We start from the raw sequence: 72,089 nt of genomic DNA, 5'->3' as shown, positions 1-72,089 counted from the left end.
GCCTAGCGGAATCGCTCCGTGTTAGCTCCTCCTTCAATGTCTCCAGCTTCTTCTGCAAAAGCCTGATGAGGGGAATGACCTGACTCAGGCTGGCAGTGTCTGAACTGACTTCACGTGTGGCAAGTTCAAAGGGCATCAGAACCTTGCACAACGTTGAAATCATTCTCCACTGCACTTGAGACAGGTGCATTCCACCTCCTATATCGTGCTCAATTGTATAGGCTTGAATGGCCTTTTGCTGCTCCTCCAACCTCTGAAGCATATAGAGGGTTGAATTCCACCTCGTTACCACTTCTTGCTTCAGATGATGGCAGGGCAGGTTCAGTAGTTTTTGGTGGTGCTCCAGTCTTCTGTACGTGGTGCCTGTACGCCGAAAGTGTCCCGCAATTCTTCTGGCCACCGACAGCATCTCTTGCACGCCCCTGTCGTTTTTTAAAAAATTCTGCACCACCAAATTCAAGGTATGTGCAAAACATGGGACGTGCTGGAATTTGCCCATATTTAATGCACACACAATATTGCTGGCGTTGTCCGATGCCACAAATCCACAGGAGAGTCCAATTGGGGTAAGCCATTCCGCGATGATCTTCCTCAGTTGCCGTAAGAGGTTTTCAGCTGTGTGCGTATTCTGGAAAGCGGTGATACAAAGCGTAGCCTGCCTAGGAAAGAGTTGGCGTTTGCGAGATGCTGCTACTGGTGCCGCCGCTGCTGTTCTTGCGGCGGGAGTCCATACATCTACCCAGTGGGCTGTCACAGTCATATAGTCCTGACCCTGCCCTGCTCCACTTGTCCACATGTCCGTGGTTAAGTGGACATTGGGTACAGCTGCATTTTTTAGGACACTGGTGAGTCTTTTTCTGAGGTCTGTGTACATTTTCGGTATCGCCTGCCTAGAGAAGTGGAACCTAGATGGTATTTGGTAACGGGGGCACACTACCTCAAGAAATTGTCTAGTTCCCTGTGAACTAACGGCGGATACCGGACGCACGTCTAACACCAACATAGTTGTCAAGGCCTCAGTTATCCGCTTTGCAGCAGGATGACTGCTGTGATATTTCATCTTCCTCGCAAAGGACTGTTGGACAGTCAATTGCTTACTGGAAGTAGTACAAGTGGTCTTCCGACTTCCCCTTTGGGATGACCATCGACTCCCAGCAGCAACAACAGCAGCGCCAGCAGCAGTAGGCGTTACACGCAAGGATGCATCGGAGGAATCCTAGGCAGGAGAGGACTCGTCAGAATTGCCAGTGACATGGCCTGCAGGACTATTGGCATTCCTGGGGAAGGAGGAAATTGACACTGAGGGAGTTGGTGGTGGGGTGGTTTGCGTGAGCTTGGTTACAAGAGGAAGGGATTTACTGGTCAGTGGACTGCTTCCGCTGTCACCCAAAGTTTTTGAACTTGTCACTGACTTATTATGAATGCGCTGCAGGTGACGTATAAGGGAGGATGTTCCGAGGTGGTTAACGTCCTTACCCCTACTTATTACAGCTTGACAAAGGCAACACACGGCTTGACACCTGTTGTCCGCATTTCTGATGAAATACCTCCACACTGAAGAGCTGATTTTTTTGGTATTTTCACCAGGCATGTCAACGGCCATATTCCTCCCACGGACAACAGGTGTCTCCCCGGGTGCCTGACTTAAACAAACCACCTCACCATCAGAATCCTCCTGGTCAATTTCCTCCCCAGCGCCAGCAACACCCATATCCTCCTCACCCTGGTGTACTTCAACACTGACATCTTCAATCTGACTATCAGGAACTGGACTGCGGGTGCTCCTTCCAGCACTTGCAGGGGGCGTGCAAATGGTGGAAGGCGCATGCTCTTCACGTCCAGTGTTGGGAAGGTTAGGCATCGCAACCGACACAATTGGACTCTCCTTGTGGATTTGGGATTTCGAAGAACGCACAGTTCTTTGCGGTGCTTTTGCCAGCTTGAGTCTTTTCAGTTTTCTAGCGAGAGGCTGAGTGCTTCCATCCTCCTGTGAAGCTGAACCACTAGCCATGAACATAGGCCAGGGCCTCAGCCGTTCCTTGCCACTCCGTGTGGTAAATGGCATATTGGCAAGTTTACGCTTCTCCTCCGACAATTTTATTTTAGGTTTTGGAGTCCTTTTTTTACTGATATTTGGTGTTTTGGATTTGACATGCTCTGTACTATGCCATTGGGCATCGGCCTTGGCAGACGACGTTGCAGGCATTTCATCGTCTCGGCCATGACTAGTGGCAGCAGCTTCAGCACGAGGTGGAAGTGGATCTTGATCTTTCCCTAATTTTGGAACCTCAACATTTTTGTTCTCCATATTTTAATAGGAATATAAATGTTGTGATGACTGCGCAGAGTACACTGTAGAAATTAGCAGCACATACACTTAGCGAAAAAATCACAGAATTTTCAACAGATTACAATGTGGGGTAAAGAAAGTGTATGATTGCGCTTACACTGTACAAGGATGTGACAATCTGGGTATGAAGCTCTCATGGATTTCAAATGAAGAAAAACAATGAACCAGAGGGGAGACCCTTCAATAATAAAAGAAAAGAACACAATAGTGCAAGTATGCCAATATAAAGTGCAGTTCCCTTTAATGGTCTGTATATCAAACTCACAAACGTAGGTTTTTTCAAAGCATGTCAGAATGTGATGATTCACAGTTGTGGGCAATAGATGAAAGTCGTACTTCTGAGGAAGAACCCGTTGGTTCGAAATGCATTAAGCAGCCGTGGCTATATCTGGATGTACTGGACCTGGAGCTTCTCTGAGAACCCCCTTGAGCATCCGGAACTCTGTGGGACCTCCATGAGACTTATCTCTTGATAAGTATAGACTCCATCTACCAGCACTTTAGTACAAGCCCTTTTTATTTCCATGTTTGTGAGTGCATTTTGGTGCTAATTAAAATTGCTTATTTGCACATAAGGTTTTTGCACTATTGCACTTTTTATTATCTTCTAGTATTTCCTATCCTATCACAAGGAAGAAGTACGACTTTCATCTATTGCCCACAACTGTGAATCATCACATTCTGACATGCTTTGAAAAAACCTACGTTTGTGAGTTTGATATACAGACCATTAAAGGGAACTGCACTTTATATTGGCATACTTGCACTATTGTGTTCTTTTCTTTTATTATTGAAGGGTCTCCCCTCTGGTTCATTGTTTTTCTTCATTTGAAATCCATGAGAGCTTCATACCCAGATTGTCACATCCTTGTACAGTGTAAGCGCAATCATACACTTTCTTTACCCTCCATATTTTAATAGGCACAACTAAAAGGCACCTCAGGTAAACAATGGAGATGGATGGATACTAGTATACAATTATGGATGGACTGCCGAGTGCCGACACAGAGGTAGCTACAGCCGTGGACTACCGTACTGTGTCTGCTGCTAATATAGACTGGATGATTGATAATGAGATGAAATCAATATATATATGTATGTATATATAATATCACTAGTACTGCAGCCGGACAGGTAGATAATATATTTATTAGGTATTGGTAATGATGACTGATGACGGACCTGCTGGACACTGTCAGCTCAGCAGCACCGCAGACTGCTACAGTAAGCTACTATACTATAGTAGTATGTACAAAGAAGAAAGAAAAAAAAAAAACCACGGGTAGGTGGTATACAATATTATATATATATATACATATATATATATATTATATACAATTATATATATATTAAACTGGTGGTGATTGATTATTAAACTGGTGGTCAGGTCACGTTGCAACTTGCAACTAGTACTCCGAGTCCTAAGCAGACAATCACAAAATATATTATTATACTGGTGGTCAGTGTGGTCACAACAATGGCAGTGTGGCACTGACTCTGGCAGCAAAAGTGTGCACTGTACGTTATATGTACTCCTGAGTCCGGCTCTCAGACTCTAACTGCTCCCCACTGTCAGTGTCTCCCCCACAAGTCAGATAATACACTTACAGTCACACTATCTAATCTATAAATATCACTTCAGCAAGTAGTATAGTAGTATACAGTATAGTAGTACTCCTCCTAATGATGCTCCCCAAAATACTGTGTCTCTCTCTTCTCTAAACGGAGAGGACGCCAGCCACGTCCTCTCCCTATGACTCTATAAATATCACTTCAGCAAGTAGTAGAGTAGTATACAGTATAATAGTACTCCTCCTAATAATGCTCCCCAAAATACTGTGTCTCTCTCTTCTCTAAACGGAGAGGACGCCAGCCACGTCCTCTCCCTATGACTCTATAAATATCACTTCAGCAAGTAGTAGAGTAGTATACAGTATAGTAGTACTCCTCCTAATAATGCTCCCCAAAATACTGTGTCTCTCTCTTCTCTAAACGGAGAGGGCGCCAGCCACGTCCTCTCCCTATGACTCTATAAATATCACTTCAGCAAGTAGTAGAGTAGTATACAGTATAGTAGTACTCCTCCTAATAATGCTCCCCAAAATACTGTGTCTGAGTAGTATACAGTATAGTAGTACTCCTCCTAATAATGCTCCCCAAAATACTGTGTCTCTCTCTTCTCTAAACGGAGAGGACGCCAGCCACGTCCTCTCCCTATGACTCTATAAATATCACTTCAGCAATAGTATAGTAGTATACAGTATAGTAGTACTCCTCCTAATAATGCTCCCCAAAATACTATGTCTCTCTCTTCTCTAAACGGAGAGGACGCCAGCCACGTCCTCTCCCTATGACTCTATAAATATCACTTCAGCAAGTAGTAGAGTAGTATACAGTATAGTAGTACTCCTCCTAATAATGCTCCCCAAAATACTGTGTCTCTCTCTTCTCTAAACGGAGAGGACGCCAGCCACGTCCTCTCCCTATGACTCTATAAATATCACTTCAGCAAGTAGTAGAGTAGTATACAGTATAGTAGTACTCCTCCTAATAATGCTCCCCAAAATACTGTGTCTGAGTAGTATACAGTATAGTAGTACTCCTCCTAATAATGCTCCCCAAAATACTGTGTCTGAGTAGTATACAGTATAGTAGTACTCCTCCTAATAATGCTCCCCAAAATACTGTGTCTCTCTCTTCTCTAAACAGAGAGGACGCCAGCCACGTCCTCTCCCTATGACTCTATAAATATCACTTCAGCAATAGTATAGTAGTATACAGTATAGTAGTACTCCTCCTAATAATGCTCCCCAAAATACTGTGTCTCTCTCTTCTCTAAACGGAGAGGACGCCAGCCACGTCCTCTCCCTATGACTCTATAAATATCACTTCAGCAAGTAGTAGAGTAGTATACAGTATAGTAGTACTCCTCCTAATAATGCTCCCCAAAATACTGTGTCTGAGTAGTATACAGTATAGTAGTACTCCTCCTAATAATGCTCCCCAAAATACTGTGTCTCTCTCTTCTCTAAACGGAGAGGACGCCAGCCACGTCCTCTCCCTATGACTCTCAATGCACGTGTGAAAATGGCGGCGACGCGCGGCTCCTTATATAGAATCCGAGTCTCGCGAGAATCCGACAGCGGGATGATGACGTTCGGGCGTGCTCGGGTTAACCGAGCAAGGCGGGAGGATCCGAGCCTGCTCGGACCCGTGGAAAAAAGCTGAAGTTCGGGCGGGTTCGGATTCAGAGGAACCGAACCCGCTCATCCCTAGCGACATGACTCGGTTGCTGACCACTACTAACCTTTCGACCGCCTCAGTAACCTTGATCAATGCTTCCCTTAGACCCAGAACAAAATCCAGGTACCAGTCCATCATAAATGAGTTTATGTCTTGGCAAGCTTCTAAAAATCTTACTTCGGCTTCTTTTTCCGAACCTAACTTAGCGATAGCCTTCCTAGCCGTTAAGTTTGAGTCAGGCCTGGCATCCGCCACCATAAGGTCTTATGGCTCAGCCCTAGCTCTTCTCATTCCAGGGCTTACGGAAAACAAGATGTACCTTAGATTACTCAAAGGTATCTTCTTGTCTAGGCCTCCATGTCCGCGATATTCTTCCACGTGGGACATTAATCCTTTCTTAAATTATTTAGCCACAATACCTTCAGATTCCGACATCTCCAATCTTTCAAGAAAACTGGCTTCTCTACTAGCACTAGCTTTCGCAGCCAGAGGAGCCGAACTTTCCTTAATAGACACATCCGAACCCTGGATGACAACCACTCCAATGGGATTCCATATCATCCTTAAAGGTCACACAAAAACCAGTTCCATTCAAAACCCTTTGGTAGAGTTTGACCTAGTCAGTGACCAGTCAGACACGGATCTTTGCATAGTTCAGTGCTTATCCGCTTATCTCACAACAACAGCTCCATGGAGAGATAACATTTCTAACCTTTTATCACATGCTGAAAGCCTTTTCGTCCTGCTAGACCCTCTACAATCAGAGGATGGATAGTTTCTGCCATGCAAAGCTCAGGAATAGATACCTACATTTTCAAGTGACACTCCATTCGCGGAGCCGACGTCACATCGGCAGCGGCGAGAGGCTTAACCTTACAATCCATAATGCAGGCCGCACGTTGGTCATCCACTCGTACCTTCGTGAAACATTATTGGAGGCCTTCTGATACTCAAAGGATAGAATTCATTAGAGCAACCACCAGGTATGTGGTAGTCTACCCTCCAGCTGTTGCTAGGTGGCAAGCCTCCCGACGAACAAACACTAGTTTGCAGGATTCTATGACCTGCAAACTCTCTTTGTTCTAGGGAATAGGATTGCCACCTAGCAACAGCTCCCACCCTACCCACCCTATACCTTGCTAGGTCTGTTTGTTGTAATCTCTAACAACAGTCATAAATTATGCCTATTTATCTCTTTGAATTTCAGGCGCTCCGAAAGGTCCGAAGAAGCAGCCGCAGACGCAGCAACCTAAAGATCAAAAATAGCCTTACAAGTATCTTTGTTAAGCGCTGCAAGTTGCAGGAGTTTTGCTTATATGCTAATTTCACAGCAGCATAACAGTTCCTTCTTGGCCATCGCCAGTTGTTTTTTCTTATCACCTGTATTACTGTTGAAGGGTTTCTAGTAAACACATTTCGTTTCTGCATATATACTGTATGGTCTCCCGTGTCCTTTGTTAGTAGGTTACAGGAGCTAGGGTGATCTTACCCCCTTTAAAAAAAAAATAAAAAAAAAATTACTCTCTTGTTCTAGTTGGGATTGCCATCTGTAAGCTTCCGTAAAATCTGAACTGGGGGCGGGGCCTAGTGCCTTATATGGTGCACGTGCCCAGCGTGCGCGCGCGCTCCCGTGACGCGCACGATGCGCGCAAACGGGCCCGGGAGCGGCCGCTACCCGCGGCTCTTTCCCCGCATCCCCCAGGCTGTGTAAAGGTAAGAGAAAGTTTTCTTTCACTATACCTTTCCAGCGATCGTCGGGAGGCTTGCACCTAACCCACCAGCTGTTGCTAGGTGGCAATCCTATTCCCTAGAACAAAGAGAGTTTGCAGGTCATAGATTCCTGCAAACTAGTGTTCCTATCCCCTGGTCGTGAAGCTCTGTTAGTAGCTCATGAATGAAACATGGGCCCTCATTCCGAGTTGTTCGCTCGTTCTTTTCCTTCGCATCGGTGCGATTTTCCGCTAACTGCGCATGCGCAATGTTCGCACTGCGGCTGCGCCAAGTAAATTTGCTAAGAAGTTTGGTATTTTACTCACGGCATTACGAGGTTTTTTCTTTGTTCTGCTGATCGTAGTGTGATTGACAGGAAGTGGGTGTTTCTGGGCGGAAACTGGCCGATTTATGGGAGTGTGTGAAAAAATGCTGCCGTTTCTGGGAAAAACGCGGGAGTGGCTGGAGAAACGGAGGAGTGTCTGGGCGACTGCTGGGTGTGTTTGTGATGTCAAACCAGGAACAACAAGCACTGAACTGATTGCACTGGAAGAGTAAGTCTCGAGCTACTCAGAAACTGCAAAGAAAAATCTTTTCGCAATATTGCGAATACTTAGTTCGCAATTCTGCTAAACTAAGATTCACTCCCAGAGGGCGGCGGCTTAGCGTGTGCACTGCTGCGAAAAGCGGCTTGCGAGCGAACAACTCGGAATGAGGGCCATGATACTCCTGTGCCTCTGCCTGCACTGCATACTGTCCTGCTGACATTGTTGCAGCCTGGTTTTGCTGCTGTTCAAGAGGAAGAGAGAGTGATGTCAGTTTGTTCTGGCCAGAGTACCCCCTGACAAATGGGGGCCTGGGTACAGTGTGCCTTGCACCCCCACTTTAATCTGGCTATGCGTGGGACACTTCCGCCTGTGGGAGGGATAACAGGACACTGTCCGAATAGCTGGTCTGTCCCACTGAAATAGGGACAGTTGGGAAGTATGTCAGTGGTCATTGTATGCTAGCAATGCAGTCCTGACTCACTCAATTGTTTTAGTTATGCAAGTAAAATGGACATTACCAATGAAAAATATGCTCATCACGGTCGAGTTGCATGAGACCTGGCATTCCAAGGGAGGTTATTCAGTGTGAAAGAAGCCATAGCATAAAAGGACATTTCTGTACACATACTGTATCTGTAAGTGGCAGTACACACAGGGAGAGATGTGTGCTGAGCGATCTGCCACAGACCGCTCTGCACACATCCAGGGCCAGATTAACAATGGGGCGGATGGAGCTGCAGCTCCAGCCCCCCCATTGAAAATAGGCCCACAGGCTCCAATGCGACGCAGCTCTGAATCACCCCCCGTGTTTCCTCCACAAGTTTTATGGTGATTGTTGTTGGTTAATGTAGGGTGTGCCTGGTATTGTTCTTCTCATGTCATAGAATGGATCTCGTATCAATAATCTGAAAGTGTATTATAGAGGGGCAGAGTTCTCTCCTATTAAAGGTCATTTATGTGTAATAAAATTATAGTTGAATACATTTATTCACAGCACTGAGGTTGTGGGTTTGATTCCCACCATGGGTCTGTGTGGAGTTTGTATATTCTCCCCTTGTGTGGGTATCCTCCCACAGGTTGTTTCCTGACATAAATTAACCTTAGTGTGTAAGTGTGCGTGTGTACAGTAAGCGAGGTAGCAAACATTGATTGTAAGCTCCACTGGGGCCAGAACTGATGTGAAAGGCCAAATGTTCTCTGTAATGCGCAGCGGAATATATGTGCGCTATATAAATAACTGGTAATAATGATAATAATTTTTCTTTGCCAGAAAATGCAGTTCAGTGGTGATTTTATACAGTGAGACACTAAAATAACTTTTCTCTAACGTCCTAGAGGATGCTGGGGACTCCATAAGGACCATGGGGAATAGACGGGCTCCGCAGGAGACATGGGCACTTTAAGAAAGAATTTAGTTCCTGGTGTGCACTGGCTCCTCCCTCTATGCCCCTCCTCCAGACCTCAGTTTGATACTGTGCCCAGAGGAGCTGGGTGCTTTTCAGTGAGCTCTCCTGAGTTTACTGATAGAAAGTATTTTGTTAGGTTTTTTATTTTCAGGGAGCTCTGCTGGCAACAGACTCCCTGCATCGAGGGACTGAGGAGAGAGAAGCAGCCCTACTCTCTGAAGCTAGGTCCTGCTTCTTAGGCTACTGGACACCATTAGCTCCAGAGGGATTGGTACGCAGGATCTCCCCCTCGCCGTCCGTCCCAGAGCCGCGCCGCCGTCCCCCTCGCAGAGCCGGAAGATAGAAGCCGGGTGAGTATGAGAAGAAAAGAAGACTTCACAGGCGGCAGAAGACTTCATGATCTTCACTAGAGGTAACGCACAGCACTGCAGCTGTGCGCCATTGCTCCACACACCTCACATACTCCGGTTACTGTAAGGGTGCAGGGCACAGGGGGGGGGGGGGGGCGCCCTGGGCAGCATTTGGGACCTCATGTTGGCAAAAGTACACAAATATACAGCTGGGCACTGTATATATGTATGAGCCCCCACCAAAATTACTGTATAAGCGGGACAGAAGCCAACCATCGAGGGGGCGGGGCTTCTCCCTCAGCACTCACCAGCGCCATTTTTTCTCCACAGCTCCGCTGAGAGGAAGCTCCCCGGACTCTCCCCTGCTGATACACGGTAGAAGAGGGTTGAAAAGAGAGGGGGGGGCACATAATTAGGCGCAAAAACTATACATACAGCAGATACTGGGTTAACATTAAGTTACTGTGTTATTCCTGGGATATTATAGCGCTGGGGTGTGTGCTGGCATACTCTCTCTCTGTCTCTCCAAAGGGCCTTGTGGGGGAACTGTCTTCAGAAAGGACATTCCCTGTGTGTGTGTGTGGTGTGTCGGTACGCTTGTGTCGACATGTCTGATGAGGAAGGCTATGTGGGAGAGGAGCAGGAGCAAATGAATGTGGTATCTCCGCCGACTGCGCCGACACCTGATTGGATGGTTATGTGGAAGGTTTTAAATGATAATGTTAATACCTTGCATAAAAGATTTGACAAGGCTGATGCATTGGGACAGTCACGGTCTCAACCCGTGCCTGACCCTCTGTCGCAGGGACCGTCAGGGTCTCATAAGCGCCCACTATCCCAAATTGTTGACACAGATACCGACATGGATTCTGACTCCAGTGTCGATTACGATGATGCAAAGTTACAGCCAAAATTGGCTAAATCTCTTCGATATATGATTATAGCAATAAAGGATGTTTTGCACATCACAGAGGAAACCCCTGTCCCTGACACGAGGGTGTATATGTATAATGGAAAGACGCCTGAGGTAACTTTTCCCCCCTCACACGAACTGAATGAGTTATGTGAAAAAGCTTGGGAATCTCCAGATAAGAAAATGCAGATTTCCAAACGGATTCTTATGGCGTATCCTTTCCCGCCAACGGATAGGCTACGATGGGAATCCTCCCCTAGGGTGGACAAAGCTTTAACATGCTTATCCAAAAAGGTAGCCCTGCCGTCCCAAGATACGGCTACCCTCAAAGATGCTGCTGACCGCAAACAGGAGGTTACCCTGAAGTCCATTTATACACATTCAGGTACCTTACTAAGACCGGCAATTGCGTCGGCCTGGGTGTGTAGTGCTGTAGCGGCATGGACGGATACCTTATCTGAGGAATTGGATACCCTAGATAAGGATACTGTATTATTGACCCTGGGGCATATAATAGACGCTGTCCTATATATGAGAGATGCTCAAAGAGACATTAGTCTACTGGGTTCTAGAATAAACACTATGTCGATTTCTGCCAGAAGGGTCCTGTGGACTCGGCAATGGACAGGTGATGCCGACTCAAAAAGGCATATGGAGGTTTTACCTTACAGGGGTGAGGAATTGTTCGGGGAAGGTCTCTCGGACCTGGTCTCCACAGCTACAGCTGGAAAGTCAAATTTTTTGCCTTATGTTCCCTCACAGCCTAAGAGAGCACCGCATTATCAAATGCAGTCCTTTTGTTCACAAAGAAACAAGAAAGTCCGAGGTGCGTCCTTTCTTGCCAGAGGTAGGGGCAGAGGAAATAAGCTGCACAACACAGCTAGTTCCCAGGAACAGAAGTCCTCACCGGCCTTTGCAAAATCCACCGCATGACACTGGGGCTCCACTGGGGGAGTCGGGCCCGGTGGGGGCACGTCTTTAGAATTTCTTCCACATGTGGGTTCACTCCCAGGTGGATCCTTGGGCAATAGAAATTGTGTCTCAGGGTTACAAGCTGGAATTCGAAGAGGTGCCTCCTCGCCGGTATTTCAAATCGGCCCTACCCTCTTCCCCCCAAGAGAGGGAAATAGTGTTAAACGCAATACAAAAATTGTATCTTCAGCAGGTGGTGGTCAAGGTTCCCCTCCTTCAACAGGGAAGGGGTTATTATTCGACCATGTTTGTAGTCCCGAAAACGGACGCTTCGGTCAGACCCATATTGCATTTAAAATCTCTGAACCTATACTTGAAAAGGTTCAAGTTCAAGATGGAATCGCTAAGAGCGGTCATCGCAAGCCTGGAAGGGGGGGATTTTATGGTGTCACTGGATATAAAGGATGCGTACCTTCATGTCCCCATTTATCCACCTCATCAGGCGTACCTAAGATTTGCGGTACAGGATTGTCATTACCAATTTCAGACGTTGCCGTTTGGTCTCTCAACGGCCCCGAGGATTTTCACCAAGGTAATGGCGGAAATGATGGTGCTCCTGCGGAAGCAAGGAGTCACAATTATACCCTACTTGGACGATCTCCTCATAAAAGCGAGATCAAAAGAGCAGTTGCTGAACAGCGTATCTCTTTCACTAAAAGTGTTACAGCAACACAGCTGGATTCTCAATATTACAAAGTCGCAGTTGGTTCCTACGACTCGTCTACCCTTCTTGGGCATGATTCTGGACACGGACCAGAAGAGGGTTTATCTCCCGATAGAGTAGGCCCAGCAACTCATGACTCTGGTCAAGAACTTTTTGAAACCAAAACAGGTGTCAGTGCATCATTGCACTCGAGTCCTGGGAAAGATTCCATGCGGCAGGTTCCATGCGAGGACTTTCCAATCGGACCTACTGGACAAGTGGTCCAGGTCACATCTTCAGATGCATCGGTTGATCACCCTGTCCCCCAGGGCCAGGGTGTCACTACTGTGGTGGCTGCAGAGTGCTTACCTTCTCGAGGGCTGCAGATTCGGCATTCAGGACTGGATCCTGGCGACCACGGACGCAAGCCTCCGAGGTTGGGGAGCAGTCACACAGGGAAGAAATTTCCAGGGTCTTTGGTCAAGTCAAGAGACTTGTCTTCACATCAACATCCTGGAGCTAAGGGCCATATACAAAACGCCCTATGTAAAGCGGAGACCTTACTTCGCGACTAACCAGTTCTGATCCAGTCAGACAACATCACCGCAGTGGCTCATGTTAACTGCCAAGGCGGCACAAGGAGCAGAGTGGCAATGGCGGAAGCCACCAGAATTCTTCGCTGGGTGGAGAATCATGTAAGCGCACTGTCAGCAGTGTTCATTCCGGGAGTGGACAACTGGGAAGCAGGCTTCCTCTGCAGACACGACCTACACCCGGGAGAGTGGGTACTTCATCCAGAAGTCTTTGCACAGATTGTGAGTTGGTGGAAACTGCCACAGATAGACATGATGGCGTCCCGCCTCAACAAAAAGCTACAGAGGTATTGCGCCAGGTCAAGAGACCCTCAGGCAGTAGCGGTAGACGCCCTAGTGACACCGTGGGTGTTCCGGTCAGTCTATGTATTTCCTCCTCTTCCTCTCATACCAAAGGTTTTGAGGATAATAAGAAGAAAAGGAGTGAGAACAATCCTCATTGTTCCAGATTGGCCAAGACGGACCTGGTTTCCAGATCTGCAGGAACTGCTCACAGAAGATCCGTGGCCTCTTCCTCTAAGACAGGACCTGTTGCAACAGGGACCCTGTCTATTCCAAGACTTACCGCGGCTGCGTTTGACGGCATGGCGGTTGAACGCCGGATCCTAGCAGAAAAAGGCATTCCGGTGGAGGTTATCCCTATGCTGATAAAGACTAGGAAGAAAGTAACAGCAAAACCATATCACCGTATATGGCGAAAATATGTTTCTTGGTGTGAGACCAAGAATGCTCCTACGGAAGAATTCCATCTGTGCCGTTTCCTTCACTTCCTGCAAACTGGAGTGAATTTGGGCCTTAAATTAGGTTCCATTAAGGTCCAGATTTCGTCCCTATCCATTTTCTTTCAAAAAGAATTGGCTTCTCTCCCAGAAGTTCAGACTTTTGTAAAGGGAGTGCTGCATATTAAGCCTCCTTTTGTGCCTCCGGTGGCACCTTGGGATCTTAACGTGGTGTTAAGTTTCCTAAAGTCACACTGGTTTGAACCACTTAAAACTGTGGAGTTGAAATTTCTCACGTGGAAGGTGGTCATGTTATTAGCCTTGGCTTCGGCTAGGCGAGTGTCTGAATTAGCGGCTTTGTCACATAAAAGCCCCTATTTGATTTTCCATTTGGATAGAGCAGAATTGCGGACTCGTTCGCAATTTCGGCCAAAAGTGGTTTCATCTTTTCATATGAACCAACCTATTGTGGTGCCTGTGGCTACACGTGACTTGGGGGATTCCGAGTTACTTGATGTGGTCAGGGCTTTGAAAATTTACATAGCCAGAACAGCTAGAGTCAGGAAAACTGAAGCGCTGTTTGTCCTGTATGCATCCAACAAGATTGGTGCCCCTGCTTCAAAGCAAACTATTGCTCGCTGGATTTGTAACATGATCCAGCAAGCGCATTCTATGGCTGGTTTGCCGTTTCCAAAATCGGTCAAGGCCCATTCCACTAGGAAGGTGGGCTCTTCTTGGGCGGCTGCCCGGGGGGTCTCGGCACTGCAGCTGTGTCCAGCTGCTACTTGGTCGGGTTCAAACACTTTTGCAAAATTCTACAAGTTTGATACCCTGGCTGAGGAGGACCTCATGTTTGCTCAATCGATGCTGCAGAGTCATCCGCACTCTCCCGCCCATTTGGGAGCTTTGGTATAATCCCCATGGTCCTTACGGAGTCCCCAGCATCTTCTAGGACGTTAGAGAAAATAAGATTTTACTTACCGGTAAAATCTATTTCTCGTAGTCCGTAGAGGATGCTGGGCGCCCGTCCCAAGTGCGGATTTCTTCTGCAACACTTGTATATAGTTATTGCTTCAATAAGGGTTATGTTATAGTTGCATTGGTCTTGAACTGATGATATGTTGTTTTCATACTGTTGACTGGGTAGTTATCACCAGTTATACGGTGTGATTGGTGAGGCTGGTATGAATCTTGCCCTTGGATTAACAAAATCCTTTCCTCGTACTGTCCATCTCCTCTGGGCACAGTTTCTTTAACTGAGGTCTGGAGGAGGGGCATAGAGGGAGGAGCCAGTGCACACCAGGAACTAAATTCTTTCTTAAAGTGCCCATGTCTACTGCGGAGCCCATCTATTCCCCATGGTCCTTACAGAGTCCCCAGCATCCTCTACGGACTACGAGAAATAGATTTACCGGTAAGTAAAATCTTATTTATTCTGTGATCTAAGTAATAACAGTAAGGTGAATGTGACATACTGTATATTAATAACACAATGTAGAGCCATTGTTATTGTTGAAGTGCGGTGATAGGTAGCAACGGGATGGCCGAAGAAAGTGAGCGCACGGGCTATCGCAAGAAGATTGACAGGAAGAGGTCATTTGTGGGTGTCAACTGACCGTTTCCTAGGAGTGTCCGGAGAAACGCAGGCGTGTCCAGCAGTTTGAAGGGAGGGTTCCTGACGTCAGCTCCGGGCCAGATCATTGCACTGGAAGAGTAAGTCCTGAGCTGTGCAAAGACTGCACAAACTTTTGTTTGTGCAGCTCTCTGCACATGCATTCGCACCCTTGCACAGCGGTTACCCCCTCCCCATGTAGGCGGCGACTACCTGGTCGCAGCAGTGCAAAAAAATGCCTACTTGCAACTATGTCTGGATTAGGCCCTTTGATAGAATAGATTTCAAGGAGCACCATTTTCTTATTTCCCTTATTTTTCACACTGGCTGCGCAACCTGCAGGGGAATAGTGGTCAGGCATGGAAACGTGAGGAGGAGTGGATGCAATATTGTAGACCTGCTCTATCTGGCTTTTACTGAGCGCTGTGGCTGTAAAGTAAGGAGGGTAATGGAGAAGAGGGTGGGCCAGAATGTAGAGGGAAGAAGCAGAGTTATGGCAGGAGAGGGAGAGCCAGAATGTGAGGGATGAAGCAGAGTTATGGGGGAGAGGGAGAGCCAGAATGTGAGGGAACGAGTAGGTGATGGAGGAGAGGAGGTGCCGGAGTATGAGTGATGGAGGAGAGAGGGAGCTGGAGTGTGATAGAAGGAACAGGTGATGGAGGAGAGGAGGTGCCGGAGTATGAGTGAGCCGGAGTATGAGGAAGGAACAGGTGATGGAGGAGAGGAGGTGCCGGAGTATGAGGGATGAATGAGAGGAGGTGCCGGAGTATGAGTGATGGAGGAGAGGGGGAGCCAGAGTATGAGTGATGGAGGAGAGGGGGAGCCGGAGTATGAGGGAAGGAACAGGTGATGGAGGAGAGGAGGTGCCGGAATATGAGTGATGGCGGAGAGGGGGAGCCAGAGTATGGGGGAAGGAACAGGTGATGGAGGAGAGGAGGTGCCGGAGTATGAGTGATGAAGGAGAGGGGGAGCCGGAGTATGAGGGAAGGAACAGGTGATGGAGGAGAGGAGGTGATGGAGTATGAATGATGGAGGAGAGGGGGAGCCGGAGTATGAGGGAAGGAACAGGTGATGGAGGAGAGCAGGTGCTGGAGTATGAGGGATGAAGGAGAGGAGGTGCCGGACTGTGTGAGAGAAGGAACAGGTGATGGAGGAGAGGAGGTGCCGGAGTATAAGTGATGGAGGAGAGGGGGAGCCGGAGTGTGAGAGAAGGAACAGGTGATGGAGGAGAGGAGGTGATGGAGTATGAGAGATGAAGGAGAGGAGGTGACGGAGTATGAGTGATGGAGGAGACGGGGAGCCAGAGTGTGAGAGAAGCAATAGGTGATGGAGGAGAGGAGGTGCTGGAGTATAAGTGATGGAGGAGAGGGGGAGCCGGAGTATGAGGGAAGGAACATGTGATGGAGGATAGGAGGTGCCGGAGTATGAGTGATGGAGGAGAGGGGGAGCCGGAGTATGAGGGAAGGAACAGGTGATGGAGGAGAGGAGATGCCGTAGTATGAGGGATGAAGGAGAGGGGGAGCCGGAGTATGAGTGATGGAGGAGAGGGGGAGCCGGAGTATGAGGGAAGGAACAGGTGATGGAGGAGAGTAGGTGCCGGAGTATGAGGGATGAAGGAGAGGGGGAGCCGGACTATGAGGGAAGGAACTGGCATAGCCGTTTAAAAATAATTGAAGAACAATGAAGTCTCTTTGGTAGATTTATTGCATGTGAAATTCACAGAGCTCACGATAAAAGAATATCATGAACTGAACATTGACACGTTGATTTCATCTTATATACTTGTCATTACAGTGTTACATGATCCAATCAAATTTGCAGACCAATCATATACATAAACCAATCACAATTCATTTATCAGAATATATTATTAATTCATATACTCCCCTTATGGGGGATTTCCAATTAATTAGCTCAACATCTTGTGATTATGACTGTTTAATATCAAAATACATTTTACCTTTCACCTTCTTTCAATTATCTTTATTCTGCAAAATACAATTCCTTATTTTCAAAACACTAGCTAACCGCAGTCTTGTGATACACTGCGCAGCTGGCTTTAACTTCTTGTTTTGTCTGAAAATCAAAGTTTCTGCAAACATATAAAAATCACATTTAAAACAACAGTTTCTTTTAAAGCAATAGACAAACTGACATCCAGCTTCCATTTTGTATTCACTTATCCATATCATTCCTCTCTCTGCCAATATACTTGGCATTCTAATACACAAATCAGAAGGTTCAGTTTCACAATTTCTAATGAGGGTTAGGTAGACGCACAACATAGGGAAAAGGTGGGTTCACGGGGATGGGCCTGGCGCCAATGCTCACCGCACCGGACGGGAATCCCTATTCTTTTTTATAGGAACCTTCTAGTGTTGGCTAAGAGGGTTTTGACACAGTTAGGTGAAACTCGCTTGTATTTCATGTCTAACATACTCATCCTGATTAACTCCTACCCTGTTATTCAGTTCATAAGTAAAGTTAGCAAGCTGTGTATTTTCCCTACCTGCCTGATCCTCCTCTAAAGCCTGGTATATGGGCTCAGGTTCCTGGAGTCGTAAACTTTCATTAGACTTGCTCATATCAGCATATACCACCTGTCTTTCCTGCTGCCCCTGACTAGTTCCCTGAGTCATTTAGAAAAAGAAAGGAAAGACAAAAGAAATCCTTTTTGGGAGCACTCTTATTTTAATTTTTTTATTTTTTTATTAATATTGATCATTCAAAACAATATGATGATGTGATAATGGATAATCTAAAACGTAACATTTATTCTGTTCCTATTAAAATATCGACCAATGCGGTCCAATGTAATTATAATCTCTATCTTAATTTATAGAGTAGAGAGTAGAAAGGTGAAATAAAAGATATATAGTGAGAGTAAGCAGCAAAGAATTGCTCCACCAGTGTTGTTGAGAATGAAAATTAGGTGATCATCTTGGTGATATCCACAGTGCCTGGTATTCCTAGGTGGTCCCCCTTCAAAGTACTAGCCAGGTCTATCCTATCAGCTTCCGAGATAAAAGATCGGGCTACTTTCAGGATAGTACGACCTTGAATAGTAGAGATGATATATGAAGGAAGAGAGAACCCACTTCTACTGTCTGTACTCTGCCTGTTATTCGTTACTGGATCAGTTGGCCCCAGGCTTTTCCAGATGAGAGAGTGTTGGAAAAAAGAACCATCACCTATCTTATTATGAAATAAATAATCCTTTTCTTTGGGTATACAGCAGAGAAAAGGAGAGAAGAAAGAAAGGACCACTTCTGCTTTCTGTTGTGACAGCAAAATGTACGCTGAGAAGGGCAAGGCCCTTGTCAACACTGCTGTCAACCAGATGAGAGAGTGATGGAAAAAGGCTCAGCTCAAGACAGAATATGGGAGTAGTCAATATATGATAACTTGGTGGAAATGTTTCATTCAAAAGAACATCCCAATTTCATTTGTAGCTGATCACCTTTTAATTAACTGGATAAGATACCCAGTAGTAACAATGATTATGAAGCTCATGTAACTGGATCCACAAAAATACTCATTTTGGATATTGTTATATATCATAAACATTGATCAATTTGCATATAATGATGGTTCCAATTGGGAATAGTCACATTTGGATGTAATTATATGTCATAAGCATTAATCAATCTGTATATAGTGATGGTTCCAACTAGAAATAATCAGATTAAATTTGGCAAAGTCTGTGGAGATAAACAAGATTATATTCACCTAGACACCAATTGAAAGTAACGCATAAGAGCACCAGACTCTCACATATATAGAGTAAATATACAAGAAATAAATGAAACAAAGTTGCTGAAAATCTTCAAAGCACAAAATCTGCACAGTGAGGTCAGAAATTAATTTATCCTTCATTAGATAACACAGTGCTGCAGTGGCTATCTCATCAAGTATTGTTAAGCTAATTAATTCGAAGGATTATTGTCCTCAGTTGATATAACTAGCAATTGAGTCTATAGAATTCTGACATCTTTAATATAAACAATCATAAATTGGTGCTTTCTGCAGAAGAAAAATAGCATAATGCTGCAACAGCTATACTAACCAAGCATTATTCTACTGCGAAATTAATTCAAAGGATCATTATCCCCTGCTGGCATAGCTGGGAAATTGAATCCATGAAGAATCTGACACATGTATTTGTTGATATAAATAATCATAGACTAGTGCTTTCTGCAGATAAAAAAATGAAACATGGAAAAAATGAAATGAAACAATGTTGCTTCAAGCACAAAATCAACAGCATTAGTACGAACAAACAATGAATTGAACCTTCTTTAAGTAGCACAGTGCTGCAGGCGCTATATTGCCAAACATAATTAATTGATTAGTTCAAAACAGTCATTATCTTCTGCTAACACTGCTGAAAAAATAGGTCTATAGAGTTCTAAAACATTCATATGCTGATGTAAACGAACATGGAATAGTGCTTTCTGCAGAGGAAGAAAATAATGCAACCTATAAGTCAATTAAGTATAAAATGCACCTCCTGAATAATTTTATATAGGGGCAGCAGGCGGATAATATAGGCTAATGTGATTGTTAAATATATAATACATTAGTCCTGCAGGAAGATATATATATAAAGATCCCTGTTATCCTCAAAATTATGAGGTGCGCTATGGAGAGAGGAAAGGGGAAAGCAAAGCAGGTGCCGCCGTGAGTAAATACTTAATTACGGTGATAGACAGCCAGTGTGTTACCCAACGCCGCTCTAAGCTGCTTCGGATGCCGGCGTGTGTCAGTGTCCTCCACTGCTCCGACCGACTGCCAGCTTCCCTCGTTCACTTCTGCCGCGCGCCGTCCCACTGAGGTGCTGCGGCCGCCCAGACCAAGAAGGGGGGCGTGGCCGCACGACGTCGAATTACGTCAGTCCCGACGAACGTTTCACCGCTGGGCTTGTTCACGGGAGCCTCAATCCCACAAGCCCAGCCGTGAATTTATAGGGGGTTGTACAAATGAACAATATTGATGATATCATATCAATTAGTCAGACAAGGTCTGTTTGTAAGTTAGAGACATTCATGCAAAGACCAAGTAGCGCTAAATTTAGTCCATATGGTTAGTATAGGAGTCTGGAAATGATCCCTATTCATTAATTAAAGACTTTATTCAATAATTGTGTTAAATGGTGAAACCAGCTAATTGAAATACCATAAACCCAAAAGGGGCCAGGAGAGAGAGAGAGAGAGAGTTTTAAGATAATTAAATAAATCTGACTCAGGTGGAGCAAATTATGTAAATGTAGATATGTGCATACAGAAAGATTTTGTGCACTAAGTATTTAACTACCAAATAACCATCAAATTGGATGGCTAGATTGTTGAACAATGATTTAATGATTGTCCTATAGAGACTAAAGCATGTATATCTGTGTAGATAGAGAATCTACACATATTAATTGTAAATAAATCATATTTTTAATAGAAGTTGAATAAATTCTATAGATGTATAAATATATAAATAACTAGATAAATAAATAAATAAAATTATATACTATTAGCTGATTTTAAAATAAACTATATGAATTAATATCGATCCAAAATTGATAGAAATATGAAGGAAAGTGCAAGAATTGGTGGATACTAAGTAAGTAAAAAGTGACAGGATAACAAATTATTATTACAATTTTAATATGCCTTAGCAGGAAATGTAATGGTTATAATGTGAATGAAGGAGAATTATGTGTGAAGGTGTGCAAGTGACCGAATTGGTGTACAGAAAAGTGAAAAAAGGAGAGGTAAAGTAAAGGCGGAAAAAGAGAAAAAGAAAAAAAATGTTAATAAACTCACTGCTTTAGTGAGATTTGGTCTAAATAGATATATAAATATGTGTACAAATACACATGTACACATGCATACATACATGTGCACATGCCCCTACACAAGGGATTGTGTGTAGGGAGGTGGGAGTGGGTATAAAAGGAAAGGAAAAAAGAAAAAAAGGGAAAAAAAGAGAAGGGACTGATAGGTAAAAGGACTGTGGTTCTCATAAGAGTCATATCCTTAATCAGTATCACGCAATGTACCAAGAATAATAGTGAATATGTCTTTCTCTTAGGATCATTAGAGTCAGAAAGTTTTTTGTTTTGTTTGTTTACTCCAGAAAAACACTGTAGTTGATGTTCTCATTCAAACCTCGTGGAATCAAAGAATGTAGCTTGAAGATCCATTCTGATTCTTTTTTCTGTAATCTATTCATTAGATCTCCTCCCCTTATGCCCATTTTGAGATGTTCCAAGCCAAAAATTCGTAGATCTTGACTTCTACTGTTGTGAACCTGAAGAAAATGCTTGGCAACAGTGGTCAGGGTCTTGAATTTAGATGCATCTGATTTAGCATTACGAACATTGCCCACATGTTCCAATGCTCTGACTTTGAGCATACGTGAAGTCATGCCCACATATTTCAAGTCACACGGACATGTGATACAGTAGATTACATTTTCTGTTTTGCAATTAAAGTAATCCTTAATCTGAATGGGTTGATTATGTCTGTCCATAATAATCGTTTGATTGTGAATGTGGGAACAAGCCTTGCAGTTTCCGCAAGGATAACTGCCCTTTAATAATGTACGAGGTCTGGATGATTGTGAGAAGTGACTCTGCACCAATTGATCTCTGAGATTAGGTGCTCGTCGCCAGCTCATATTGATCTTATCACCTATATGTTCAGAAAGATCATCATCCATTTGCAGTATGTGCCAATGGTTTTGTAGGATTTGGCTGGCTTCTTTCCAGCTTCCACAAAAATCGCCCATGAATCTCATAACCCCTGTTTTTTTGGGAGCTGGATTCTTTTTGTCCAGAAATATTAAGGATTCACGTTGTACCTTGTTCACATCATATTGAGCTTTTTTAATCAGACGATTGCTATATCCACGTTCTTTGAGTCGACTCCTTAGTTCAACGCATTTTGATTGGAAACTATGTTCATCAGAACAATTCCGTTTAAGCTGAAGGAATTTACCCTTAGGGATATTCCTAATAGTCGGCGGAAAATGTGCACTCGAAGAGTGGAGCAGACTATTGGTCGATGTTTCTTTCCTAAAGATCTCTGTGGCAATCTTGTTGTTATCATCTCGATATATCCTAAGATCTAAAAAGTAGATGCTCACTCGGCTGCTGGTATAGGTGAATTTCAAATTGATGTCATTGTTGTTAAGAGTTTGAATATATTCTTTCAATTTTGTTTCAGGGCCGTCCCATATCATAAAAATATCATCTATGAAACGCATCCATGTGATGATGTGATTGGTGTAATGTTCTTGGTTGTCACTAAAGACAAATTCTCGCTCCCACCAACCTAAAAACAAGTTTGCATAGGTGGGGGCACATGCTGCCCCCATTGCAGTACCCCTTAATTGGATATGGAAACGGTTATTGAACAGAAAGTAGTTGTGATGTAATACAAACTCCAAAAGTTCCAGCAAAAATTCCTGAAAGTCACCTATTCCTTCTATTGATAGAAAATATCTTACTGCCATAATCCCCAAATCATGTTTTATGGAGGTGTACAGAGCCTCAACATCGAGGCTCACCAAGATGTATGATTCCTCCAAGTGTACATCATGAAGCTTCCTTAATACATCGGTGGTATCCTTGATGTAGGAGGGAAGGGTCAAAACATGATGTCTAAGATGTACGTCCAGAAAGCAGCTAGCTTTCTCTAGAAGGCCCCCATTACCTGATATAATAGGCCTTCCAGGAGGATTATTGACATCTTTATGTACTTTGGGCAGTAAGTAGAAGGTTGGCGTTCGAGGATGTGGCGTAGCTAGATATTCCCATTCTCCTTTTGTGATCGTGCCCAACTGCAAATGTCTGTCAATTATTCTCTTATATTTTATAAGAAAATTTTGAGTAGGGTCAAACAGGGTGATTTTATAGCAGGAGGTGTCATTTAATTGACGGCTGGCTTCCCTCAGATAAAGATTAGTAGGCCAGATAACAATATTCCCGCCTTTGTCTGAAGGCTTGATTTGAATATCATCCAAGCTTCGGATTTGTTTTAGGGCATGCTTCTGTGAATTAGTCAGATTACCTATTTGCCGATGATGTTTCTGTTTTTGGTATAGTTTGTCAAAATCTCGTGAAACCAGATTAAGAAAAACCCTTATTTCTGGACATATATGGTCTCCTGGAAAGAATGTGGATTTCTTTTTACATGTAGGTCGTTTATATGGTGGATTTTGATCTTCTGTAAGATCCACTTGTTCATTAGCCAACTCTTCCAGAATCCTGATCGCCTCAGTATCCTGTTGTGAGTCACCTGTTCTAGTGGAACCTCATCATCTACCACCACAATGGTCATTTCATGGTGCACTTTCAACCTTTTAAATCCTTTACCACATTGTACACAGACTACTGGTCCACACTAGATGGTAAAGTATATGATTCCTACAATCAGGGCACCAAACACAATGTACTGCAATATTCCAGAGAAAAGCTTTGCAATACTTCCTCCTAGCCATCCAAGTGGCTCCCAACCTTCACTAGCACCTAACCTTCTCATTTCCTGCTGCAACTCTCCCACCTTGCTCAGATGAGCACTTATTTCAGCTCTGTGATCTTCAATATAAGTACAACATTCTTGTCCTACTACTGCACACGTACCCCCTTCTGCTGCCAACAGCTGATCCAGTGCCATCCTATTTTGTAAAGCCACTTTTCTTACTTGAGCCAGCTCTTCCATTGTCTGATTGATTGAAACTACCAATTCCCCTACCATCTGATCTAGTACCGTTAAGGTTTGGGACACAACTTTTTCCACAAGATAGTGGACAGAGGAAACAAAGTTCCAGCCGTTCGTTCACCATCAGAAAATCTGAAAGATACATCCCCTTTCTTCACTTCTCTTTTGCTATGATGTCTCAAATATGTAAAATCACTTGACACTAAATCATGTTCTACAAGGATATTTCTTGGGTATTCATCCAGCTTAGTAGTGGCTCTCACTAAGGGGACTACATTGGAGAGCACACATTGTCCTTTGGCACCTAAAGGAATCCATGAATATGCCCATTTGCTACAAACCCAATACATACCCTTAGGCAGAGGCATTCCAAATACTTTAGTGTAAATGAGTCCTATGTATATCATGAAGTACCCAGTGTTATTACCATTGACATCATTACACGTGCTGTTATCAAGAGTACACCCATCATGCAGTAACTGGTCTAGGGTGTCATTAGGTGTTAGTACTCCATCTGTATCTCTTGAATGCCAACATTGTTTGAGGTTTTTCAGTGTACACTTATTTGACTTTTGAACTACAAATGTGGCTCCAGTACAGTTAGCATATCCCAGGTTCTGTCTTTTTGCCCTGACTACAATTTTCTTCCTTTTTAACTTGTACTTGTCTGGCTTTGAATTGACTCTTAAACAAAATTCAGGCCTCCCTGTGGCTGCGGTTACTTGTAGAGCAGGTGAATGCAGCAGACCTCTGCTTGAAACATCCAAATATGGGAAGTCTACTATATTCTGTACTTTAGGTGTCTTATTGGCACAAATGCGACTACCATTCTTTCGCTTATGGCAGGACCAATCTCTGTCTATCATGTCTGCTGTGCTTATGTAATGAGCCAGGAGGGGTATACCTGCATCTACACTAATGGGTAGGTGGGTACAAATCCAACATTTGGTTGTGTTGAGAGCCTTTGCAATTTTACTGTGCATTGCTATCATGGAATTACCTGTAAATTCTCCTCCATAATCATTCTTTTGTAAGGCCCTACACACACGTGTCTTGGATAACATTTCATTGTAAAGTGTTACATTACCTGTTTGACTGGTCACATTGTTAACAGACCCTGGAATGTATATACAACACTCAAGCACAATGAGTATGATTGTAATCAGACATGCCCATGAGAGAATGCACCCCCATAGTCCACGGTCTGGCCTTTGGCCTATCAGCATCATCCTGTTGAGCATTGTCTTTGTTGTCCTTGATCTTCACAGTACTCTTCTAGGAGTTATGTACCCTCCACAGAGATACTGCGTTGGCAAGTGGCTCAAGGGATTATTATGCCCGAACCACTCACTTGCTGGTTTTACTGGTGAAGTGCAGAGGAGTCTTGGAGAATATCTTCCACATGTGCTATCTCAGGAGGCGTGACTTTTCTGCAGTGGGTGGAGTGGATCCACGAAGTCTTCTCCTTTATCTTAACAGCAGTTGGGCGTGTCAACAAGACTTGGTAAGGTCCTTCCCACCGGTCTGTCAGCGAGCCCGATCTCAGGAAATTTCTGACCATCACCTCATCACCAGGTTGTAGATTATGACAAGCACCTTCCACAGGGATCGGTTGTGTGCTGGTCACAGTAGCTTGGATCTTCTTTAGCTGGTTGCTTAATGAAATAAGATAGTTCACAGTTAAGTCATTTGTTTTACTGAGTTCATATGCAGGTGCAATAGTAACATTGGGCAATTTTCCAAACAGTATTTCATACGGAGAAATGTTCAACTCCCCCCTTGGTGTTGTTCTGATCGAGTGCAACACTAATGGCAAAGCTTCTGGCCACTGCAAGCTGGTTTCTTTACATATTTTGGCCAGCTTATTTTTAATGGTCCCGTTATAGCGTTCCACCTTACCGCTCGATTGCGGATGGTATGCGGTGTGTAGCTGTTGTTTAATGCCAAGAAGCTGACACATCTTTTTGAACACTAATCCAGTAAAGTGTGCACCTTGGTCTGATGATATCACTTATGGTATGCCATACCTACATACAAATTCTTGTACCAGTTTATTTGCTGTGATTGCTGCTGTTGCACTGGCCACAGCATATCCCTCTACCCAACCGCTAAATGTGTCGACACAAACCAAAACATACTGAAGCATCCTAACCTTTGGAAGCTGAATGTAATCAATTTGTAGGATTTGGAAAGGACCAGTTGTTTGGGGAATGTGTGAAGGCATTGTTTTAACTGCTCTTCCAGCATTCTTCTGCAAGCAGGTGATGCAAGAAGCACAGTACTTGGTTGCCACTGGCGCAAAGCCAGGTGCATACCAATAAGTCTTGATTAGACTTATCATGGCTGTCTTACCTGCATGGGTCAGTCCATGGGACATCTGTGCCAATGCTGGCAAGAGTGATTTAGGGGCAACAGGCTTACCTTCAGAGCTGTGCCACAGGCCTTTGTTGTCTTGGGTACACTTTGCACTTTCCCACTTGGTCTTTTCCTGTAAATCACAAACTTTTTGCATATCAATTAATGTTTGTTCACTTGGTATACATACATCAGTTACCATACAAACATTTTCCACTACAACCTTTTGTTGGGCTGCCACTTTTGCTGCAGCATTTGCCCTTCTGTTCCCTTTTGTAACTTCATCATGGCCAGTCATGTGAGCTTGACATTTAATAACTGCTATCTGTGAGGGCAGTTGTATAGCATCTAGTAATTCTTTTACTGCCTCTGCATGTGCAATTGGATTGCCTGTTGCTGTTAGGAAGTCTCTGTGTTTCCACAGTTCACCAAAATCGTGTGTAACACCAAACGCGTATCTGCTGTCTGTATATATATTTACAGTCTTTCCTTCAGCTATTTGACATGCTTTAGTTAAAGCTTTGAGCTCTGCCAATTGGGCTGAGTGTGGTGGTGGAAGTGGGGAGGAAAAAACAGTTTGTGTATCATCCACCACAGCATATCCTGATTGAGTAGCACCCGTTTCTGTTTGTCTGTGGCAGCTACCATCAACATAGTAAACCAGATCAGGATTCTGGAGTGGTGTTTCCTCCAGGTCCACCCTAGGGGTGGATTGCTCATCAACATATTTTAAACAATCATGTGGGACATGTTGTTCTACCACCCCCCACTCCTCTCTCTGAAACTCATCAGTTTCATTTACCGGTAAAAGTGTTGCAGGGTTTAAAATATTGCACTTAATGAGGGTGATGTTTGTGGGCATAATGAGGGCTAATTCCCACTTTGTCAGGCATGCTGCAGTGACATGTCTTGTCTTTTGGCAGGTAAGCAGGGTTGCTACAGCAAGGGGTACATAAACTTTTAGATCACAGCCCAATACTATGTCTGCTGATTTGTCTACCAGCAGCGCAGCTGCTGCTATGGCTCGCAGGCAAACAGGTAGGCCACGTGCTACTGGGTCTAATTGGGCACTGTAATAAGCGACAGGTCTTTGCTTTTCCCCATGAAACTGTGTAAGGACACCTGTGGCATGGCCTAGGTGTTCATGGCAAAAGAGAGAAAATACTTGTTTATAGTTAGGCAGGCCCAGGGCAGGGGCCGCTGTCAGGTCATCTTTAAGTTGATGAAATGACATAGTTGTTTGTTCTGTATGTATGAGGGGCTCTGGTACAGAAGCTTTGGTCAGCTCATACAAGGGTGCAGTTAGCTGTGAGTAGTTAGGTACCCAGTTTCTACAGTAACCCACCATTCCTAGGAAACCCCTTAGCTTCCTTTTGTTGATGGGCAGCCTTATGTTTTGGATGGCTGCAATCCTATCTGGGGACAGGTGTCTGAGGCCTTCAGATAGACAGTGGCCTATATATGACACCTTTGTTTGACATAGTTGCAATTTGTCTTTGGACACCTTGTGTCCATTTGTTGCAAGGAACCTTAAGAGCGCAGCTGTGTCTTTAATTGATGTTTCAAAATCTGGGGAACAAAGTAACAAATCGTCTACATACTGAATTAATGTAGATCCACCTGGTAGGATGAGTTTTTGAAGGTTTTCAGCAAGGGACTGGCTACAAATTGTAGGGCTATTAAGGTAGCCTTGGACCATCCTTGTCCAGGTGTACTGGTTACCCCTATAGGTAAATGCAAAAAGGTACTGACTGTCTGGATGTATTGGTATGGAGAAAAATGCTGAACATAGATCAACCACTGAAAAATAAGTACTGTCTGCGGGGATCTGCATTAATATGGTAGCTGGGTTTGGTACCACTGGGTGCAAGGGTTCAACGATTGCATTAATTGCCCTCAAGTCCTGAACTAAGCGATAACCACGCCCATTACTCTTTGTCACAGGGAAGATGGGCATATTGGCCTGGCTCTGGGTTTTAACCAACACCCCCTGTTGTAGTAATTCTTGGATTACTGGGAACACCCCCTGTTCAGCTTCTGGCTTTAAAGGGTATTGTGGTCTACTGGGAATTACTGCTCCTGCTTTGAGCTTGACTCTTATTGGTGGGGCATTTAGGATTTTCCCCACATTGTTGGAGCCCGTGGTCCACAGCTGGTCTGGAATATTTGATAACATTTCAGACACTTCAGGGGGGAGTACACCCAAGGTATTCAGTTCCACCCTTTCTGTTGAAGGAGGGTCACTGAGCAGTGCATCGGTGATCAAGTCCTTGTTGGAATCTGGTACCTGTAGGTACACCCCATCTGGAGTGCAAAATACTGTGCATCCCAATTTACACAGTAAATCCCTCCCCAATAAATTTGTGGGGGCATCAGCTGCTAACAAGAAGGAGTGGTCACTTTTTAAGGGTCCAACGGTTACTTTTACATCTTGTGTCTCCCTTAAGGGGATTACTTTGTTTGCCACCCCTACTGCATGTACAACTTTGTTTGTGGTAGGTAAAGTGACCTTGTCCGCTATTAGGGATCGTGCAGCACCCGTGTCAATCAGGAAAGAATGTTTAGAATCTCCAATTTTTAAATCAATAGTAGGTTCTTGAGAGTTACAAGATATTACAGTCATGGTCTTCACGGGGGCTGCGGTATCCTGTCATTGTAAATCCTCATCACTTTCTGTGGTGCCCTTCTTTGCCTGGGACTGCCTTGGTTTCTTAGGGCGTCTGCAGTCCCTTGCAAAGTGTCCTTTCCTCTGGCAATTGTAACAAGTAAGCTGCGATCTGTCTGATGATTGCCTGGCACCCATGCTATAATCAATTGGTCTATTAGCTAGGTCACAGGTGGCTTGTGCAGCTTTGACCTGTAGGCTTGGTTTCTGTGTTTCATTTCTTGACCAACAAATTGTCCTCATGGTATATTGCAAGAGTGACCAGATCTTCTGGACCCTTTTTTCGCCATAGAGGATCATTAATGGTCAAACGGGTTTTTACCTGAGGCTTAAGACCTTCCACAAGAGCTCCAGATAACATGGGCTGAAGCACTTCCTCCTTAAATATATTTTCAATGCCTCCATAATTTTGGACCTCAGTTTTAAATCTGCCCCAATAATCTCTAACTGTTTCCGTAGGACCTTGTTTAATCATCATTATTTTTCCCCAATTGGGCTGGCAAGGAAACTGCTCTGTAAAAGCTGTCATTAAATGTTTCCACTCTTGGTCCAGCTCTTGTCTAGCAACGTCTACGGGAGGCTTAAACCCCTCTGTATCCCACCCTAGGTCCTTTGCGAGCTTCCTGTATTCTTCAGTTGTGAGCAAAGCAGTAAATAATTGTGCCATGTCACTATGTGTTAGTTGATGTACTTTGTACAAGCGCTGGAGTTTGGCTTTGACTTCTGCTGGCTTTGATCCATAATCTGCTAATTCTGTGCAAATTTGGTGTAATTCAGCCTTTGACCAAGGAACATGTATGGACCACTGTGCACCCCGATCTGTAGTAACCACTCTCAGAGGCATTGTTGCAAGTAGTTTGCCCTGGGTGGATGTGCTACGAGTGCCAGAAGCCAAAATGTTCGATGGGTGTACGTCTGCAAAATGTGCTCCCATTACTGGTAATTTGTCTTCATAAGGAACTAAATTTCCCTGTTTGTTCTTGCATAAAGTGTGTGTGACAGTTTCACCACCTATGTTCTTGTACTGAGCTTTGTATGTCTGACTGAGCGGGTCATAAACGTAAAATCCAGCAGAGTCGCCATCCCCATCAAACAAATCCATCTGCGCTACCCAAATCCCATCTTCCCCCACCAAGTAAGTGTCATGCTCCCCAGTCTTGGGGTTTACTTGTGCCTTTATTACCTTTTTCTTCTCCTGTACTGGAGGGGCACTTGGGGCACCAGCCAGTGCCATCATTGCCGGGAGTATGTGTTCTAGTGGGTCTGGACTTTCTTGTTCTAGTGTCTTTACTGGCATTGCCTGCACTACCCATGGGGAAATATGCCTGGGTTGTAATTGTAATGTCCCTCCATTATCTACATGACAGGACATTTGTGCAACATAGGCTGGTGGCGGGGTTACATTGGATGCCTCTAGCCATAGTGTGTAAGCTTTCCACTCCTCCCTTTTTCTTATTTTACCCCTCAAATCTGTCCATTTCTGCATATCAAAAGTTCCTATCACAGGTATTTCAGGTTGTTTTGTATGCCATTTCCTGAGAAATTTCACAGCCACACTTCCATGTCTCTGATACATCACACTTGCTGGACTGCCGTGCGGGATCTCTAACATAGATGAGCCCTTCGGTGTGGACATCTCTTGACCCATTGTAATGGCTAATCTTTATTTTAAAGTCCAGCCTCAATGTCCAATACAATGGTAAACAGGGACGCTCCCCTTGTTTATAGAGATATTACTCCACTTAGGAAACCTCACCACCTCGTCAGGTGCCACGGCTCTGAACAGGCACACATGTTCCACACTCTGCTAAGCTTGGCCTTTTTGTGTACAAGGTGCTTTTCACAGTGGGTGAGTATCCCTGATACTATCCAGTATAGGAGAGTTTAACCGGATCCTCTCTCCTACCTGGGCCCTGTCCAGACTCTGCCGGCGTGAAGCCTCGGCCAATCTCACTCACAATCACTCGCAGACTTCACTCTGAATTTAGCAAGATATGGCAGACAAAAGATCCCATTGTTATCTGTTACTATGACCACAGAAATTTAAATCTTAAAACTTTATACAAATCACTGTAACTGGTAATAAAATGCAGTTAAATTCAATTTGGTTCCATACTCACAATCTCCAAAAAGACTTCAAAGAGTTACAAACCAACAATAATACACAAAGGCAGCGGACCGAGGCAGGGACACATGGAGCAGAAGTAAGATAACAGCTCTTACCTGTGGCCACAGTTGATCCAGGTACCCCGACACCAGTCCACCTTCCTTCTTCGTGTGTCAATGTTGGAATGATCTCGGTGGGACCTCCAGAATGGCATAGCCGTTTAAAAATAATTGAAGAACAATGAAGTCTCTTTGGTAGATTTATTGCATGTGAAATTCACAGAGCTCACGATAAAAGAATATCATGAACTGAACATTGACACATTGATTTCATCTTATATACTTGTCATTACAGTGTTACATGATCCAATCAAATTTGCAGACCAATCATATACATAAACCAATCACAATTCATTTATCAGAATATATTATTAATTCATATACTCCCCTTATGGGGGATTTCCAATTAATTAGCTCAACATCTTGTGATTATGACTGTTTAATATCAAAATACATTTTACCTTTCACCTACTTTCAATTATCTTTATTCTGTAAAATACAATTCCTTATTTTGCAAAACACTAGCTAACCGCAGTCTTGTGATACACTGCGCAGCTGGCTTTAACTTCTTGTTTTGTCTGAAAGTCAAAGTTTCTGCAAACATATAAAAATAACATTTAAAACAACAGTTTCTTTTAAAGCAATAGACAAACTGACATCCAGCTTCCATTTTGTATTCACTTATCCATATCAGAACAGGTGATGGAGGTGAGGAGGTGCCGGAGTATGAGTGATGGAGGAGAGGGGGAGCCAGAGTATGAGTGATGGAGGAGAGGGGGAGCCGGAGTATGAGGGAAGAAACAGGTGATGGAGGAGAGGAGGTGCCTGAGTATGAGTGATGGCGGAGAGTGGGAGCCAGAGTATGAGGGAAGGAACAGGTGATGGAGGAGAGGAGGTGCCGGAGCAGTGCCGTAACTAGGTATGTGCCGGCGGTGCCTGGCACACAGCGCATGTGTACTGAGGGCGCAGGACCGCCGGCAACACCTGCAGGTTCCCGCTGCTCAGTGCTCGTCTGCAGAAGGCTGAAGCACTGTAGCTGCAGCGGCGGAGCAGGACGCTGGATATGAGTGCCGTATGTCCGGTCTGTTAGGTTCCCGGTGCTCAGAACAAGGGAGATGTTATGAAGCGAGTCCAGAGCACCAGGACGTAATGCTGGGAAAGGGGAATGGAAAGGGAATAGCCCCTGGCGCCCTATCTCCGTTGTCTCGCCTGTGCTGTCAGTACACTCTTGCGAGACTATGGTTGCTTGAGCCCATGGCAGCCGCGTTTGAAGGGCGGATTACGTCTGCTCAACTTAGATGCCCCCTCAGGTCTTAATGAGAGACAAAGAGTGTACCGAGACAGGGTGATAACAAGGGGCCCTCTTACTGAAACAACCAAAGCCAGGGGCTACTAACTAGCCTAAAACTAATGTATGTGCGGCTTGCCGCCAAAGGAAAAGAACAACAAAGGAAATGCTGACCACATGCCGACACAATGCTTTTGTGTACCGGCGGTGACAGCATAAGCAGAACCCTCTGCAAAACACCAGTGACAGAAATAATAATGGAATCCAGCGGCCTAGGCCGACGGACGCGGCAGAGCCGCTACTCACGGAACCGGTACGAATACTGGCAAACGGACAGGAACTCCCAATGCTGCTGACACAGACTCTCAGAACTGGAGGACAGGCAGAATCCCAAACGACAGACCGGTGGACACCAAGAAGCCAGAAACTTGACCAGGCACAGGCAAAGGCACTGGACCTCAGGACAGGAACGCCTCACGGCAGGACACGGGATCAGACATAGGAATCGACACAGGGACTGACACAGGAATCGACACAGGAAGCTCAGGAACTAGCAGGAACCAAGCTCAGAACTCAAGCAGACTGGAAACCCAGAAATATCACCAGCATCTGTGAATAGCACTGAGCCAGCATATAACAGAGAGGCCTAATTAATAATCTCATGCAGCTGCCCTGTTGCATGACTCCAAACTGACAAGATGCAATTAGCAGCCAGGTAGGTCTGAACACATGGGAACAAGCTGCAATTACACAGACTCACCAGTGGCAGCAACCAAGAGTACTCTTAAACAGAGCAACGGGAAATCCTGGCCTGCGAAACAACTTATAAACATAAAATACCTAACTGACATGCAAAACAGGAATGAGCCACAGCCGTGGCTCATAACAGTACCCCCCCCCCCTTGAGGAGGGGTCAAAGGACCCCAAAATACTGACTATCCAAAACAAGGGATACAAAAAAAAACCTGACACACTGGTCTAACAGACACGAAAACAGAAACAAGCTGCAACCACAGCTTGTAACAGTGCCCTCCCCCTGACGGTGGCCACTGGACACAAGTTAAGGAAAAAAAAACTTTTTTTTTAATATCAAGGCAAGAGTCAAAAATTATTATTTTTTCTTCTTCTTCTTTTTACAAAGCTCTTTAGGTCTGACCAAGGTAATTCCCCAAACATTGTCTGAACTGATGGTACCACCCAGCAAGGCTGCGTTCAAATCAGAGACAGGTTTCTTACCCTTGGGAGCTGAACTTTCTGGCAAAGTACTATTATTAGAAGAAGAAGAAGTCAGAAAAGCACATCCTGCAGTCAAAACAACGGGCTGGGACTCTTGTGCCGAGTTTACAGTATTTGGTGGACTCTCAGCAGACAAGACGGGTGACTTAGAGGAACCTGAACCAATTTCTTTGGAACCATATCTTTTAATAATTGCATCACTGAATGCTGGGGGATCCTGAAGAATGGGATCTTCAGCTTTCATTAGGCTGGTCGCCCACTCAAAAGGCTCTCCTCTAAAAGAATAAATCAGATAAAGCACAAGGTTCTCTGAAGTGATGCCCAGAAATGGTCTAGACAACATAATAATGTAATAGTGTTTGTAAAGCGCCAGAAATTGGGCTAAGTCCCCATCAAAGATTATGGATGTTGAGATATCATAGTCAGGATCTGTTTCCTTCCCATCTGACTGACTGGAGTGCTTTGCTAGGACCTGGTCACTATTGACCTTACTCGAGGCTGAGACTCTCTGAACCCCACCCGGGGCAGTGACTTTCTGAACCCCACCCGGGGCAGTGACTTTCTGAACCCCACCCGGGGCAGTGACTTTCTGAACCCCACCCGGGGCAGTGACTTTCGGGAACCCCGCTGGGGCAGTGGCCTCCGGGAACCCCGCTGGGGCAGTGGCCTCCGGGAACCCCGCTGGGGTCAGCACCTCGGATTCTTTTACTGGGACCGAGCCGTCGGCCTCCCCCACTGGGACGGAGCCATCGGCCTCCCTCTCTGAGTTGATAATTATCGAAACTTCTCCCGGGACTATGACTTCCAGGACTTTTGCTGAAGCTATAACCTTCAGCACCTCCACTAATGCTACGCCTCTTAAGTTCTTTCCTGGGGAAGCGACCTCTAGACCCTTCTTAGAGGCTGCGTCTCTCGAGACCCCACTTGGGGATATTACTTCAAATATCCCTTCTGGGGTTTTGCTTCTCGAGTTCCCTTCTAGAACTATGGTTTTAGATACCCTTTCTGGGGTTGCGCTCTTCAAGTCCCCACCTGGGGTAACAGCTTCTGAGACCCCTTCTGGTATGGAAACCTGAGCTATAATATTTGATGTCCCTCTATAAGCTACAGCATCGGGTACCGCTCCAGCGCTCTGGGCATCGGGTACCGTCCCAGCACTCTGGGCATCGGGCACCGCACCAAGATTCTGAGCATCGGGCACCTCTCCAGGACCCTGGGCAACGGGCACCTCTCCAGGACCCTGGGCAACGGGCACCACTCTAGGACCCTGGGCAACGGGCACCACTCCAGGACCCTGGGCAACGGGCACCACTCCAGGGACTTGCAACGCTGCTTCAACAGGAACCTCAAGAGAGGAGAGAAACATTCTCTTTTGATTCCTGAATCTATAATGGGGCTCCCTTGCCCAAGGACTCCAATTATAAGACAGAGAGCTTTTTAGTGTGGGTTGTGTGACAAGTACCTCTGCCACAGTAGAGACAGGAGTAGGTCTTGTATCCTGACTCAACTTGGCCAGAGGGCAAGACTCGTCACCACACTTTGGCTTGCGCAACTCACAGGTCTGCAGATAGTGGCCTAAACCCCCACAATATAGGCATAAGTTTAAGTTTCTGCGACGCAGACGCTCCTCTTCTGAGAGCCTGGGCCGCAGAAAACTTTTAAACCTTTTCTCTTCAATTAAACCAGAGGATTCTCTTGTCACCATACTGTGAACAAGAGTCTCTTTAGAGATAGATGTACTCTCAACGACTTCTGGCAAGATGAGCAAGATTTTAGTCAGAAGGTTTTGCAGTTGCTTTAAGGATTGCTGCAAAACTTCTAGTCGCTCTGGTCTCAAAGCACTGAAAGCAGAGTTCAGGGCTGAGAGAGATGTCTGCAGGTCTTGCATAGTAGACATAGGAGGATTTAAAACTAGACAAGACAAGGCAAGACTAGACAGGACTAAATTTTTGCTAAACAAAACAAGACTTTTTTTTTTTTTTTAACACCGGACTGGATTCTAAACACCAGACTGGATTCTAAACACCGGACTGGATTCTAAACACCGGACTGGATTCTGCACATCGGACTGGATTCTAAACACCGGACTGGATTCTGCACACCGAATTCTAGACAGGACTGGATTCTAAACACCGGATTGGATTCTGCACACTGAATTCTAGACAGGACTGGATACTAGACTAGACACTGGACTGGGCCAAAAAAGAAAAAAAAGTTTTATTTCTTTTTTGTGGTATGGCTGGTGATAATGTTAGGTTCCCGGTGCTCAGAACAAGGGAGATGTTATGAAGCGAGTCCAGAGCACCAGGACGTAATGCTGGGAAAGGGGAATGGAAAGGGAATAGCCCCTGGCACCCTATCTCCGTTGTCTCGCCTGTGCTGTCAGTACACTCTTGCGAGACTATGGTTGCTTGAGCCCATGGCAGCCGCGTTTGAAGGGCGGATTACGTCTGCCCAACTTCGATGCCCCCTCAGGTCTTAATGAGAGACAAAGAGTGTACCGAGACAGGGTGATAACAAGGGGCCCTCTTACTGAAACAACCAAAGCCAGGGGCTACTAACTAACCTAAAACTAAATGTATATGCGGCTTGCCGCCAAAGGAAAAGAACAACAAAGGAAATGCTGACCACACGCCGACACAATGCTTTTGTGTACCGGCGGTGACAGCATAAGCAGAACCCTCTGCAAAACACCAGTGACAGAAATAATAATGGAATCCAGCGGCCTAGGCCGACGGACGCGGCAGAGCCGCTACTCACGGAACCGGTACGAATACTGGCAAACGGACAGGAACTCCCAATGCTGCTGACACAGACTCTCAGAACTGGAGGATAGGCAGAATCCCAAACGACAGACCGGTGGACACCAAGAAGCAAGAAACTTGACCAGGCACAGGCAAAGGCACTGGACCTCAGGACAGGAACGCCTCACGGCAGGACACAGGATCAGACATAGGAATCGACACAGGGACTGACACAGGAATCGACACAGGAAGCTCAGGAACTAGCAGGAACCAAGCTCAGAACTCAAGCAGACTGGAAACCCAGAAATATCACCAGCATCTGTGAATAGCACTGAGCCAGCATATAACAGAGAGGCCTAATTAATAATCTCATGCAGCTGCCCTGTTGCATGACTCCAAACTGACAAGATGCAATTAGCAGCCAGGTGAGGCTGAACACATGGGAACAAGCTGCAATTACACAGACTCACCAGCGGCAGCAACCAAGAGTACTCTTAAACAGAGCAACGGGAAATCCTGGCCTGCAAAACAACTTATAAACATAAAATACCTAACTGACATGCAAAACAGGAATGAGCCACAGCCGTGGCTCATAACACGGTCCTGTGCCTCCTTGTCTCCCAGGCCGCCTGTCGGTGCTGAAAGGGGGCGTGACCACGGGCCCGCGATTAGGCCACGCCCCCCGACTTAGCTGTTTGGTCTGTATGCGTCCGTCTATGCTACAGCTCTCCTTGAGGTAAAGTTGGCACGAGGGGAGGGGGGGGATGTGTGTGTTTGTGTGTGGTGTGACTGTAGGTAAAAGGCTGTGTGTGTGTGTGTGTAGGGACTGTCTGCCATAATATGTAATATGGGGAAGCTGTCTGCCGTAATGTGTAACACAGGGGACGCTGTCTGCCGTAATGTTGAAACAGGGGACGCTGTCTGCCGTAATGTGTAATAAGGGGGACGGTGTCTGCCGTAATGTGCAATAAGGGAACGCAGTCTGCTGTAATGTGTAATAAGGGTACGCTGTCTGCCGTAATGTGTAATAAGCAGACGCTGTCTGCCGTAATGTGTAATAAGGGGGACACTCTCTGCCGTAATATGTAATAAGGGGACGCAGTCTGCCGTAATGTGTAATATGGGGACGCACTCTGCTGTAATGTGTAATAAGGGTACTCTGTATGCCGTAATGTGTAATAAGCGGACGCTCTCTGCCGTAATGTGTAATAAGGGGGACACTCTCTGCCATAATGTGTAATAAGGGGACGCAGTCTGCCGTAATGTGTAATATGGGGATGCAATCTGCCATAATGTATAGTAAGGGGATGCTGTATGCCGTAATGTGTAAAAAGGGGACGCTATCTGCCGTAATGTGTACTATGGGGATGCTGTCTGCCGTAAAGTGTAAAACAAAGGACGCTGTCTGTCGTAATGTGTAATAAGGGGACGCTGTCTGCCATAATGTGTAAAAAGGGGGATGCTGTCTGCAGGAATGTGTAAAAAGGTGGACACTGTCTGCCGTAATGTGTAATAAGGGGACGCTATCTGCCGTAATGTGTAATAAGCGGATGCTGTCTGCCGTAATGTGTAATAAGAGGGACGCTGTCAGCCGTAATGTATAATAAGGGGATGCAATCTGCCGTAATATATAATATGGGGACGCAATCTGCCATAATGTGTAATAAGGGGATGCTGTCTGCCGTAATGTGTAATAAGGGGGACGCTGTCTGCCGTAATGTGTAAAAAGGGGACACTATCTGCCGTAATGTGTAATATGGGGACGCTGTCTGCCGTAATATGTAAAACAGGGGACGCTGTTTGCCGTAATGTGTAATAAGGGGACGCTGTCTGCCGTAATGTGTAAAAAGGGGGACGCTGCCTGCCATAATGTGTAAGAAGCGGGACGCTGTCTGCCATAATGTGTAAAAAGGGGGATGCTGTCTGCCGTGATGTGTAATAAGGGGACGCTGTCTGCTGTAATGTGTAAAATGGGGACTCTGTCTGCCATAATGTGTAAAAAGGGGGACTGACTGCCGTAATGTGTAAAAAGGGGACGCTGTCTGCCGTAATGTGTTAAAAGGTGAATCTGTCTGCCATAATATGTAAAAGGGGCTCTACCTGGTGTAGTGGCGCTACTGTGTGGCGTAATTTGAATAATAGAAACTACTGTGCACAGTAATATGAATTGGTATTATTTTGTGGCCACACCCCTTCCCCATGAAGCCGTGCCCCTACATATTTTTTGCGCGCCTACGGCCAACGGTGTTTCTTGCACACAGCGCTAAAATGTCTAGTTACGGCACTGTGCCGGAGTATGAGTGATGGAGGAGAGGGGGAGCCGGAGTATGAGGGAAGGAAAAGGTGATGGAGGAGAGGAGGAGCCGGAGTATGAGGGATGAAGGAGAGGAGGAGCCGGAGTATGAATGATGGAGGAGAGGGGGAGCCGGAGTATGAGGGAAGGAACAGGTGATGGAGGAGAGGAGGTGCCGGAGTATGAGGGATAAAGGAGAGGGGGAGCCGGAGTATGAGGGAAGGAACAGGTGATGGAGGAGAGGAGGTGCCGGAGTATTAGTGATGGAGGAGAGGGGGAGCTGGAGTATGAGGGAAGGAACAGGTGATGGAGGAGAGGGGGAGCCGGAGTATGAGTGATGGAGGAGAGGGGGAGCCGGACTGTGTGAGAGAAGGAACAGGTGATGGAGAAGAGGAGGTGCCGGAGTATAAGTGATGGAGGAGAGGGGGAGCCAAAGTGTGAGAGAAGGAACAGGTGATGGAGGAGAGGAGGTTATGGAGTATGAGAGATGAAGGAGAGGAGGTGACGGAGTATGAGTGATGGAGTAGAAGGGGACCCGGAGTGTGAGAGAAGGAACAGGTGGTGGAGGAGAGGAGGTGCTGGAGTATAAGTGATGGAGGAGAGGGGGAGCCGGAGTATGAGGGAAGTAACAGGTGATGGAGGAGAGGAGGTGCCGGAGTATGAGGGATGAAGGAGAGGAGGTGTCGAAGTATGAGTGATGGAGGAGAGGGGGAGTCGGAGTGTGAGGGAAGAAACAGGTGATGCAACGCAGGCGTGCCCGGACCATGCGGGGGGAGGGCCACGGTGGCTGCGTGATGTCACACGCAGCCGCTGCAACCCAGACAGCGACGGGTAGCTCCCTGTCAGCAAGCAGGAGGTAGGGAACTACTCATCAAGTACAAAAGCATTGCACCGTGCTGGGCGTCCCCCCCTCATGTCTGTGAAATTGATCAGGTCTGAATTAGGCCCATAGACTCAACCCCCTATTTAGGGCTACTTCAGAAATGTCCTTGGCTGGTTTTCCATCCCAATCCGCCCCTGCCTACATGAATGTCAGAGCAGGGCTGGTGTGCAAAACCCAGCGAGTTGCAACATACACCAAGTCCTGGGGTCTCCTTTCCCATATTTAAGTGGTGTCTGTCAGTAAGTTTATCTGTGGTGTGTGTGTGTGTGTGTGTGTGTGTGTGTGTGTGTGTGTGTGTCAGTCTGTCTGTCAGTGTTGTCTGTGTCAGTAAGTTTATCTGTGTTTTCTTTGTCAGTAAGTAGCATCTGTCAGTAAGTGTGTGTCAGTAAGTGGAATCTGTGTCAGGAAGGCGTGTCTGTGTTAGTAAGTGGTATCTGTAGGGGGTGTTTGTGTCAGTAAGTGTGTCTGTGTCAACAAGGGGTGTCTGTTTATGTAAGTGCGTTTATGTCAGTAAGGGGTGTCTTTGTCGGTAAGGGGTGTCTGTTTATGTAAGGGTGTCTGTGTCCGTAAGGGCTGTTTGTGTCAGTGAGTTTGTATCAGTAAGTGTGTCTGTGTCAGTAAGTGTGCCTGGGTTAGTGCATTTGTTTCAGTAAGGGGAATCTGTGTTAGTAAGGGGTGTCTGTGTCAGTAAGTGGTATCTGACAGTAAGGGGTGTTTGTGCCTGTATGTTTGTGTCAGTAAATTGTATCTTTGTCAGTAATGGGTGTCTGTCATTAAGTATGTATGTGCCAGTAAGTGATGTCTTTGTCCATAAGGGGTATCTGTCAGTAAGTGGTGTCTGTGTCTATAAATGTGTGTATCAGTTAGTGTTTGTCAGTAAGGTGTGTCAGTGTGTGTATGTGTCAGTAACTCTTTGACAGTGGTATGTGTCAATAAGTGGTGTGTGTGTGTGTGTGTGCCTGTATTAGTGTATCTGTCAGTAAGTGGTGCCTGTGTCGGTAAGTGTGTCCCAGGAGCCCTCAGTTGCTGGTCTACTCTGTATTGCCCCTATATTTTCTATTCTTTCCACATATGCTCTGTATTGCCCCATCTTTGCTCCCCTTTCCACCTTATTTGCATGTTGATACAGCTCTCTGTATTATATGACAGTCACTGCGATGTTCCCTGTATGATATGGTGATCACTGATGCTCTGTATTATATGGTGGTCACAAACTTTTTCTTGTTATAGTTAACTATTAAGTAGTTCAAGGTATGCAATAGCTACTGTATGACCTCTACGGTGATAGCCACACTCATGGCACAGACCACACCCCCTATTTATACCAAACTGGTCACATCACTAGTCACACCACCACAGCACTTGTCACACCTCTTTCCGAGGCACACAATAGGCCCTTCATTCGTTTCAGCTCCAGGCCCATGTGGACATTAATCTGGCACTGCACACATCTCTCCCCCTGCTCAGCACAGCGCGATGTGTGCTGAGCGAGGGGGGCTGGTCATTTCACCCAGCGGGTGAAATGAGCTTTGTGCTAGATTGTGCCTGCATGCAGGCCAATCTAGCATCGGTGATAGCGACAAGCGGGGGCCGCGCATACACACGAGAGTGGGGCATACACACTAGAGACCCATGCTTAAAATCTAAGCAATCTAGTCAGATTACTTAGATTTTTAGAACGGATCTTTCCATGTGTACCCCCCTTAACAGCTCCATCCACACAATTTAAGTTTGCCCTTCCTGCTGCCTTACATGGTTTTTCCAAGTTGTAACATTGCACCATCTATCTAGATCTCTAAAAAGAGGAACCACATTTTTATCTACAAACCAAACAGATAATGATATAACAAATTGACACAGTATAATAGCATGAAAAGTATCTGATTCAATGTAATCTTGTTTAAGCAGTTGGTTATTAAGTTGTCTGCATGTCTCATTTACCATAAAATACCTTGAAAACGTTATTGTGACTTTGCATGCTGGAAATAATACATTGTCGACAGTAAGAAAACAAATATTTCAGAGAGCACATGAAGCAGTATAAGGCTGTACACACATTTCCTTAGTACATACTGTACTCCCTTTGCTAGATGAGTGAGCAACATGATATAAGATACAGGTTTTCTGCATACATAGGCCCTCATTCCGAGTTGTTCGCTTGCAAGCTGCTTTTAGCAGATTTACTCACGCTAAGCTGCCGCCTACTGGGAGTGAATCTTAGCTTCTTAAAATTGCGAACGACGTATTCGCAATATTGCGATTACACCTCTCTTAGCAGTTTCTGAGTAGCTCCAGACTTACTCGGCATCTGCGATCAGTTCAGTGCTTGTCGTTCCTGGTTTGACGTCACAAACACACCCAGCGTTCGCCCAGACACTCCTCCGTTTCTTCAGACACTCCCGCGTTTTTCCCAGAAACGGTAGCGTTTTTCCGCACACACCCATAAAACGGCCAGTTTCCGCCCAGTAACACCAACTTCCTGTCAATCACACTACGATCACCAGAACGATGAAAAAGCCGTGAGTAAAATTCCTAAGTGCATAGCAAATTTACTTGGCGCAGTCGCACTGCGGACATTGCGCATGCGCACTAAGCGGAAAATCGCTGCGATGCGAAAAAAATACAGAGCGAACAACTCGGAATGAGGGCCTTAGTATTAAGAAGGATAGTGGTGCCACTATCAACAAGTTTCTGGTCCAAACATGAGATGTAAAAATAAATCTTTACTTATGAAATTACAGCATCACAGGCTCTCGAATCACCTTTCATTATCTGGTAGCTTTTTACAGAATGTCTGGAAGACTCACAAATCTGAGGGAGCTTTCTAGGGATCATAGACACATAGAAACATAGAATTTGACGGCAGATAAGAACCACTTGGACCATCTAGTCTGCCATTATATTTTTTTTAACCATATTTTTAGCTCAATCCTTATTTGATCCTTATTTCTTTGTTAGCATATCCTTATGTCTATCCCATGCATGTTTAAATTGCTCTACTGTCTTAGCCTTTACCACCTCTGATGGGAGGATATTCCACTTGTCCACTACCCTTTCTGTGAAGTTATTTTTCCACAAATTTCCCCCTCCCCCCCCTCCCCCCCCAGTTTCAGGGCATGTCCTATTGTTTCTCTTCATTTGGAGAATGTTTCTCTCCTGGACTTTGTTAAAACCCTTGACATATTTGAAAGTTTCTATCATGACCCCCCTTTCCCTTCTCTGCTCCAAACTATACATATTGAGATTTTTTTTGTCTTTCTGGGTATGTATTGTGATGTAGGCCATGCACCATTTTAGTTGCCCTTCTCTGTACAGTCCCTAATGTATTAATATCCTTTTGAATATATGGCCTCTAGAATTGAACACAGTATTCTAGTAGAGGCCGTACCAAGGACCTATACAGTGGCATTATTACTTATTTCTTTCTGCTGCTGATTCCTCTCCCAATGCAGCCAAGCATCTGACTAGCCATCCTCATTGCTTTGTTACATTGCATACCTGCCTGTAAGTCACCTGAAATAGTGACTCCTAGATCCCTTTCCTCCTCAGTAGTTTCCAGTCTAGTGCCATTAATACTATATTCAGTCTTTGGATATTTGAGACTCAAGTGCATGATTTTGCATTTTTTGGCATTAAATTGTAATTGCCACACTCTTGACCATTCCTCTAGTCTACCTTGATCCTCAATCATTTGTTTTACCGCACCTGGTATGTCCACCCTGCGCATACCTTTGTGATATCTGCAAAAAGGCATACTTTCCCTTTAATGCCATTTGCAGTGTCACCAATAAAGATGTTAAAAAGCTCTGGTTGGTCCAAGTACAGATCCCAGGGGTACTCCACTGGTAACATTTCCCTCTTGGGAATGCACTCCATTTACCACAACTCTCTGTTTTCTATCCTGCAACCAAGATCTTATCCATTCAATAATCCTAGTATCCAATCCCAAGCTTCCAAGTTTATTTAGCAGTCTGTGATGTGGAACAGTGTCAAAAGCCTTACTAAAGTCTAGATAAGCTATATCCACGGCTCCACCTTTTTCCATCACTTAAGTCACACTGTCAAAAAAGTCATTAAGATTTGTTTGACATGATCTCTCCCAGTGAATCCATGCTGTTTGGGATCCTGTAAATTGCTGGATTTGAGATAATCTACAACTCTTTCTTTTAAGAATATTTCCATCAATTTCTCTACTACTGATGTAATACTCACTGGTCTGTAGTTGTTTGCCTCTTCCTTGCTTCCACCTTTGTGCAGTGGGACTACATTTGCTCTTTTCCAGTCCTCTGGAATTACTCCTGTAGCTAATGACTGGTTGAATAATTTGGTCAATGGTGCACCTCTAAGTTCTTTTAGTATCCTTGGATGTATCCCATCTGGCTCCATTGATTTACCCACTTTCCGCTTTGAGAATTCTGTTAGGACCTTCTCCTTTGTAAATGTACTTGTTTCATTTTCCTGAATATCCCTGCAACTTAACTGTGGCCCCCTTCCCCTCTCTTTTAGTAGTGAATACTGAGCAAAAATAATTATTAAGATGATCTGCTATTACATTGTCTCCCTCGACAAGACTCCCAGTCTCTGTCTTTAGTTTTATAATTCCGCCTTTGTTTTTCTCCATTCGCATATATACCTAAAAAAAAGTTTTGCCTCCTTTACCCACTGACTGGGCTATTTTCTCCTCAGCTTGTGCTTTTGCACGCCTGATTACCTTCTTAGTCTTCTTCTGTCTAACAAGATATATATCTTTGTCTTCATTACTTTGTGTCTGCTTATATTTCCTAAAAGCCATCTTTTTTTCTTTCACAATGTTTTCTACTTCTTTCGCAAACCACACTGGTTTCCTTTACCCTGTGGTTTTCTTAACACTTCTGATACAAAGGTCTGTTGCCTTCAATATAGCACTTTTTAATGTTTCCCACCTCTCCTGCACTGCTTCCAAGTTCCTCCACTCTGCCAAAGAATTGCTATACACATTTTCCCATCCCTACAAAATCAGCCTTCGAAAAACCAACACCTTTGTTTTTGTATGGGACGAGTCAGTCTCTGTCTTTATGCTGAACCATACTCCTTGATGATCACTGGATCCCAGGTTTTCAGCAACTTTTACGTCCGATATTCTGTCTCCATTTGTAAGTATTAAGTCTAATATTGCATCTTTGTGAGTGGGCTCCCTCACCAATTGGTGGAGGGATGCTCCCTGAAGGGAATTTAAAATGACCCTACTTCTAGTGGAACTAGCAACAGACACCTCCCAGTTTACATCAGGAAGATTAAAGTCCCCATAGATTTACCCACTTTCAGCTTTGAGAGTTCTGTTAGGACCTTCTCCTTTGTAAATGTACTTGTTTCATTTTCCTGAATATACCTGCAACTTAACTGTGGCCCCCTTCCCCTCTCTTTTAGTAGTGAATACTGAGCAAAAATAATTATTAAGATGATCTGCTATTACATTGTCTCCCTCAACAAGACTCCCAGTCTCTGTCTTTAGTTTTATAATTCCGTCTTTTGTTTTTCTCCATTCGCATATATACCTAAAAAAAAGATTTGCCTCCTTTACCCACTGACTGGGCCATTTTCTCCTCAGCTTGTGCTTTTGCACGCCTGATTACCTTCTTAGTCTCCTTCTGTCTAACAAGATATATATCTTTGTCTTCATTACTTTGTGTCTGCTTATATTTCCTAAAAGCCATCTTTTTTTCTTTCACAATGTTTTTTACTTCTTTCGCAAACCACACTGGTTTCCTTTACCTTGTGGTTTTCTTAACACTTCTGATACAAAGGTCTGTTGCCTTCAATATAGCACTTTTTAATGTTTCCCACCTCTCCTGCACTGCTTCCAAGTTCCTCCACTCTGCCAAAGAATTGCTATAAACATTTTCCCATCCCTTCAAAATCAGCCTTCGAAAAACCAACACTTTTGTTTTTGTATGGGATGAGTCAGTCTCTGTCTTTATGCTGAACCATACTCCTTGATGATCACTGGATCCCAGGTTTTCAGCAACTTTTACATCCGATATTCTGTCTCCATTTGTAAGTATTAAGTCTAATATTGCATCTTTCCGAGTGGGCTCCCTCACCAATTGGTGGAGGGATGCTCCCTGAAGGGAATTTAAAATGACCCTACTTCTAGTGGAACTAGCAACAGACACCTCCCAGTTTACATCAGGAAGATTAAAGTCTCCCATGATTATTATCTCTCCTTTTAATGCCATTTTAGTTATGTCCTGCAATAGTTTCTTGTCCAGTTCTTCTTCCTGTCCTGGTGGCCTGTATATCACACCAATACGAATAATTGACTTCTCCCCTGTTTCTATGGTCACCCAAAGAACCTCAGTGTGTTCTTCAATACTTTGTATTAAGGGTGTATTTATGCTTTTTATTATTACATACATTGCTACCCATCCTCCAGTTTTTCCAATTCTGTCCTTCCTAAATAAAGTATATCCTGGTATAGTTATGTCCCATTCATGATTTTCATTGCACCATGACTCTGTAATTGCCACAATATCTAGATCATCCCTTGTCATTATTGCAGTTAGTTCTGGGATTTTATTTCCTAAGCTCCTAGCATTTGCACACATAGCTTTTAGAGTTTCCTGTTCCTAGCTATGTTCTTCTCTCTACCTATGTTTATTTGGTTTTGATCTGAATTATCTTCTGTTGCTGTGGATATGCTTCCTATTTCCTTTGCTTGTAGAAACAATACCTCTGTGTTGGGGGAGCAGATTGCTTTATTCCTATTTGGTTCACTTTCCCCCTCTGTTAGTTTAAATAGTTCTTGATGAAGCATCCAAACTGTTCAGTTAGTATTCTCATTCCCCTTGAAGATGGGTGCAGGCCATCACTTTTGTATAAGCTCCTATCTTGCCAGATGGTGTGACTATGGCCTATAAATCCAAATCTCTCCTCCTTGAACCATGTCCTTAGCCAAACATTGAAGTTTCTGATGCAATGAGTACTGTTTTCCCCTCTGTGTACTGGCAATACTTCTGAAAAAGTCGCAGTGGTTGCCACCTGCATCAGAGCAGTCTCTAACTTCCTAAATTCATCTTTTATGGCCATGAGTTCAGCATTAGCCAGGTAATTTGTCCCTAGGTGGACAATGACATCCACCTCCCCATCTTTTCTTGCTGCCTTCACAATTCTTAGCATGCACTCTTTATCTCTTGGAGCTGTGGGTCCAGGTAAGCACCGTACTTGTTTCTCTACTTCATTTGCATTTCCCACATGTATTCCTCTAATAATGGAATCTCCCAAGAGAAGTGCAGTACTTTTTGGAGATGCAATTTTCTTGTTCCTTTTCCTATAGTTAGTAGATGTCCCCATATCATCCTGTTCTGTAGTGCCTCTATTAGTTGTATCTTCCAGCCCTGCAAGAGTAGCATATGAGTTTTGAAGTGTCACAGCTTGTGGGCAGTGTCTGTGTCCCTCTGGAAATCTCTTCTCTTGAGAGCCCACAGTAGTCTGGTGGCTCTTTGAGGCAGTGGAGGCCTCAAAGACACAGACATCCTTTAAATCTCAGCATGCAGTTTAGCTATCCTTGATCACCCAGAGGACAGTACTACAAAGTAGGCAAATAGGTTCTGCACAGACACTGACTCCAGTGAACTACTGTAGCTTGCTTCTAAGATTCAGCATTGGGACTCTGTCTTAGGGCCCATACACACTATGCAATATCGGTCACAATCTGAACGATATGGGGGGTCATTCCGAGTTGATCACTCGCTAGCAGTTTTTAGCAGCCATGCAAATGCTATGCTGCCGCCCACTGGGAGTGTATTTTAGCTTAGCAGAAGTGCGAACATTTTTATCGCAGAGCGCCTGCAAAAAGTTTTTGGGTAGTTTCAGAGTAGCTCAAAACCTACTCAGCGCTTGCGATCACTTCAGACTATTCAGTTCCGGATTTGACATCGCACACCCGCCCAGCATTCGCCCAGCCACGCCTGCGTTTTCCCTGGCACATCTGGTTTTTCCGAACACTCCCTGAAAATGGTCAGTTGCCACCCAGAAATGCCTACTTCATGTCAATCACTCTGCGGCAACCAGTGCGACTAAAATGCATCGCTAGACCCTGTGCAAAACTGCATCGTTCGTTGTGCCCATATGTAGCACGTGCGCATTGCACCGCATACGCATGCACAGAACTGCCATTTTTTAGCCTGATCGCTGCGCTGCGAACAAATGCAGCTAGCGATCAACTCGGAATGAGTTTGCATAATGTGTATGCATGATCCAATGTACGATGCACCCTCCCAGGGGTTATGGTGGTCATTCCGAGTTGTTTGCTCAGTAATTTTCTTCGCATCGCAGCGATTTTCCGCTAACTGCGCATGCGCAATGTTCGCACTGCGACTGCGCCAAGTAAATTTGCTATGCAGTTAGGTATTTTACTCACGGCATTACGAGGTTTTTTCTTCGTTCTGGTGATCGTAATGTGATTGACAGGAAGTGGGTGTTTCTGGGCGGAAACTGGCCGTTTTATGGGAGTGTTTGAAAAAACGCTACAGTTTCTGGGAAAAACGCGGGAGTGGCTAGAGAAATGGAGGAGTGTCTGGGCGAACGCTGGTTGTGTTTGTGACATCAAACGAGGAACGACAAGCACTGAACTGATCACACTGGCAGAGTAAGTCTCGAGCTACTCAGAAACTGCACAGAGAAGTCTTTTCGCAATATTGCGAATCTTTCGTTCGCAATTTTGCTAAGCTAAGATTCACTCCCAGTAGGCGGCGGCTTAGCGTGTGCAAAGCTGCTAAAAGCAGCTTGCGAGCGAACAACTCGGAATGAGGGCCTATATGCGATGTCGTACGTCGGACTGCATGCAGTCTTGATGAGGTGATATTGTGTGGTTTTGAACTCCAGTGATGACTTTGTTTCTAGACATCGTTTGTAGTGTGTACACACGATCCGATCTGATATGATATCTTATACAATATTGTACGATATTGTATCGTATGGGATCCCATAATGCGTACATAGCATTACAGAAGGTGATTTTACTTTCTTATCATGTTTGTTGTGTTTATACATAAATGGAAAAGGGTATCTGCTTTTTATTTATTTTACTAAACAACAATATTCAACCAGAACTGTGTTTACATTTTTTCGAGTCAGACACTTTGTTGAGATGAAATAGATATTTTAAAAATCAACATTTATTAAATTACACGGACTCTAATGGCGGTATCCTATTACCTTCAGTCAGTGGCGGAACTAGCAAGCGGTGGGCCCAGGTGCGACAAAATGCTTTGGGCCCTCCCCCCATCCCATCCAAGTCCACTCCCTCACCCCTGGAGAGGATCTGGTGAGGGGGACCTGCTCAGGGCCAGAGAAATGGATACCTAGCAACAGTGCCGTAACTAGACATTTTAGCACTGTGTGCAAGAAATGGCATCGGAGCCCTACCCCTGCATGTAAAATACATAGGGTTGTAGCTTCGTAGGGAAGGGGTGTGGCCACAAAATAATACCAATTCATAAAACGGTGCACAGTAGTCTCCATTATTCAAATTACGCTGTACAGTAGCACCACTACACCAGGAAGAGACCCCTTTACACCTTACGGCAGACAAATTCCCCTTTTTACACATTACAGCACACAGCGTCCCCTTTTTACACATTACGGCAGACAGCATGCCCTTTTTACACATAGTGGCAGACAGCATGCCCTTTTTACACATAACGGCAGACAGCATCCCCTTTTTACACATAACGGCAGACAGCGTGCCCTTGTTACACATTACGGCAGACAGCGTGCCCTTTTTACACATTACGGCAGACAGCGTCCCCCTTTTTACACATAGCGGCAGACAGTATGCCCTTTTTACACATAGCGGCAGACAGCGTGCCCTTTTTACACATAACGGCAGACAGCGTGCCCTTGTTACACATAGCGGCAGACAGCGTACACTTTTTACACATAACGGCAGACAGCGTGCCCTTGTTACACATTACGGCAGACAGTGTGCCCTTTTTACACATTACGGCAGACAGCGTCCCCTTTTTTTACACATTACGGCAGACACACTAGCGCATGCAGGGGGGGGGGTCTGAGTACCCAGAAACCCCCCCTGGCAGACCAAGTTATTATTGATTTTTTTAAAGCAAAAAACCAAACCCGCGACCGGCTGTTTAAGCACTGCACCCTCCGGGATTAGGCTCCGCCCCTTCAAACACCTGCAAATCGTGGGTCGTGCACTACCCTGCGATGTGCTGCAGCTGTGTGTTATGGCAACTGCTCCGATTGCCTCAGTCCCTCCAGCCTACTGTCTGATCCTCATTTGAAAGTGCAATTTTTTATACCTGCATATCTTTTTCCCCTTACAGTATAATTATGTATATATACACACACACACACACACACACACACACACACACACACGTATAATACATATATATGCACACACATATGTATATATAATACATATATATATAATATATATATATATATATATATACACACACATATGTATATATATATATATATATATATGTATATGTATATATACACACACACACACATACAGATGGAGCCTCCCTTATCTTTGCCTGCCCGATCACAGGCGTGCACTCCCGGCGTGAGTAGGCGATCCGTCCGCCTAGTCACGGCGGGAGCACACGGAGCCACTTCCCATTGTAAGCGTCTCCGTCTGGGCGTGCGTCTCCGTCTGGGTGTGCACGCCCATTCAGACGGAGATGCTCACAGCGTCTAGGCGCGCCCAGGTGGGCGCACCTAATCACAGATGGAGCCACGACTAGCGTGGCTCCATCTGTGTATATCTATATATATATATATATATATATAGATTGATATATATATAGATATATATAGATATATATCTATATTTCTCTTACGTCCTAGAGGATGCTCCGTAAGGACCATGGGGTATAGACGGGCTCCGTAGGAGATAGGGCACCTAAAAAGAACTTTGACTATGGGTGTGCACTGGCTCCTCCCTCTATGCCCCTCCTCCAGACCTCAGTAAGATTCTGTGCCCAGAGGAGAAAGGGTACACTGCAGAGAGCTCTCCAGAGTTTTCTGTTTTAAAAGAATTTTGTTAGGTTTTTTATTTTCAGGGAGTCCTGTTGGCAACAGGCTCCCTGCATCGTGGGACTGAGGAGAGAGAAACAGGGCTGGCTTTACGGTTGGGCTCTGTTTCTAGGCTACTGGACACCATTAGCTCCAGAGGGTGTCGAAACACAGGTCTCACCTGGGGTTCGTCCCGGAGCCGCGCCACCGTCCTCCTCACAGATGCCGAAAATAGAAGCCGGGTGAGTATGAGAAGGCAGAAGACATCAGGCGGCAGAAGACATCAGATCTTCATGAGGTAAGGCACGCAGAGATTAGCTGCGCGCCATTGCTCCCACTATACACACACAGAGCAGCACTGAAGGGTGCAGGGCGCCGGGGGGGGGCGCCCTGGGCAGCAATATTCCTCACTTCTGGGCATGTTAAGATGGATTAGGCTGCGGAGGCAGTAAATCCAAGAATCCCCCGCCATTTTAATAAAAAAAGCACTGGGACCGAAGCCCGCCATCGGGTGGGCGGGGCTTGATCCTCAGCACTAACCAGCGCCATTTTCTCCACAGAGGCTACATGCTGAACGCTGGCTCCCTGGTCTCTCCCCTGCTGAACTTCACAGGCTGGAAAAAAGAGGAGGGGGGCACATTGGCGACGCAGTGAGTGGGAATTGGAATATTTTTAGATAAAAAAAGCGCTATCTGGTCATATTTTTCCACAGTGTTATTAAGCGCTGGGTGTGTGCTGACATACTTTCTCTCTGTCTCTCCTAAGGGCCTGGTTGGGTTTTGTCCCCTTGTAGGTTAATCCCTGTGTGTGTGGGGTGTCGGTATGTGGTGTCGACATGTCTGAAGCGGAAGGCTTCTCCAAGGAGGAGGTGGAGCAAATGAATGGTGTGTCCCCGTCGGTTGTGCCGACTCCGGAATGGATGGACATGTGGCATATGTTGAATGCAAGTGTGGCATCTTTACATAAAAGGCTTGATAAGGCTGAATTAGGGAGGACATCAGGGGGTCAATCCTCGAATTGGACCGACTCACAGGGCCCGTCGGGGTCTCAAAAGCGTCCCTTAACACAAGACACTACTACCGACACAGATTCTGATTCCAGTGTCGACTATGACGAAGTAAAATTGCACCCTAGGGTGACTAAAACCATTCAGTGTATGATTGTGGCAATAAGGGATGTGTTGCATATTGACGATGAACCCTCGGTCCCCGACACAAGGGTACACATGTTTAAGGAAAAGAAACAGATTATTCATTTTCCCACATCTCATGAATAAAATGACTTCTTTGGAAAAGCTTGGGAGACTCCGGAAAAGAGACCGCAGATCCCCAAAAGAATTTATATGGCATAGCCCTTCCCTAAGCAGGACAGGGAGATTTGGGAATCACCCCCCACTGTGGACAAGGCCCTGACGCGCTTGTCCAAGAAAGTGGCGCTACCGTCTCCTGACACAGCGGCCCTTAAGGACCCTGCAGATCGCAGGCAAGAAACTACCTTAAAGTGTATTTATTCTCATACGGGTGAGGTGCTAAGACCGACAATTGCGTCGGCATGGGTGTGTAGCGCAATTGCAGCTTGGACAGATGAGCTGACAGATCAATTTGATAATATGGATAAGGATACTATATTCTTAACTCTAGCCCATATTAAAGACGCAGTCTTATTTATGAGGGATGCTCAAAGGGACATTGGACTGCTAGCTTCTAGGGCCAATGCCATGGCTATCTCAGCGAGAAGATCCTTATGGACTCGCCAATGGACGGGTGATGCGGATTCCAAAAAACATATGGAAGTACTACCCTATAAGGGTGAGGTATTGTTTGGGGATGGGCTGACGGACCTGGTTTCCACAGCTACAGCAGGTAAATCAAATTTTTTACCATATATTCCCCAACAGCAAAAGAAAGTAACACCCTATCAGATGCAGTCCTTTCGGTCACACAAGTCCAGAAGAGGTCGGGGATCCTCTTTCCTCGCCAGAGGTAAGGGCAGAGGCAAAGAGCACCTGCTTCGGCAGGTGCCCAGGACCAAAAGTCCTCCCCGGCTGCTCCAAAACCTGGAGGGGGTCCGCACCGGTGGGGGCACGTCTTCAACTTTTCAGTCAGACCTGGGTCAGATCAGACCTGAATCCCTGGGTGTTGGAAATAGTTTCCCAGGGGTACAAACTGGAATTCGAGGAGGTGCCATCGCGCCGATTTTTGAAATCGGCCCTACCAGCTTCCACATCGGAAAGGGATGTAGTGTTAGCTGCAATTCAAATGCTGTGTATACAGCAAGTGATAATCAAGGTTCCCCTGCACCAGCAGGGAAGAGGTTACTACTCAACCCTATTTGTGGTCCCGAAACCGGACGGTTCGGTCAGACCTATTTTGAATCTGAAATCCCTAAACCTGTACATAAAAAGATTCAAATTCAAAATGGAATCACTCAGAGCGATAATAGCCAACATGGAGGAGGGGGAGTTTATGGTGTCTCTGGACATAAAGGATGCGTACCTTCATGTCCCCATATATGCCCCCCATCAGGAATACCTGAGATTCGCTGTACAGGATTGTCATTACCAATTTCAGACGTTGCCGTTTGGACTTTCCACGGCCCCGAGGATTTTCACCAAGATAATGGCGGAAATGATGGTGGTCCTGCGCAAGCATGGAGTCACAATTATCCCATACTTGGACGATCTCCTGATAAAAGCGAGATCAAAGGAGAAATTGCTGAGCAGTGTGGCGCTCTCTCTGAGAGTGCTCCAGCCACATGGTTGGATTTTAAATCTACCGAAATCACAGTTGATTCCGACAACTCGACTACCGTTCCTAGGTATGATACTGGATACGGAACAAATGAAGGTCTTCCTCCCAATAGAAAAAGCCCAGGACATCCAGAACATGGTCAGAGACCTGCTAAAACCGAAAAGGGTGTCAGTTCACCAATGCACTCGAGTTCTGGGAAAAATGGTGGCGGCCTACAAGGCCATTCCCTTCGGAAGGTTCCATGCAAGGACTTTTCAATGGGACCTTCTGGACAAGTGGTCTGGGTCCCATCTGCACTTACATCGGAAAATAACTCTGTCCCCAGGGGCCAGAGTGTCTCTCCTGTGGTGGTTGCAAAGTGCTCACCTGTTGGAGGGTCGCCGGTTCGGAATTCAGGACTAGATCCTGGTTACCACGGACACGAGCCTCCGAGGATGGGGAGCGGTCACACAGGGGACACATTTTCAGGGACTTTGGTCAGACCAGGAGTCCTGTCTACACATCAATGTGTTGGAACTCAGGGCCATTTACAACGGCCTTCGACAAGCGGAGAGTCTTCTTCGAAACCTACCGGTTCTGATTCAATCAGACAATGTCACAGCAGTGGCTCATGTGAACCGCCAAGGCTGGACAAGAAGCAGAGTCGCGATGGCGGAAGCCACCAGGATTCTTCGCTGGGCGGAAAATCATGTAAGCGCTCTGTCGGCTGTCTTCATTCCGGGAGTGGACAACTGGGAAGCAGACTTCCTCAGCAGACACGATCTCCATCCAGGAGAGTGGGGACTTCATCAAGAAGTCTTTGCAGACATAACACGTCTTTGGGGAACTCCTCATATAGACATGATGGCGTCATGCCTCAATAAAAAGCTTCGGAGGTATTGTGCCAGGTCTCGGGACCCTCAGGCAGTGGCAGTAGACGCTCTGATAACACCGTGGGTGTTCAAATCGGTCTACGTGTTTCCTCCTCTTCCTCTCATCACAAAGGTGTTGAGGATCATAAGGCAAAGAAGAGTACAGACTATACTCATTGTCCCAGACTGGCCTCAAAGGGCCTGGTACTCAGATCTACAAGAGATGCTCACAGGAGATCCCTGGCCTCTTCCTCTGAGGGAAGACCTGTTGCAACAGGGGCCCTGTGTATTTCAGGACTTACCGCGGTTACGTTTGACGGCATGGCGGTTGAACGCAGAATCCTAGTGAAAAAGGGGATTCCGGAAGAGGTCATCCCTACTTTAATAAAGGCTAGGAAGGAGGTGACGGTTAAGCATTATCACTGTATCTGGCGAAAGTATGTGTCTTGGTGTGAGACCAAGAATGCACCTACGGAAGATTTTCATCTGGGTCGTTTTCTCCACTTCCTACAGACAGGAGTGGATATGGGCCTGAAATTAGGCTCTGTTAAGGTTCAGATTTCGGCCCTCTCGATTTTCTTTCAGAAGGAATTGGCTTCTCTTCCAGAAGTCCAGACGTTTGTAAAGGGAGTGCTACACATCCAGCCTCCTTTTGTGCCTCCAGTGGCACCGTGGGACCTCAACGTGGTGTTGCAGTTCCTAAAATCACACTGGTTTGAACCCCTTAACAAGGTTGAGTTGAAATTTCTTACTTGGAAGGTGGTCATGTTGTTGGCCTTGGCATCAGCAAGGCGAGTATCAGAATTGGCGGCTTTGTCACACAAAAGCCCCTACTTGATTTTTCATGTGGATCGAGCTGAATTGAGGACACGTCAGCAATTTTTGCCTAAGGTGGTTTCTTCATTCCATGTGAATCAACCTATTGTAGTGCCTGTGACTACAAGTGACCTGGAGGATTCCAGATCCCTGGACGTAGTCAGGGCCTTAAAGATTAATGTAGCCAGGACGGCTAGAATTAGGAAAACAGAGGCTCTGTTTGTCCTGTATGCGGCCAATAAGATTGGCGCACCTGCTTCGAAGCAGACTATTGCTCGCTGGATCTGTAATATGATTCAGCAGGCTCACTCTACGGCTGGATTGCCGGTACCAAATTCGGTTAAGGTCCATTCCACTAGGAAGGTGGGCTCTTCTTGGGCGGCTGCCCGAGGCGTCTCGGCATTACAACTTTGCCGAGCGGCGACTTAGTCGGGGTCAAACACTTTTGCTAAATTCTACAGGTTTGATACCCTGGCTAATGAGGACCTAGCGTTTGCTCAGTCGGTGTTGCAGAATCATACGCACTCTCCCGCCCGATTGGATGCTTTGGTATAAACCCCATGGTCCTTATGGAGCCCATAGCATCTTCTAGGACGTAAGAGAAAATAAGATTTTAAACCTACCGGTAAATCTATTTCTCCTAGTCCGTAGAGGATGCTGGTTGCACGTCCCAATGCGGAAACTCTGCAAGACTTGTATATAGTTGTTGCTTACTTAAGGGTTATGTTACAGTTGAAATCGGTCTTGGACCGTTACTGTTGTTGTTCATACGGTTAACTGGTTATGTATGATCCAGGTTACATGGTATGATTGGTGTGGGCTGGTATGAATCTTGCCCTTGGATTTCTAAATCCTGCCTTGTATTGTCCATCTCCTCGGGGCACAGTTCTCTAACTGAGGTCTGGAGGAGGGGCATAGAGGGAGGAGCCAGTGCACACCGATAGTCAAAGTTCTTTTTAGGTGCCCTATCTCCTGCGGAGCCCGTCTATACCCCATGGTCCTTACGGAGTCCCCAGCATCCTCTACGGACTAGGAGAAATAGATTTACCAGTAGGTTTAAAATCTTATTATATCTCTATCTATCTATCTATCTATCTATCTATCTATATATATATGAATATATCAGTGGCGGTTCTTGCCACGGGCAAGCAGGACTTTTGCCCGGGGCGCCGCCTTCCGGAGGGCGCTGGCGCCATCCGGAGGGCGCCGCACCGTGGCAAGATCCGCCACTGCTGCCCGCTGTGTCCCCCGTCCGCCTCCGCTGCCCGCTGCCGTCCCCGTCCTCGGCGCCTCCTGTGAAGGGAACTAGACGCTATGCGTCTAGTTTCCCTTCGTGGAGAGTAACTGCTGAGCGGTGCGCGATGACGTCATCGCGCACCGCACAGCAAAGGTCCTCTCCACGAAGGGAACTAGACGCATAGCGTCTAGTTTCTCTTCGTGGAGAGGACCTTTTGCTGTGCGGTGCGCGATGACGTCATCGCGCACCGCTCAGCATTCAAGCGGCGCTTTCAATGTACAGGGGGCGTGACTCACCACGCCCCCTGTATTAGGCCACGCCCATTTTCTGCCCGGGGCGCTCTGCGCCCTTGAACCGGCCCTGGAATATATATATATATATATATATATATATATATATAAAATGGTGATATCTGGATCGGCACTCCTCTCTGGTATACATCAACTGCTCCCATGCCTTCAGTATGAGATTAGGATTTTTCACAATGGCAGTATATATATATATATATATATATATATATATATATAGTGTATATAGAGAAACGGGCATCATTCCACGGTTTTGTAAGAAATACAGACAGCTAGACAAGGTTTGCTATCAACGTTTCAGGTGTGTTTTATTAGCACGTTTCGTTAGGATAAAAAGCACCTGAAACATTAACAAAGCTTGTGTAGCTGTCTGTATTGCCGCCCATCTTCTCTATATACTGCATGGCTCCCTGATGGTTCATGGGAAGGCACCCAGGTATTATGAAGTTATGTGGAGTGCCAGTCAAATTGCATTGTGTGTATATACATATATATGTAATGTAGGGCCAGATGTAATGAAGTCTGAGTTGGCAGGAGGTGCAGGTTCCTGGCCAAACTCTGAGGGTTTTTTTAAAGCGGCAATCATTTATAAGGCAAAACTGTGCCTTGTAAATGATTGCCACTTTAAGAAAATATCCAAGGTTGGCTGGGAACCCGCACCTCTCAGACGTCATTACATCTGGCCCATAGTAGGTACTCCGGAACTGCATTAAAAATATTTGCCCTGGTACCACCCTGGGTTAATAGAGCCCCATGTATAGCAGTGTAGATCAGGTGGCACTCACAGGTTTTCATACGGAATGAATAAAGGACTTCCAAGCCAGTTCCAAGTTCAATGTTTCGGTGTTGCCATTGTTATGAAGAGCAACTGGCTTGGTAGTCCTTTATTCAATCGGTATGAAGACCCGTGATTTCCGAATGCATTTTTAGAATGGAGATTGCTCTATGTCTATGACTATTACAAAATATATTTGGTCTATTTATCTATCTATCTATCTATCTATCTATCTATCTATCTATCTACAATAGTTTAACAAACCCAGCATAGACTGAGTCACTTCAGTCTCCACCCCGTGTTTGGCTCCTCCCCCCTCTGGAAACCCCCTCCTGCAAATCCTGCGTTTGCCCCTGAGACAGTCAGCCTTTTTCCACAGAAAGCAAGAAAGAAAGAAAGAAAGAGAAAGAAAGAGAGAATGAATTATACTTACCCTCTCCGGTGGCTCAGGCTCCGGTGCAGCTTCAGGCAGAGATCCCGGGCAGGAGAGAAGGAGAAGGAGGAGGAGGGAGGTGGAGGAGGGAGCCGCAGCAGTGCTGTGTTATTGGTGGAGGCGCTGCTGCTGCTGTCCCTCTGCTTCACTATAGGCTGTTCTTCGCCGATGTGAATGCTGGGATGCGCTTCACAGCGGCGGAAGACAGCCTATAGTGAAGCAGAGGGACAGCAGCAACAGCACCTTAACCAATGAAACAGCGCTGCTGCAGCTCCCTCCTCCACCTCCCTCCTCCTCCTTCCCCCCATACCGCTGCGCTCCTCTCCTCTCTCTCCGGGCGGCTGTGTGCTGCGGGCAGCGGTTGCCAGCAGCATACAGCGGCATGTAATGAGTCAGTTTGACTCATTACATGCTTTGGGCCCCTGGACAGAGGCGCGCACCAGTGCCACGCACTGGTTGCACTGGCGGAAGTTCCGCCTCTGCCTTCAGTAAAACATTGGGTGCGAAAAATTTATTTTTCCTGATGTTTCACCGATTTTTTTTTTACTGGCTTTCATATTAGATCTCCTGTAAAAAAAAAAAAATCCCTTTCTCCTGAAAACACACAGGTTCAGTGAATCCTGTGTGCTTTAATGAGAAATAGTCCCGTTTTAACTAGAGATGAGCGGGTTCTGTTCCTCGGAATCCGAACCCCCCCGAACTTCACGCTTTTTACACGGGTCCGAGGCAGACTCGGATCTTCCCGCCTTGCTCGGCTAACCCGAGCGCGCCCGAACGTCATCATCCCGCTGTCGGATTCTCGCGAGGCTCGTATTCTATCGCGAGACTCGGATTCTATATAAGGAGCCGCGCGTCGCCGCCATTTTCACACGTGCATTAAGATTGATAGGGAGAGGACGTGGCTGGCGTCCTCTCCGTTTAGATAGAGAGTGAGACACTTGATTTACTGGAGCATTAGGAGTACTCAGAGAGTGCAGAGTTTTGCTGATAGTTATACTAGCGGTGACCACCAGTTTTATTTATTATTTAATATAATCCGTTCTCTGCCTGAAAAAAAACGATACACAGTCACATACCATATCTGTGCTCAGCCTCAGTGTGCTGCATGATAATATCATCTATGTATATCTGACTGTGCTGAGTAGTGCTCACTGCTCACACAGCTCAATTGTGGGGGAGACTGGGGAGCAGTTATAGCAGGAGTACATATTTAACAGTGCACACTTTTGCTGCCAGAGTGCCAGTGTGACTGACCAGCAGTGACCACCAGTATATTGTCTGCCTGAAAAAGTTGAACACTCGTGTGGTGTTTTTTTTTTTTATTCTATAAACGCATTCTGCTGACAGTGTCCAGCAGGTTCGTCATTCATTATATTTCTATCTTCTTCATACTAGTAGTTTAGGAGTCTGCAGTGCTGACAGTGTCCAGCAGGTCCGTCATTATACAATATATACCTGTCCTGCAGTAGTGATATATATATTTTTTTTATATCATTATCATCCAGTCTATACTAGCAGACGCGCAGTACGGTAGTCCACGGCTGTAGCTACCTCTGTGTCGGCAGTCGCTCGTCCATAATTGTATACCTACCTGTGGTGGTTTTTTTTTTTTCTATCTTCTTCATACTAGTAGTTTAGGAGTCTGCAGTGCTGACAGTGTCCAGCAGGTCCGTCATTATACAATATATACCTGTCCTGCAGTAGTGATATATATATATATATTTTATATCATTATCATCCAGTCTATACTAGCAGACTCGCAGTACGGTAGTCCACGGCTGTAGCTACCTCTGTGTCGGCAGTCGCTCGTCCATAATTGTATACCTACCTGTGGTGGTTTTTTTTTTTTTCTATCTTCTTCATACTAGTAGTTTAGGAGTCTGCAGTGCTGACAGTGTCCAGCAGGTCCGTCATTATACAATATATACCTGTCCTGCAGTAGTGATATATATATATTTTTTATATCATTATCATCCAGTCTATACTAGCAGACGCGCAGTACGGTAGTCCACGGCTGTAGCTACCTCTGTGTCGGCAGTCGCTAGTCCATAATTGTATACCTACCTGTGGTGGGTTTTTTTTTTCTATCTTCTTCATACTAGTAGTTTAGGAGTCTGCAGTGCTGACAGTGTCCAGCAGGTCCGTCATTATACAATATATACCTGTCCTGCAGTAGTGATATATATATATTTTTTATATCATTATCATCCAGTCTATACTAGCAGACGCGCAGTACGGTAGTCCACGGCTGTAGCTACCTCTGTGTCGGCAGTCGCTCGTCCATAATTGTATACCTACCTGTGGTGGTTATTTTTTTTCTATCTTCTTCATACTAGTAGTTTAGGAGTCTGCAGTGCTGACAGTGTCCAGCAGGTCCGTCATTATACAATATATACCTGTCCTGCAGTAGTGATATATATATATTTTTTATATCATTATCATCCAGTCTATACTAGCAGACGCGCAGTACGGTAGTCCACGGCTGTAGCTACCTCTGTGTCGGCAGTCGCTCGTCCATAATTGTATACCTACCTGTGGTGGTTATTTTTTTTCTATCTTCTTCATACTAGTAGTTTAGGAGTCTGCAGTGCTGACAGTGTCCAGCAGGTCCGTCATTATACAATATATACCTGTCCTGCAGTAGTGATATATATATATTTTTTATATCATTATCATCCAGTCTATACTAGCAGACGCGCAGTACGGTAGTCCACGGCTGTAGCTACCTCTGTGTCGGCAGTCGCTCGTCCATAATTGTATACCTACCTGTGGTGGTTTTTTTTTTTCTATCTTCTTCATACTAGTAGTTTAGGAGTCTGCAGTGCTGACAGTGTCCAGCAGGTCCATCATTATACAATATATACCTGTCCTGCAGTAGTGATATATATATATATTTTTTATATCATTATCATCCAGTCTATACTAGCAGACGCGCAGTACGGTAGTCCACGGCTGTAGCTACCTCTGTGTCGGCAGTCGCTCGTCCATAATTGTATACCTACCTGTGGTGGGTTTTTTTTTTCTATCTTCTTCATACTAGTAGTTTAGGAGTCTGCAGTGCTGACAGTGTCCAGCAGGTCCGTCATTATACAATATATACCTGTCCTGCAGTAGTGATATATATATATTTTTTATATCATTATCATCCAGTCTATACTAGCAGACGCGCAGTACGGTAGTCCACGGCTGTAGCTACCTCTGTGTCGGCAGTCACTCGTCCATAATTGTATACCTACCTGTGGTGTTTTTTTTTTCTATCTTCTTTATACTAGTAGTTTAGGAGTCTGCAGTGCTGACAGTGTCCAGCAGGTCCGTCATTATACAATATATACCTGTCCTGCAGTAGTGATATATATATATTTTTTATATCATTATCATCCAGTCTATACTAGCAGACGCAGTACGGTAGTCCACGGCTGTAGCTACCTCTGTGTCGGCAGTCGCTCATCATCCATAAGTATACTAGTATCCATCCATCTCCATTGTTTACCTGAGGTGCCTTTTAGTTGTGCCTATTAAAATATGGAGAACAAAAATGTTGAGGTTCCAAAAATAGGGAAAGATCAAGATCCACTTCCACCTCGTGCTGAAGCTGCTGCCACTAGTCATGGCCGAGACGATGAAATGCCATCAACGTCGTCTGCCAAGGCCGATGCCCAATGTCATAGTACAGAGCATGTAAAATCCAAAACACAAAATATCAGTAAAAAAAGGACTCAAAAATCTAAAATAAAATCGTCGGAGGAGAAGTGTAAACTTGCCAATATGCCATTTACCACACGGAGTGGCAAGAAACGGCTGAGGCCCTGGCCTATGTTCATGGCTAGTGGTTCAGCTTCACATGAGGATGGAAGCACTCAGCCTCTCGCTAGAAAAATGAAAAGACTTAAGCTGGCAAAAGCACAGCAAAGAACTGTGCGTTCTTCGAAATCACAAATCCATAAGGAGAGTCCAATTGTGTCGGTTGCGATGCCTGACCTTCCCAACACTGGACGTGAAGAGCATGCGCCTTCCACCATTTGCACGCCCCCTGCAAGTGCTGGAAGGAGCACCCGCAGTCCAGTTCCTGATAGTCAGATTGAAGATGTCAGTGTTGAAGTACACTAGGATGAGGAGGATATGGGTGTTGCTGGCGCTGGGGAGGAAATTGACCAGGAGGATTCTGATGGTGAGGTGGTTTGTTTAAGTCAGGCACCCGGGGAGACACCTGTTGTCCGTGGGAGGAATATGGCCATTGACATGCCTGGTGAAAATACCAAAAAAATCAGCTCTTCGGTGTGGAAGTATTTCAACAGAAATGCGGACAACATTTGTCAAGCCGTGTGTTGCCTTTGTTAAGCTGTAATAAGTAGGGGTAAGGACGTTAACCACCTCGGAACATCCTCCCTTATGCGTCACCTGGAGCGCATTCATCATAAGTCAGTGACAAGTTCAAAAACTTTGGGCGACAGCGGAAGCAGTCCACTGACCAGTAAATCCCTTCCTCTTGTAACCAAGCTCACGCAAACCACCCCACCAACTCCCTCAGTGTCAATTTCCTCCTTCCCCAGGAATGCCAATAGTCCTGCAGGCCATGTCACTGGCAATTCTGATGAGTCCTCTCCTGCCTGGGATTCCTCCGAAGCATCCTTGCGTGTAACGCCTACTGCTGCTGGCGCTGCTGTTGTTGCTGCTGGGAGTCGATGGTCATCCCTGAGGGGAAGTCGTAAGACCCCTTTTACTACTTCCACCAAGCAATTGACTGTCCAACAGTCCTTTGCGAGGAAGATGAAATATCACAGCAGTCATCCTGCTGCAAAGCGGATAACTGAGGCCTTGGCATCCTGGGCGGTGAGAAACGTGGTTTCCGGTATCCATCATTACTGCAGAAGCAACTAGAGACTTGTTGGAGGTACTGTGTCCCCGGTACCAAATACCATCTAGGTTCCATTTCTCTAGGCAGGCGATACCGAAAATGTACACAGACCTCAGAAAAAGACTCACCAGTGTCCTAAAAAATGCAGTTGTACCCAATGTCCACTTAACCACGGACATGTGGACAAGTGGAGCAGGGCAGACTCAGGACTATATGACTGTGACAGCCCACTGGGTAGATGTATGGACTCCCGCCGCAAGAACAGTAGCGGCGGCACCAGTAGCAGCATCTCGCAAACGCCAACTCTTTCCTAGGCAGGCTACGCTTTGTATCACCGCTTTCCAGAATACGCACACAGCTAAAAACCTATTACGGCAACTGAGGAAGATCATCGCAGAATGGCTTACCCCAATTGGACTCTCCTGTGGATTTGTGGCATCGGACAACGCCAGCAATATTGTGTGTGCATTAAATATGGGCAAATTCCAGCACGTCCCATGTTTTGCACATACCTTGAATTTGGTGGTGCAGAATTATTTAAAAAACGAGAGGGGCGTGCAAGAGATGCTGTCGGTGGCCAGAAGAATTGCGGGACACTTTCGGCGTACAGGCACCACGTACAGAAGACTGGAGCAACACCAAAAACGCCTGAACCTGCCCTGCCATCATCTGAAGCAAGAAGTGGTAACGAGGTGGAATTCAACCCTCTATATGCTTCAGAGGTTGGAGGAGCAGCAAAAGGCCATTCAAGCCTATACAACTGAGCACGATATAGGAGGGGGAATGCACCTGTCTCAAGCGCAGTCGAAAATGATTTCAACGTTGTGCAAGGTTCTGCAACCTTTTGAACTTGCCACACGTGAAGTCAGTTCAGACACTGCCAGCCTGAGTCAGGTCATTCCCCTCATCAGGCTTTTGCAGAAGAAGCTGGAGACATTGAAGGAGGAGCTAACACAGAGCGATTCCGCTAGGCATGTGGGACTTGTGGATGGAGCCCTTAATTCGCTTAACAAGGATTCACGGGTGGTCAATCTGTTGAATCAGAGCACTACATTTTGGCCACCGTGCTCGATCCTAGATTTAAAACCTACCTTGGATCTCTCTTTCCGGCAGACACAAGTCTGCTGGGGTTCAAAGAACTGCTGGTGACAAAATTGTCAAGTCAAGCGGAACGCGACCTGTCAACATCTCCTCCTTCACATTCTCCCGCAACTGGGGGTGCGAGGAAAAGGCTCAGAATTCCGAGCCCACCCACTGGCGGTGATGCAGGGCAGTCTGGAGCGACTGCTGATGCTGACATCTGGTCCGGACTGAAGGACCTGCCAACGATTACGGACATGTCGTCTACTGTCACTGCATATGATTCTCTCCCCATTGAAAGAATGGTGGAGGATTATATGAGTGACCGCATCCAAGTAGGCACGTCAGACAGTCCGTACGTATACTGGCAGGAAAAAGAGGCAATTTGGAGGCCCTTGCACAAACTGGCTTTATTCTACCTAAGTTGCCCTCCCACAAGTGTGTACTCCGAAAGAGTGTTTAGTGCCGCCGCTCACCTTGTCAGCAATCGGCGTACGAGGTTACTTCCAGAAAATGTGGAGAAGATGATGTTCATTAAAATGAATTATAATCAATTCCTCCATGGAGACATTCACCAGCAGCAATTGCCTCCACAAAGTACACAGGGAGCTGTGATGGTGGATTCCAGTGGGGACGAATTGATAATCTGTGAGGAGGGGGATGTACACGGTGATGAATCGGAGGATGATGATGAGGTTGACATCTTGCCTCTGTAGAGCCAGTTTGTGCAAGGAGAGATTAATTGCTTCATTTTTGGTGGGGGTCCAAACCAACCCGTCATTTCAGTCACAGTCGTGTGGCAGACCCTGTCACTGAAATGATGGGTTGGTTAAAGTGTGCATGTCCTGTTTATACAACATAAGGGTGGGTGGGAGGGCCCAAGGACAATTCCATCTTGCACCTCTTTTTTCTTTCATTTTTCTTTGCGTCATGTGCTGTTTGGGGAGTGTTTTTTGGAAGGGCCAGCCTGCCTGACACTGCAGTGCCACTCCTAGATGGGCCAGGTGTTTGTGTCGGCCACTTGGGTCGCTTAGCTTAGTCACACAGCTACCTCATTGCGCCTCTTTTTTTCTTTGCGTCATGTGCTGTTTGGGGAGTGTTTTTTGGAAGGGCCATCCTGCGTGACACTGCAGTGCCACTCCTAGATGGGCCAGGTGTTTGTGTCGGCCACTAGGGTCGCTTAGCTTACTCACACAGCTACCTCATTGCGCCTCTTTTTTTTCTTCTTTGCGTCATGTGCTGTTTGGGGAGTATTTTTTGGAAGGGCCATCCTGCCTGACACTGCAGTGCCACTCCTAGATGGGCCAGGTGTTTGTGTCGGCCACTAGGGTCGCTTAGCTTACTCACACAGCTACCTCATTGCGCCTCTTTTTTTTCTTCTTTGCGTCATGTGCTGTTTGGGGAGTATTTTTTGGAAGGGCCATCCTGCCTGACACTGCAGTGCCACTCCTAGATGAGCCAGGTGTTTGTGTCGGCCACTTGGGTCGCTGAGCTTAGTCACACAGCTACCTCATTGCGCCTCTTTTTTTCTTTGCGTCATGTGCTGTTTGGGGAGTGTTTTTTGGAAGGGCCATCCTGCGTGACACTGCAGTGCCACTCCTAGATGGGCCAGGTGTTTGTGTCGGCCACTTGGGTCGCTGAGCTTAGTCATCCAGCGACCTCGGTGCAAATTTTAGGACTAAAAATAATATTGTGAGGTGTGAGGTTTTCAGAATAGACTGAAAATGAGTGGAAATTATGGTTATTGAGGTTAATAATACTTTGGGATCAAAATGACCCCCAAATTCTATGATTTAAGCTGTTTTTTAGGGTTTTTTGAAAAAAACACCCGAATCCAAAACACACCCGAATCCGACAAAAAAAATTCGGTGAGGTTTTGCCAAAACGTGTTCGAACCCAAAACACGGCCGCGGAACCGAACCCAAAACCAAAACACAAAACCCGAAAAATTTCCGGTGCACATCTCTAGTTTTAACTTGATCATGTGACTGGGGAGCCGGAGGTCAATGCAGCACCCGGTGCAGCATCAGAAGCCCCGATAAGCCACTGCTCATGCCGGCTTATCGCAGCTAATAGTAAATTACCAAGACTAATTGGTTATCCCCATTAGTTAATCCTGTTTTGCTATGTTTACAGCCAGTTAACACTCCCCCTTCACTGTTTCAGAATTTCAGAATCTTGCAATAACCAAGTTGAAACAGAAGTGATACAATTGTATTCTACTCTTTGTATAGCAGACCCTCTAAAGTAACTTCTTCCATCAGGGTCAAAATGCTCTGCTCCTGGGGCCTAATTCAGATCTGAACTCAGCATCAAATTTGTTATCTAATGGGCAAAACCATGTGCACTGCTAGGGGGGAGGTGGGGGGGGGGGGGGGTGCAGATATAACATGTGCAGAGAGAGTTAGATTTGGGTGTGGTATGTTCAAACTGAAATCTAAATCGCAGTGTAAAAATAAAGCAGCCAGTATTTACCCTGCACAGAAACAAAATACCCCACCCAAATCTAACTCTCTCTGCATATGTTATATCTGCCTCTCCTGCAGTGCACATGGGGGGGTAATTCCAAGTTGATCGCAGCAGGAATTTTGTTAGCAGTTGGGCAAAACCATGTGCACTGCAGGGGAGGCAGATATAACATGTGCAGAGAGATTTAGATTTGGGTGTGGTGTGTTCAATCTGCAATCTAATTTGCAGTGTAAAAATAAAGCAGCCAGTATTTACCCTGCACAGAAATAAAATAACCCACCCAAATCTAACTCTCTCTGCACATGTTATATCTGCCTCCCCTGCAGTGCACATGGTTGTGCCCAACTGCTTACAAAGGGGGTAATTCCAAGTTGATCGCAGCTGGAAATTTTTTAGCAGTTGGGCAAAACCATGTGCACTGCAGGGGGGGCAGATATAACATTTGCATAGAGAGTTAGATTTGCGTGGGTTATTTTGTTTCTGTGCAGGGTAAATACTGGCTGCTTTATTTTTACACTGCAATTTAGATTGCAGATTGAACTCACCACACCCAAATCTAACTCTCTCTGCAAATGTTATATCTGCCTCCCCTGCAGTGCACATGGTTTTGCCCAACTGCTAAAAAATTTCCTGCTGCGATCAACTTGGAATTACCCCCAAAATTCCTGCTGCAATCAACTTGGAATTACCCCCATGGTTTGCTCATTAGCTAACAAATTTTCTGCTGTGATCAGATATGAATTACTCCCCTGGTCTTCCCCCTCAGTTGATGATTTCAGTCATCTGTACTGAACTTGTTAAATGATGATGTTTCAACAAATGTTATTGCAATCATAAATTGAGAGGGTAGTCCAGGTGCAGAGCATTTTGTACCTGTTGGAAAGTTAATGTGGGGGGAGTCTGATATAGTTTTTTATTTAATTTCCATCATCAACACTAATGGTGCGTACACACTAGATGATATCTCTTAAGATCCAGGTGATATCGGCTGATTCAGAACAATATCGTCTAGTGTGTAGAGATGATCACATGATGTACACTCCTGCTGGTCATTTGCATGCAGGTTCCACGAGTGATATCGCAGACAAGGGCCTGCTGCCAAATGCAGAATGGACCCCGCTTCCCTCCACGTGCACCGGCGTTCATCACTCTCGACATCAGGAAGTGTGTATGCACTTGGCAATGTCGGGATCCATCTTGGAACATTAATAGTCAGTTTTAGGCGACATCAGAAGAATGGCAAACATATCTCTGGTGCTATATAATTTAATTATCTTATTCAGGATATAATCTAGCTGCTGCTATAAGAGAAATAACCAATCAAGTTGGAAGGGGCGCTCAAGCTGTGGTTCCAATAATATGTGTTAAGCAGCTGTCTGGATAGGCTAGTCACACCTATAACATCATACAAACAAGAAAAACCGAAAAAAGAGAGACAGCGCTGACTGAGATGGATTGTCAAAAATTACAATGTGATTTAATATGTAAAATACAATAAAAATAACAGATAAAATAAGATAGGTCTCACTGCATTATTGAGCTCATAGTCACCATACATATGATGTCATTCACTTGCCGCTTGGTCCAATGTCCCCCTGGGACCCACACACTTGAATGTCCCTTATCCTGGGGTTGTGGCACAATCCCCGGGCCGAAGTGCTTGTAATAACAACGCTGGAGGAATAACTGTCCCAGTAGTGTGGCAATACAACAGGAAAGTCCTCACCAGTAGTGCGTAGTGGTAAAGTGTTCGGTCCTTGTTAGTGGATATGGGTGCAAATAGCGCTATTTGGCGGAGTCCTCAGAGGTCCAAGCGGTGGTAGGTATTCAGTGAAGGTGACACAGGCTCACACCTGACGCGTTTCACAGCTGGCTGCTGCTTTATCTTTGATAGTGGTATTTGTGACCGCACAAATTTAAATATATAGAAATAAGAGGCACTCATGAGTATTTTTCAAAGCAGGTATTTTAATGGCGTGTGCCAACTCCATTCTTATTTTTCTGTGCACGGGTCACTACACTGGACAAAGGAGTCCATTTCACATAGGATGAGTGCCGGTTAACCACTATAAGTATATATATACACTGCTCAAAAAAATAAAGGGAACACTAAAATAACACATCCTAGATCTGAATGAATGAAATATTCTTATTAAATACTTTGTTCTTTACATAGTTGAATGTGCTGACAACAAAATCACACAAAAAATATAAATGGAAATCAAATTTATTAACCAATGGAGATCTGGATTTGGAGTCACACTCAAAATTAAAGTGGAAAAACACACTACAGGCTGATCCAACTTTGATGTAATGTCCTTAAAACAAGTCAAAATGAGGCTCAGTAGTGTGTGTGGCCTCCATGTGCCTGTATGACCTCCCTACAATTTCTGGGCATGCTCCTGATGAGATGGCAGATGGTCTCCTCCCAGACCTGGACTAAAGCATCCGCCAACTCCTGGACAGTCTGTGGAGCAACATGGCGTTGGTGGATGGAGCGAGACATGATGTCCCAGATGTGCTCAATTGGATTCAGGTCTGGGGAACGGGCGGGCCAGTCCATAGCATCAATGCCTTCATGTTGCAGGAACTGCTGACACACTCCAGCCACATGAGGTCTAGCATTGTCTTGCACTAGGAGTAACCCAGGGCCAACCGCACCAGCATATGGTCTCACAAGGGGTCTGAGGATCTCATCTCAGTACCTAATGGCAGTCAGGCTACCTCTGGCGAGCACATGGAGGGCTGTGCGGCCCCCTAAAGAAATGCTACCCCACACCATTACTGACCCACTGCCAAATTGGTCATGCTGGAGGATGTTGCAGGCAGCAGAATGTTATCCTTGGCGTCTCCAGACTCTGTCACATCTGTCACATGTGCTCAGTGAGAACCTGCTTTCATCTGTGTAGAGCACAGAGCGCTAGTGGCGAAATTGCCAATCTTGGTGTTCTCTGGCAAATGCCAAACGTCCTGCACGGTGTTGGGCTGTAAGCACAACCCCCACCTGTGGAGATCGGGCCCTCATACCACCCTCTTGGAGTCTGTGTCTGATCATTTGATTAGACACATGCACATTTCTGGCTTGCTGGAGGTCATTTTGCATGGTTCTGGCAGTGCTCCTCCTGTTCCACCTTGCACAAAGGCGGAGGTAGCGGTCCTGCTGCTGGGTTGTTGCCCTCCTACGGCCTCCTCCATGTCTCCTGATGTACTGGCCTGTCTCCTGGTAGCGCCTCCACGCTCTGGACACTACGCTGACAGACACAGCAAACCTTCTTGCCACAGTTCGCATTAATGTGCCATCCTGGATGAACTACACTACCTGAGCCACTTGTGTGGGTTGTAGACTCCGTCTCATGCTACCACTAGAGTAAAAACACAGCCAGCTTTCAAAAGTGACCAAAACATCAGCCAGAAAGCATAGGAGCTGAGAAGTGGTCTGTGGTCACCACATGCAGAACAACTCCTTTATTGGGGGTGTCTTGCTAATTGCCTATAATTTCCAACTGTTGTCTATTCCATTTGCACAACAGCATGTGAAATTGATTGTCAATCAGTGTTGCTTCCTAAGTGGACAGTTTGATTTCACAGAAGTGTGATTGACTTGGACTTACATTGTGTTGTTTAAGTGTTCCCTTTATTTTTTTGAGCAGTGTATATATATGTATATATATATATATATATATATATATATATATATATATATATATATATATATATTAACCAATCATAACAAACAGATTTGTATGTAGATTTGTGATTTCTGACAATGCCAAAAATATTGTGAGAGCATTACTGCTGGGAGAATTCAGACACATTCTAGGTTTTGCTCACGCAGTCAACTTAGTGGTACAGATTTTATTAAGAATGATGAGCTTGCAGAAGATGCTTTCTGTTGCCCAATAAATGTCAGTACATTTTCGGCATTCACAGCTGCATGCAAGAGATTGCAGCACTTGCAAGAACAGTTCAATTTGCCCTGCCAATAACTGAAACAATGGGCCTGATTCAGGTTGCAACGCAAGTGCATTTTTTGAGAACAGGGGCTAGCGCACATGTGCAGGTCCCCCCGTCCTACATGTGCATGAGCAGTTAATGCAGTCAGCCCGCATTAACTGTGAATGCCTCTGCCTGATTGATTGACCGAGCATTTTCGGGGAAATGGGGGCGGGTTTGGCAGCATTTTCAGGGTGGTAGCATGTTGTCACATGTTCCTGCTTCGATCATAAAAATGGCTGCGGGACTCCTGCTGCCGCCATGAGGCTACCATAGTTTCTGGGACCATGCTCTAATTGCATTCTGATCGCAATTACAGTGTGATCGCAATGTGTGGGCGGTGGGTAGCATGCTGGGCATCTTTGCCCTGCGAAGGGCGGCCCCCAGCATGAGATTGAAAGTATTGCAGATTCTGCAAAAAGCAGTGCTGCAAGTATGGCGGTACGGAGCGGTACTGCGTACCAGTAAGAAATTGCCAGCCATGGAGACAAGGGCATTTCTGGCATTGTGGGGGCATATGTGTATCTGGCACTGTACTACGGGGGGCATAGGCGTATCTGGTACTATTGAGGGCATATGTGTATCTGGCACTCCACTATTGGTGGCATATGTGTATCTGACACTATTGGAGCATATGTGTATCTGTAACTACACTAATGAGTCATATGTGTGTCTGGCCCCCCATATGTGTATCACGCCCCTGTTTTCATTTGCCATGCCCTGTGTGGCATGTGGCCACACCCATTTGTTGGTGCACCTGCCATGCCCCATAGCAGTGCCTCAGTTCATTTCTGAAATATAGTAGTGCCCTAGTTAATTTCTGAACTATAATAGTGCCCCAGTTAATAATATACTATAGTGCCTTTATTTCAAATTGTGCCACATTATAGTGCCTACCACATTACAATGAACAGATCAAATTCTGACACATTAAAGTGTCCACCAGTTCATATTGTGCTACATTACAGTGGTTTCCACTTCAAATTATGCCAAATTACAGTCCGTATTATAAAATCCACTATGCACACCTTTCACTGAAAATGTAATGTCACACAGTTCAGGCTAGGCAATGGATCATACCCAATTGCTTAGCATACAAATCTGTGAAATTGGTATGCAACTTTATAACAAGTGGCCTAGGCCCCCCTAAGCCTTTTAACCCCATAGCAATGGTACCCCTTGCACCCACTTTAGTTACGTTCCCATGGTTTCTGCTCTTTTTTAACCTTTTTTAGGAATTTGGCAAAAATGCTCATGTCTACACATTATACAATTAAAAAGGCCGACCATATGATTATTAGAATATTGGTTCAATAACTGTAGTGTCCAATCATCTAACTAGTTAGTTTGTTGGAAAGAAAATGTAGTAATGTATGAAAGCAAATGGCAATTTACCATTTACTCCCAAACACCAGAAAACAGACTTCAAAGGTAATTCAGACAAATTGATTAAATCACATAGATTAGTAAACTTAAGTAAGCACTGGCAGGTTCATACTATATCCAAAGAGCATCTTAACCTTTATTTAAATGAGTTCTGGCTGAACATTTGTGACTGAGTTTAGCTGGAAATGTATTTGTTGTTGGCACAGACTGTGAACTGGATTAAAGATATTAACTGACATAATGAGAATTGCTCTTCAACTATTCATGTTTGCTAGGAAAAAAAATAGAAAATATTGACTGTTAGGATTCAATTAGTATGTAATTAAAACCACTGGAATCAGAGTAATACGAACTCAAATAAGGTGCTTTGATTTTTTTTTTTATAGTTACAGTATAGTATGAATTTTTCAGCATAGTATGGATTTTTCAGGAGTATTATTTGAAGTATAACTAACATTTCATAAAAAATCTTGGCATGCCCTGATTCAACTGAAGTGGGATTAAAGCAGCACTAGCAGGTGTAGTGAAACCCCCTTCAGCACTTTCCCCAGGGATCCCCCTGGGAGATTGTCCATAAGTCCTTTTTTGAAATTATGAATGCCGACATGTTGAATGTTTACAAAAAATAGCACACCCCAAAATACTAATGTACAGGGTCATAAATCAAATTGTGGGCTCTCCTATGTGTGTTGTCACATATATTTT

This window comes from Pseudophryne corroboree, chromosome 3 (genome assembly GCF_028390025.1).
Source record: "Pseudophryne corroboree isolate aPseCor3 chromosome 3, aPseCor3.hap2, whole genome shotgun sequence".
NCBI classification, from domain to species: Eukaryota; Metazoa; Chordata; class Amphibia; order Anura; family Myobatrachidae; genus Pseudophryne; species Pseudophryne corroboree.
This window is presented reverse-complemented; position numbering follows the sequence as displayed.